The sequence below is a fragment of the Lepidochelys olivacea genome (assembly GCF_965140295.1).
Source record: "Lepidochelys olivacea isolate rLepOli2 genome assembly, chromosome: 26".
In the NCBI taxonomy this organism is placed as follows: Eukaryota; Metazoa; Chordata; order Testudines; family Cheloniidae; genus Lepidochelys; species Lepidochelys olivacea.
The window spans coordinates 2,034,640-2,104,799 of NC_140436.1; the positions used below are offsets into that span (position 1 = coordinate 2,034,640).

Genomic DNA, 70,160 nt, shown 5'->3' on the forward strand with positions numbered 1-70,160 from the left:
CAGGGCTACGGAGCAGCTCATGCCATGTATGACAGTCTCTGGGTCCTAGCTGGCCAATCATGGGGGAGAAAAACAACCCTGCTTGGGGCGAACTGCAGTGTCTAAGTCGTGGTGACCATGTCTAACTATCACTGCACTGTTTGGTCCCTCCCTGGGAGACGGCCGCTCTCACGGTGTGCTGGACACCTGCATTTGGGTGGCGCCAGGCTATCAGTACTCATAGTTCAGCAGGGTCTCCAAGCACTGGCCTGCTGGCGGCCTTTGCTTTGGGACTAGGTCCAGCTAACTATGCTCAGCCGTCGCTCTGGAGAGAGAACGTCTGGTTGGCTGCAGAGAGTTAACGTAGCCAAGGGAGGATATGTCTGTTCTCTTAATCAGCTTTGCCTCTTGTAACGCTGCCCACATGACAGATGCATGAGAAGGGTTTGGCCTTGGCCCCCCGCAGGCCTGGGTAAGTGATGTCTTTTCTTATCTCTCTGCTGACTAACCAGCATCCTTCAGCGGGAGTATTTAAGGCTGCGAGTGAGGAGAGCTGCAGCAGAGAAGCGCTAGTCCAGCAGAGGCAGCCCTGGAGACACTGACGCTGGAAGCCTGAGCTGCAACCAGAAAAGAAAAATGCTGCCAGCAACTTTCAAACTGTGTGCCGGGATCTCCTATAGGCATCTGCGCAACATGACCGGTGAGGGGGGTGTGCAGCTGTCACTGGGGCAGCAGCTGCCTTAGGAGCTGGGCTGGGGGCGGCTGGCTTGAAGGCCCCATTGCTGTGGATTCAAAGTGCCTCATTTCTTGCTCCTTAGTAGTGATGTTTATTTCTATTACGGTTACTCTGTCTGCGACACCTGATTGCCCCAAGCACTGGGCAGCAAGAGGCACCCCTGCTCTGTGCCCTGCTCACCACCCAGGAAGCCAGCAGGGATCACTGGGGGAATTCTCTGCTGTGTGTTACGCAGCTCAGACCCTCAGCTGGTGTAAATTGTCGTAGTTCCCTTGGAGTTAAAGGTCTGTCCCATGTCCCCAGTGGTTCCAGCTGGCCTTAAAATCTATTCACCTCTCCCATTTTTGCTGCCAGGAGACTCTTTCCAGCTCAACGGGGGAAGGGTATGCCTGTTTCTGAATGCAGAACAGTCCTCTGTTTCCATGGAGGCTGTTATTTATAGTGCCATAAATGTACCTATGTATAGATAAAACATTCTCCCTGCCTTGAAGAGCTCACATGGAAAGGACTTAAGATTATCCACTCCAATGCTAACCATTGGCTCTCTTTTCCAAACTGCTGGAGAGAGAGAGAAAAACTTCCAACAGACTCTTCTTGGCTTCTGGATGTCTCGGTTTCTGCTGGACCTAGGGATCAGTTTGAGGTCTAGATTACACATTTCTTTGGCAAAAGTCATTCTGCAGGCTTGGCGGTGCACACACTGCTCTCCAATCCCAGCATGCTGTATAGGCAGAGTTTCTAAAACAGCTTCTAGTCTCAGTGTAAAGTGAATTTTCCGCTATGGTGAACTGCTGGATTCTAGAGCGCCCCCCCCCCCAAGGATGTGATTAGTCCCCCTTCCCCATGTTTTGCACATCCTAGGCTCCACATATGGTCCCCAACTACAATTGTGACTCTGTTGGGAAAGGGCCTACATTGATTTTCTTTTAAAAGACCACCACGCTTGCAGAAATCCAAAGCAAACCAAATGTAGCTGCTGTATACACATGCTGCTGCTTCAACTGGGTGTGGATGATGATAAACCCTCTTTCTGTAGATGTACTGACCCAGCCGGTGATGATGGAAAGTAAATAAAACTAAAAGAAGGATCAGCATGGGCCTGATGGGAGGAAATTGGCCAGGAACAGCTTTATCTTCAGGCAGGGTCACAAACAGTGAAGCATGAAAAGTAAACTGTGAAGTTCGTAGCTCTTTTCACTTCTATCTTACCCTCTCATTTCAAGGCTTGAGGAGGCAGGCTGCTGTGGCCATCAGCCAGGAACTGAATAAACTCGCCTTTGCTGGCCCTGGTCCCAGTAAATGGATCAACCAAGTTCGCAGGAGGAGCTCCTTACTTAGTAAGTACCATAGTCTTACCATAGTCAAATGTACAGTGACAAGCAAAGGGGGTGATCCAAGCCTGATAGACTTGCACCTGGCTCCAGTGGGAGCAGGATTGAGGCCCAAGTCCTTTAAGAGGCTGCAGCTGTGGTATAGACTCAGACCTGCTGATGCATATAGAAATGCACAGCCTATGCTGCAAAATCTAAATACAGAAAGATAGCAGGAAACTAGCATCACTCCTAAGCCCCCCAGCACCGGTGCTGAACTGGAAAGGTTACTTAGTTCAGCTAAGTATTCGGTCCTGTGTACTGCAGTGGTGATTTGGTGAGAGGACAGAGCTGCAACCAGCACTGTATAAATGCCCAAGTAAAACCCTCTACTCCAACCCCTTTCAGGCTCCAGGTTGGAGGAGAAGCCGTTCAGTGAAGTGGAGATGTCCTACATTAAACAGGGAGAGGAAGCCCTTCAGAAATCGCTCAGCATCCTCGGGGAACAGGATGGCTGGAAAACTGAGACCATAGCGGTACAATTTCTGACTTGTGGTGATTTCTGACTTGTCCTTTTTCAACTGCACCTACTGGGAATACTAACTCTTTGGGGCTTTGACTTCCTGTAGGGGAATGGGGACAAAGTGCTGAGCAAGATGCTCCCAGACGTTGGGAAGGTATTTCGGCTAGAGGTGGTTGTGGACCAGCCCTTGAACTCTGTGTATGATGAGTTGGTGGAAAGAATGGAGCAGATGGGAGACTGGAATCCAAGCATCAAGGAAATCAAGGTGAGAGACTCAACTGCATGCGTTCTCCGAAGAGGGAGGAATGCTTGCTTTGGCCCCCATGCAGCCAAGGACTTAAGCACATGCTTTGCTGAAGAGGGGCCTTTATGATTAAGCAGTAAAATAAAGGGGTTTTCTACTATATATTTTAAAGAGAGAAACCTCTAATGTGCCCAAAGGGGTAAATACAGCTGGCCCGAAGGGTGTTCCAGCCTTTGAATGCCAGCTCCAAGCTTAAGCCGTTATCTTGGCTCCGCTGTGCAGCTGATAGGCAATAGCCACAAGGTGTCAGCAAAGGGGAGAAGTCCAGTTCTTTATCTCAGCAACATGTTTCCAGGTGGAGGTTATGGAATCTTATTGCAAGGGGGTGGGTGTCCTTTATCTACTGAAGTGGTAACAGTGGTGGCCTGCTGCCTGACTGACTGCCACATCTCACACAGCACAGCTTGCTCCTAGAGCGCTGAATACCGAAATCCATTTCCCCCCTCAGTGTTGCAGGACTGCAGAGCCAATGAGGTAGACCTAGCAGGCTGTGGTTGGGGGAGGGGGGAGGCACAGAACTTTATTAAATGCATTGCACGATTCCTAGTACAGGGAGCCCGAGAGAGAAGTGTGGCACAGACACACACCACGACCCACGGGCTATTGAATGTGTAAACAGCCCCGTTACGCTGGCTCTGCCTAACGTTGTGTAACTGTCACCCTCCAGATTCTCCAGAAGATTGGGAAAGATACCGTGATAACCCATGAGACTGCTGCGGCCACGCCTGGCAATGTGGTGGGACCACGGGACTTCGTCAGCGTGCGGTGTTCTAGAAGACGTGGCTCAACGTGTGTCCTGGCAGGGATGGCCACAAACTATGGAGCGATGCCAGAACAGAAGGGATTTATAAGGTAGGGAAGCCTCCAGCTGTTGTCTTGCTTTACAAACCTGGAGCCAAAGCTACAGTAGTTGGACAGCCAGGAAAGGGCACATCTGCACAGCGTGGGGGAGGCGCCATTCCCAGCTCGGGTGCACATAGCAGTGTGGCTGCAGCTGCCCGAGTACGGTGCCGGGGGGTGGCTAACCCAAGAGGCCATGGCCTGGTTGCTGTTTGGAAGTAACAGCTTGAGCAGAGCTAGCCCATGGACATCTGCCAGTCTGGGAGCTGCTGATGTACCAAAGTCCTGCTACCAGCCTGGGGTGGGAGGAGGGCTGTAAAAGAGGCGAGTATGTTAGTTTGGAGTCCTGCCTATTTTATACATTTCAAGTTTGCTTGAGCTGTTATCTTGTCCCATTAGCAAGTCCCTGCTATCACTGGGGCCTCAGGCAGTGGTCAAACCTCATGTTCTCCCCAAGGACTGAAATCCTGTAGTCTGTAGCATGCCGTTTCCCCAGTCCTCCCTTAACTGGCTCTTGGCATTCACCAAACAACCAGGACTAAAGGGCTAGACGCTGGCAATCTCTCCTGTGGCTACTAGGCCACACTGCTTTTCCCATTCTCTGGTTTATCCCACTTAGGCCAGCTAACCCGGGTTCTACTGTACAGGTATCTAGGTGATGCTCTAGCCTGCCCTCCTATGTACCTCAACCCACCTCCTGGGGCCTCCTGGCCTTACGTGCCACGAAACAGGAGGCTCTTCACAGCCAGAAGAGACTATTAAATCATCTAGTCTGACCTCCTGCATAGTACACGCTATTAAATTTCACCTGATGTCCCTTTACTAAGCTCAAAGCCCCTACAGCATTTCACTCTTCAGTGGCAGAGAACTGATCTGATATCTCATCCCCATTACCAACAAAGATTCAAATGTGTAAAATAGGCAGGACTCTAAGGTCCCCCAGCCCCTGCCCCTTTTTGACTGGTACTGTCTCTCTCTCCTCTAGTAAATGCACCCTTCTTTCTCAACACTCATTCTAGGCTGTAGGCAACTTTTAAATTTAACTCCAGGAAGGAGCATGGGGGTAGCAGCCAGGCTTGGCACAAGTACTCATTACACACCTCCATTAAGCAGATATAGTCTTCAAAGTTCTTTATTTAACCTGAATTTTAAAAAAAATTGGCAGTCAAGGGCTAGAGAGACTTAAATCAGCAGAAAGACTCGTGGCCAAGTCCTGCTACCTGGACTTGTGCCATGGGAAATTTCTGGCTGCTGGGAGCATGCTGAAGCATCTTCTAGGGCTCTGTAGCAAACTCCAGCCTGAGAGGTGAGGTATTGCCACCCTCCTGCCTTTAAAACTGACTCTAGAGAAGACACACACATTTGGATGGTAAATCATTTGTCCCTAGTTTCCTAATGCAATGTTTTCCTGCCCTTCTCCAGAGCTGAGAACGGTCCCACCTGTATGGTTCTCCATCCACTGCCTGAAAATCCTTCACAGACCAAGTTAACCTGGCTACTCAGCATTGACCTAAAGGTAAGTGCTCATACGGAACCTCATTCAAACAGTATAAATGAGTCCTCTCAAGGGGGTGGTTGTCTAAGGTCAGGAAATTAGGAGCAGCTGCTTAACTTCTTGAAATGAAATTCTCCTGATTGAAGTCATTCCCTGTGTGGGTCAGGTGAAAACTATTTCATAGTTCCAGCTCTTTCCAACCAGAAAAGTGGTTCATGTTTCATCCCAATCCACTTGTCAATCTCATTGCAACTTAAGATGCAAGGTTGGCTCCCTCCAACCCCCTACTCCTTAGGCTCAGTAAATACCTCTGCTTTAACACATGCCTGCTCTCTTCTTTTTCAGGGCTGGCTGCCTAAGACGATAATCAACCAAGTCCTTTCCCAGACCCAGGTGGACTTTGCCAACCACCTGCGCAAGCGCTTGGCTACTCCAACTGCTGTCAGCTGCTGAACCCTCAAGAACTATTAACCTTCAGCAACAGCCAGAAGCCTACCTGATGCTTAGATTTCGCCTCAGAGGTGATTATCCTGTGTAGTGTTACCTGAGACATGCTTTGGGGCTTTTCTGGGGTAAATGAATGGGTTCAGGTTTCTAATGCTGCATTGAGTTTGCTGGGCTCCCTTCTTAGCTGAACATATCAGACTTGGTGGTGTAGGCAGCCACTTCAAAATCCCCCAGAAGGTGTGTTTGACTGAAAAGGCTACTGCTCCGTGCTCTGCAACAGCTTGTGATAGTTTCACAGCGAAACTACTTCTGATCAAACAGGGGCTGGATGTCGAGAGCTCCAGGTTAACCCTTGCTGTACAGGAACACACTTTTTAGCTTTAAGATCAGAAGTGAGTTATAGGGTTAATACATAACTCAAGGCATCTTGCAATATCCAAAAAATCAATCCCTGTGCAGATCCTATTATTGAATTGTTAGTGCAAAGGGAGATTTGCCAATTTATACCAAGCTAGCTTTGTTTAATTTAAATGTGCCTATGTAAGTTACTTTGCTGCTCTTTTCTGTCAGCGAACTCTAAGCAGCCCTGGTCTGTTGGGTACAAATTTAGCATGTACTTACACAGCCCCCTCTGAAAGTGGGCAGGAATAACTTGTCTTAGTTTTGAATAGGCTGGATAGTGTCTGATTTGATTTCTCATAAGACATTTTATACAGTTAACATCGTAGGACAGTGCATCTTTGTAAGCTTACACTTTTACCTAAGAACCCAATACACCAGCATTCATTTTGCACTCAGTGGAATTCAGCTGTAGGAAGTTAATTTATAAAGCCAGTTTGCAGGTATTTATTTTTCATGCATAATGGACTATTTAATATTTATTCTCAGTGACCATGGAGCTCTAAGCAAGTTTATTTTAGGGGTGGGGGTTCCTTATCCAGTAGGGAAATCTTAAGCAATGCTTGACTTCCCTAGAACCAACCAGTTCCTGTACCCTGCTGAGATAAGACTGTTGCTATGCAGAACTCTGCAAATATTTCAGTGTAATTCTGTAGTAGCCTAATGTACTGACTCAGTTTAAATAATCCACTTTGATGTAAGATGTATAGATACTTTTAAAATATATAGCTGAAAAAGATTAAAATTCTTGCCTGGCTCTCTTTATCCAGACCACAGAGTGCAAATGTAACAACTTCATACAAAGCCTTACTCTCCATTATTAGTAGTGTTAGCTGTGAGTGGGAAAAAGAGACTTGTCTTATATGTGCTGCTAGGCACCAAGACAAACCACTGTGATTAGAGACACACTCCTCCAGGACAAGGTAGTGTTTTACAGGCACTGGATAACTAACTTATCTAAATATGCTTGAAAGCCTGGGCCCTGGAATTTCATCTTAACTTAGCTTGCTCTCTCTCTCTACCCACAACAAAATAAACCTTTAGATGGTTTGTTAGTGCCATAAGGCCTGAAAAGTAGCTTACAGCTGCTGTTGGTCTCTGCAAGTCAAACCTTAACTTACATCAGGTAAGCACAGTTCTAGTGAATAGCCCCTGCAGTATACATTTAAACTCAGCTGCCCAGTTCTTAGGACTAAGTGAAAGTGCACTCTGACTCACTCCTATACAGGATAAGGCTGGTGCACTGTTTCCTACAATGCCTGGAGAAAGGGGGGTCAAGCTAAGAGCACATCACACATGCTACTCTGGCTAAGGAGGTTTGTTAAGTCTTTAGCCATAAAACAGACAAAAGATGTAACAAGCTTGGGGAAAGTTTATTTTAAACTGGTTGCCAGTTAATATAAAAATCACAATCTCTCCCCCATAACTTTAGTTTTGGTACAACAAGATCCCTTTGTATGGAAGCTGTTTACAGTTTTAAAAATCCTTAACACAGTTTAGTATAAGCATCTGTGTTGAAGGTATTTGGCTACAACTGCTCAATTGAAATGTATGATGAAGCAGGGCTGTATGGCTATTGCCCACTCCTGGTGCAGTGACTAATCTGGATATTAAATGCAGTTGTGATACAATCAAATACTCACTCCAGTAACTTGTTAAAAATACAGTTAGCTGAAAACTCCAGAAGACACCACTGAGTAGCACAATACATGTAACATGGCAGAGGTTGGGTTTTCAAAATATAGCGTACACCTACCACCACCAATAACCCAAGCCCTCTATAAATACCTGCCAGTTAGGTAGCAGCTGAGCCTGGTTCATCCTTTACAAAGTAGTGATGTTGCAATTCTCTAGAAATAAACCATGTCTGTCCAGTGTTTAAGAAATCTGTATATACAGCATCTCCTCTAGGGCTCCCACGGTGGGCTTCGTCTTCCATCAACTTCGGTCTCCACATGATACAGGACATCTGCCAACGTGTGCTCTACAACAGCACCCCAGCCCATGTCACTTAGCTGTCAGGAAGGGGAAGAGAAGAGATTACAGCAGCCCTGCTTTAATTACTTGGGGTGCAGGGCACAGCTTAGCACTGTGCTGTTTTCTATCACTTCTCTGATGGGAAATGGGTTAACTTCAGTATAAAGACTCCTTACTTCTGTCACACAACTCTTTGTGTATATAGCAATGGGCATAACTGCCTTCAAGGAACATTTTCTGCTAAATATACCCTATGGAAAAGGCAATAATCCTTAAACTACCAGTGTCTTACACTAAGCAATGAAATCCACATCCAGGGCTTTCACCCACTCTAATCTAGCTCATCCATCTATTTTAATACCTGTTAAGAGTTCTTTAGACCAATTCCTTAAGATTTATTGGAAAAAGCACTTAAATCCCCCACCACACAATAAGGTTGGCAAGCGTACGCTCTTTTCAAAGTAGAGAGCTGGTGGACAAAGGAAAGTTCAAGGAATACCTGATGCAATACCTTCCATTTGTGACCGGGGTCATACTTTCACCGATGGAACACTGGAGTTGACATGCTCTCTGAAGCATCGCCTTAGAGGCAAAATGCCGCTTTCTACCTTCCCCAATATTTTTAGATGCAACCTTAACATTTGAAGACATTGGTCTGATCCAGTCTGGCAATTCCTAGGGTAGTTTAGTCTAGATGCTTCAATATAAGGGACTGGAGGCAGATGTGGGATAATGTGACCATGTTTTTTGAAAGATATACTCTAGTTCAAAAAGGAAGTAATTCATGTTAACCAAGTAAATGTCCAATCCCTCTTTGGATTTTTCTAACTTGCTCTCAATAGAGTCAGAAGTAGGAGTCTGCAATACAGGGTAATGGGAAAAATTTTAGATTTTTTCCCCCTAATTTTTACTTCCAGTAAATATTTGAGGTGAAGAGTGCCTTGTTTTAGGAACTGCACTTCGAGCACATAGTCTAAGGTTGCACATGTAAACTACAGGGAAATAATTAGCAGGATCCATCAAGTACCTCAAACTAACATGGTGCTTTTGGACTTTTAAAACCCAGTGTATATTTCCCCTCAACAAAATGTTGCTCAAATACACACCTTGGTAATGTAGCTGTCCTAATGAAGTTAGCAGAAAGTTACTATTAATGCCTCCTTGCCACCCTCCAAAAGAGAGCCAGGTGACAACTGAGTGGTCCACTCATAATCTTAAGCTCTCGTGCTGACAGAATGGAGGTACAAAAGTTGAATTTAAACTCTATACCATGTTAACAGCACAAGAAAAAGAAGATGTAGTTATGAATTAGTACTTACGGGACGGTAAGTGATATCTCTTGGAGGGTATTTGAAGTACGGTCCAAAGTTTACTGAAACCTGTGACAGGGAGATAGATCTATTTAGCATCAGATGGATGTGCACAACAGGAAGCAAAGTAATACTAAAAAACAGAAAGAAAAGGAGGACTTGTGGCACCTTAGAGACTAACCAATTTATTTGAGCATGAGCTTTCGTGAGCTACAGCTCACTTCATCGGATGCTCATGAAAGCTTATGCTCAAATAAATTGGTCTCTAAGGTGCCACAAGTACTCCTTTTCTTTTTGCGAATACAGACTAACACAGCTGTTACTCTGAAACTAAAAAACAGATAGCAAGGGAAATTGCTCACTCAGCATTTAACAGGCTGGGTGGTTTTAGGTGACATGGAAAGCTAGGATCTCACTCACCACAGGTAAATGCTTTGCTTCAGCTTTATGGAGATTAGTGATGTAACAGAACTAAAGTTAAGAGCAGCTTCAAGTGGAGTCTCTTTATACATCTACTTGCAGCCCACAGTAGGCAGATGAGCTACTGCAAGAGTGCTCTGAAAACACTAGGCCCACATCACTGGAATAATCTTAGTTCTGTTTGACTCCTCCCCGAATGCACGTTCAGATGGTACACTGGTATAGGTGGGGACCCTTTTTGTTGTGTTTGCACATTGCCTAGTTCAATGCGGTTCTGCTCCATGACTGGACTTCCTACACACTACTGCAACACAAATAATTCACTTTCTGCCCCCCGAGCACCACAACCTGTACCTACCGTGCAGCCCTTATACAAAGAAATGGCCGGGAAATAAACACCTTCAAAAATCTCTTTAAAGGCAACTCCTTGGCTGACACCATTTTTATAGAAGATTATCTGCAAAACGGAAACAGTAACGGAATCAAGAGGTGTTCATGCTTTACTGACTAGCCCTACATTATTTGTAGCCGCCCTCCCCCAATTTGTTGTCTTATGCATTTAGGCTTTATGCTCTGTTAGCAACTCTCTCTTTGCTTCATTTTGCAAGATGCTTTGTCCATTTGTGACTGAAAAATAAGTTAGTCTAAAGTCTTGCATTCCACAAAACATAACTAGCTGCAGTGTTATTACAGGTCAAAGAAGGTGTAACCCAAGCTGCATTGCTTGCTTATTCAAGTCTATTGCTTGCTTATTCAAGTCTATGTAAGCCTAACAGAGACCATCCAACTTGACATCTTTGTAAAACTGTGTGATAAGATTCAAATAAATGAACACCAAGAATCTTAAGTGAAAATCTGCCAAGGACTGTACAGTGAACCTGTTCAAGAGATTGGTGGTGCTCTATGGATTTCTAAAGTGTCTGGGCTCAAGTTTCCACCCCACTCCAGACATCCAACTTACTTGGCTTCCAGGAGTTTGCTTTAGGCTTTTCTCTGCTTTATCCACAAAGTCCTTCTCTTCAAAATACAAGTAACTTTTGAACTTGATCAAAGCCTAAAAAAGGTAAGCAACAGATCCAGGTCTGCAAGACATTCACACCATTACTTTTAGTAATATTCTAATTAATGGTAGACAGATGCGATAGGACTGGTTAGTACACAAGCCCCTGGCAACTGGAGACCCAGATATAACAAACGTCAGGTCACCAATGACAAATGAGGCTCCATTAAGTATGGAATAAGAATTCTGAACTAGTCCCGTTGGCAGCATTTCTGTAGATTGGCACATTCATGGAACCAAGACATTGATGTGCCTTACTGAATAACTGGGAGGTAGTCAAGCTCATCTGACCCTCGCTTGTAGCATCTGGAATTGAGGTAAGGACTGTTGTAAGGCATTTGGGGCTTTTAAAACTAGTCTTCCAGACCTTCACACCATGCTACTTCCTTAGTCAGTGGTAAGAGTTAACACATCATTATTTGCCTCCCATTCAGTTAGAGGGATGCTGGTTCATCATAGAACCTGGGCAACTGCAAGACTGAGGTTTGGACAAGCCCATTTTCCACTGTGGGTTACTGCATATTCAAGTGTCGGGCCCCGTTTAGCATAGCCAAGGTCTGGTATAGTTAAACAAATTGAGACCAGCTAGGCACAGCCTAGAGGAATCCAGCTTACCTTATCTTTATAGGTATCAGGCAGTGACTTTGCAGTCTCTGTGTCTTCAGGAAGACTGATATAAAAACCCAGTACATCTCCTTGCCCATAGCCAGCTGAATAGTGTTTGCCTATGGACTGATGAAACTTTGTTCCCTTCTTGCTGCGCCAGGAGTAACTGAACTTGTCATAGCCTAGGGGAGCCTGAAGGTTCCCTGTAGAAAACCAGAGGTCAGCCCTGGAAGCACCAGACCCTTTTCTTCAGGACCTTGCATGAAAGTAACTGTTTCTACAAGCAGCTCGGGTTACCAGGCACTAACATCTAATCGTACGAGACATTTTTTCCATCCAGGCTACATATTTCTATGGGTTTCAGTGCAAAGTTTTCCACTTAATACTGAAAATATTTACTTCATAAATATTCACGACACACCTGCTGTTGGCTCTTAAAACTATGGCACGGACTGTTGAACTGGGCTAGGAGGAGTTAATAAACCCTAAATGATTAGCAAGGCCCAGCAAGCAACAGTGAAGCCAAGAATCTGCAGGACTAATCTGTACTCAAGCAGAAAACTAGGTGCTCGGGCACTATGACTCACTACACAATATTGCAAAGGGTTTGCACCAGTCCTGCTCCAATCACATTCTCAGAAAAATACACTTAAGGGTTCTAGCACTTCCGTAACCAATCAACATCGACTTCCCCTCTCGTTAGTACTTGGGCTTATTGTTCAGGGGTCTGAGCTACTCAAAATGCAGGAAATGAAAACAGAAGCAGGAAGCTTTGCTTTGTTAAGGGGTCTTCAGCAATTACTTTACCTAGTGGCTGCGACCAGCCAAGTCTGGCAGCTGTGTCTGGAGGCATCTCATCCACAGATATCTCAAAGTACCAGTCTCCCTTCCGCACCCCATGCGAGGCTCGTACCATAGAGTATCCTTTCTCTCCAATAACGGTCAGTCTGTCATCAGAGATCTTTAGCTGAGGTGCTACAGTAGTTAGAAAGACAGATGCGATTTGTGATTAACAAGCGGGTGAGCAAACCGATCAAAGATTGCGAAGCTCAGTTTAACATCCATGTCTGTTTCCCAGCACAATTATGTCTTGAAGCTTTAGTAACCAAGACAGTGAGGTTACAGAGAAGATCCCTCATGTGGGGAGCTGGCTATCCAGCTTACCTCGGTCATGCAATGCTAGGAGGACTCGTTCATATAGGCATGCTCTGTAGAGATCTCCAGGAATAGGTTTTCCTGCCCAGCAGTCTAGCTCCAGTTTCTCTGGATCAGGCGCATGGGGGTCAGGCTCAGCCAGAATGTAACGATATCCATCTTTATTAAAGGGGTGCTCCAGAGGGTAACCGTGAGGTGGCAGGCGCTGAGCAGAAAACAAGGGGTCACTGGAAGAAGCACAAGGAAAAATATTAGCATTGACTTCAGCATAATTGGCAGGAACCACACACCCACACGAACAACATTCTAACAATTTCTTAAGCAAAGCCACCCTTCAAATACTTTCCCCTTCACTGCCTTTTACAGACATGCAGATGACTACACCTTCCCACTGGTGATGATCTTAAGTGGTGCTCAAAGTGACAGTTTCTAAACCAGGTGGGCATATATTCACATACAGGAAGTTTATATTATATGATGGTCTATATCTTAGCGTGAGGACAGATTATATCAAAATGTTAGTTTGAATGGTGGGAGATTAAAGTTTATAACAAGGTTGCACCATCTTAATTTCCAAATAGCACGTGCAGAACTGCGTCAAAGATGGGAGGCACTTATTCTGTCATTAAGACAGACCATCCTCACAACCCTGGCCGATACAAGAGTGTTCCCTATATTTTCCTGTACTTTGTCCGCCTGCCACTGTTAAGTTATTTCACTTAGCCTGTGTCTTTCTATTTACCTTCTGGTTTTCTTGGCTGTTCCTGTGGTCCCTCCATCTTGCTGTTTGCGTTTTGCTCCTCTTCCTTTCCCACTACCTCCTGCTGGAATGCCCCCTTTGGAGAGAAATTACCACAAATCCACATCAGCTAGTGCTTTATATGCAATGGTTGGTTATAGAAGGAATCTATGAGTGCAGAAACTCCATGTGTGTCACTATCAAATGGCTTCATTAAACAAAAAACATTCAACTTCTATATAGAAGTTTGACATTGACACCATTCAGAGAAAACTAATCTAGCAAAAGAAAATTTATCTTCAGTCTCTAATCAGTTTTAAGAGAAACGTGTGGATAATAAAGTCAGTTTATCAAAACGCATTTAACAAGAGGAAACTCAACAATTTTATTACGTGAATTACAAATCTTTACTTGCCCATAGTTTTCTTTTCAAATGGTATCATTTGTATATTTAGTTTGAGAACAAATGTTGACACACTTTCATGGAAGTTCCAAACACACAAGGACAACGGATTTAATTTGTTTTTGCAGAAGTAACCGCGCTCCCAAAGTTGACTTTTTTCCCATTTTAAGCAGACTGTCAGTTGTCTCAATGATTTACAATATGCCTGCAATACACTTTGACACACAATATCTGCTTCAGCAGTAAGCACTTAACGTTAAGTTCAATATAGAAAATGAAATACACCAAAATGGGGAAAAAAAAAAAGCAATAAAAGGTGTTTCTCTGCAGTGTTTCCAAAATTGTTATTGTTTGCAATGTAAATATTAAGAGCAAGGCATTTCATGTTAATATTAATGTCTTCAACACTAGTTTCATCAAACTGCAGGGTAAGACAAAACATTGAACATCTAACACCAGAATTATGCCAAATAGTGTCTAACTCCTTTAATGTATTTGCTAAACCAAATTACTTTGAACCTGTATTGAATATATTTATTATTTAAGTGATAAAATAAATCACATCCTCGGAGGAAAAATATAGCTTACTTACATTACTGACCTAAAAATGAAAGAATACACAATTTTGCTCTACTGCAGTGAAACACGTTTAACAACTGCGTAGTGTACTGTAAGAAGTAGCAAGCTTTTAAATTATCAGCATACCTGTTGCAGTGTAAGGGATTGAGATCTTTGAGGGGATATCATATTCTGCACAAACATGAACTGATCTAAACTGCACTTGTCCGTAGCTATACTGCAGATTACTAACGCCTTCGTTTGTCATAGTAGGTTTATAAATCGCAAAACTAAAGCTACCCTAGCATGTCTGAATTTTACCTGACCAATAGCACAGTGTAAATTTTGTGCTTGTGTTTAATACACCAATTCTTCAGAAGCCAGTTCTTACATTCTGAACTTGAGTTTGGTATCAAATCAAAATTGAATCCTACACAAGAGAACAAATTAAAGTGAAAGACACTTTATATCAGTCATGTGAGGCAGAATATGACAATTTAAAAGCTTCTAACTGCTAAACATTAAAAACTGGAATTACAGTTTCATATTAAATATTACTGCAATCATTTTTAGGACACGCTTTAGATTTTTACTTCACTTTAGCTTCTAAGACAATTGAGCAAAAAGCTTTTCCAAACCACAACAATACTTAAGTTTTAGAAGCTGAAAGGTAAATATTCACCTCCCAAAGAGGCTCCACCTGTAGGGACAGAAGTGGCACCATGTATTTCTCAAATTTTAATAACTAAAGTAAAACATCACCAGTGCATGAAATGGAGACAATATACACTTTAGAGATCTGCAGTGATGGACAGGTGCACAATTTCTTTTTTTTTGGTTTAAAAAGAGAACCACCTCAGGCTGGGCACTAGATAACGCACGTAGGGTTACTGAGAAAGGGTTTAACACCGTGCACAACCAGCAGGTTTTTGGTGGCTAGTTTATATTAGGCAACAGTAAAAAGTCTGCCTCACACACAAACGCTATGTCTACACTTTGAGCTACGGGAGTGACTCCCAACTTGCACAGAAGTTCTCAGGCTAGCTGGAGGAGAGCTAGCGTGGGTATAAATAGTTGTGTAGCCGTGGCAACAAGGGATGCAGCAGTGGAAATACAGACCCACCTGAGCCATGCTGCCACAGCACGAGTACATGTTGGCAAGCAGGCGATCACTCCTCTAGCTCTTAGTATGGACAGAGCCGAAGAGATTACTCCATCGGCGTGGTCATTCCACTAAGAGAGAGAACACTAAGCTGCAAGTGATCGTTACTTGGAAATGTATAATGGAATAAAGCTTCCCAAGTGCTCCTGAAATCTCAGAATGAGGAAAATGGGAAGTTTGTGGGATAATGTTCTGCCACAATTAAACATCAACATTTTGGGGTTGGACAGGGAAAGAGGAAGGCACTTTGTTTTCAGTGATGATATCAGGTTTTAAAACAGCTATCTTACAAGCACGTGTACTACTATGGTATGACCAGCTGTCTAAAAGTGTGATCATCTTACGCATCTGTGATCGGGTAAAGACTAATTGATATCACGACAGAAAAACAAGACAGATTTAAGTTGGCTCAATAAATCCTGGAAATAGCAGTTACAAGACTATTTACATACAGGCCAGTCGGTGTTTAATATTTATTAAGCTGTAAACGTTAAAGTTAATATAATCAAGGGTGTGTTCAGCTGTAGGACTTTAAGAAATGTGAAATATTCCCAAATATTCAGCACATTTTCTTTTAGTAAAATTAAAAAACTTGCCATTTAAGCTTCCACTAGCAGATACAGCATTGCTCTGCTTCTGGTTATCGTACGCTGGACCAATATTAGCAAGGTCCTGAAAAAGAAAAACTCAGTTTAACAATATTACAGATTTATGGGCAGGTTGGTACTTACCACTCATTCTGAGAGCATGTGTCTGGTTCAAATTCTGAGCAAGAAGCTTTTGCTCTTCAGGATTTCCGAGAACTGAAGTGCTACTGAAACTTTAGCAGCATGGCATAAAACAAGTTCAGAGCAGAAGTCTTGCATCTTATACCTTGGGATGATTATGTTTTTTCTAATTTTATAAAAAGGACCCAAACTACACAGCCACAGCCCCCTGTGGGTCAAGCTCTTGCCATTTTTATTTGTGCTAAGAAACTGTCACATAGCATCAGGAAGTTACCAGTCTCTGGGATTGTGTACCATATATTTCATATAAACAGCTAGGCATAAGTTAGTAGAGATTTTAAGCCTTCCTATATTCTAGACACATGCTGGCTGAGGGACAAGCTTTTTAAAAACAGAGGCAAGATTCCTGCCTGCATTTTGAGTGAATCACAACAAAAAGAATGAGGAAAACAACAGGATAGTCTCCATTGCCAAAGGCAGGAGATTACATCATAACGTTACCAGAACAGCATGAAGAAAGGGTATTTTTGATGCCATCAGAGAGTTCAACAAGGGCCATAAAAACAGAGATACCTTTTAAAAGCCCTTGCACACACTAGAAAATAAAGCATTAGCACCCAACAATAGTAGACTATCACGCATCCCTTCCAGAATTATTGCCAAATCATGTAATTGAGGCTGGCCAGGCAGCTAGTGGGTGGAACTCCCAACATTCCCATATTCTTTCCACTTGAATGTTCCTCCAGCAGAGTTGGAACAGCAGCACAGCACAACTGCACAGAATGTGCTAAAGAGGACAAACAATTGGAATTTGTATCAGAAAAGTTAACTAGGTCCCTGGGATTAAATTCCTGGTGGGACTCCAGTTTCTTATTGTGAATACATTGTCAAACAGCAGGCAACATGTATACATTCCAAACGTGTGTACTTAAATGTGCCTTTTTACATTTATAAACACCTTTATGTACCACAATCTTTGGCAATGCAATACAAAGTCCTAATGCTCAAATGCTCTTAATATTAGTTACACGAGAACCATGGTGCAGAAAGGAGAACTTTCTCCCTGCCTCAATCACGTACCTGATCTAGTAGCCCAAACTTTGGATAATCGTCCTCTGGATCTTTACTACCTGGGTCTGGATGCTCTTTCACCAAGAACACATCCCTTTCTTTACACTGAAATATGGGAGTTAAAAACACCTTCAGAAGACCAAGTCATGCCCAAGAATAACTGTGTAAAATTTACAGTAGATACACACCACAAAGTAAGAAGTCACAGGGACAGTATTAATGTCTGGACTATTTGTCTTGTTCAATTCTAATTATTATTAAATAATACTATCAGAAAGCAGCTCAATCATTAACAAAGATCCTCTGCAAATTTAAACTTTTAGTTACTTACCATTGTTTTTACAATGTTATTTGGCCAAGTCATTTTTCCAGGTCTCTGTCTCGTTGTCATACACTCCCAGTACTTGTCAATAAATGGTATAATATCCTATTTAAAAAAAAAAAGGTAATAAAATGAGGCCTTAAAACAGTTATATGATAAGAGTTAAAATTACTTTATTAAGCCAACCTATCTTTCAACGCCAGATCATACACATTATAACTGACCTATCAGAGCTGGTCAAACTGACAGCTCATACTGTCAATTTTTGTCTGAACTTGTGGATCTAGGCAATTCCCTTTTTATCAAGTCATAACTCACGTTCAGGTGTAACTGTCTAATTATATCTGTACCTTGTCTTTTGAGAACATAGTTTTTGGGTGCTCATCTTGTGTCCTTGACTGCCACGTCAAGTTGGCCAGAGCACTAAGGCACATTTCCTTCAGATCTTAAAAACAAAACAAAAATATACCAGAACCACAGTTACATTCTTGATGAAGGTCAAGTATATTTATATATAACCATAAGGTTGGTAAATACTAAGAACACAGCAGATCTAATCTTAGATGAACTTCCATTAGTTGGCCTCACATCTACAATATCCTGAGTTTTGGAAATGTGGGTGCTAGAGCGAGTTATGTGCTCATAAACAAAAGGAACCTGGGCTGAAGGCAAGAATTCTACCAGCCTAAGAAATTCATTTGCACAATGGCATCCTCCAGGTCTAGAGAAGTCAGCTCTCCAGCACATTGTATTGCAATCAGCACCGCAAATCCTCACCAGACCCACAGACAGACTTTAATCAGCTACAGGACAAAGGTCATGCAGGACCATTCCATCCCCAACAAAGATTCAAAGAGGGGAAGAAAATCAAGCTTTTACAGTAAGTGTTTGTTTTTACTTACTTGCTTGTTTTCTTAGAAAGTATGTGTTCCCACTGTGATGGCAGACATTGCAATGGAAACTGTAGTTGGTCATGAAAGGCAGACATGATCTGTGAAACAGCAAAATCATTTGACACTATCCACAGCTTTTCCATTACATCAGAAAAAGAAAATGATTACTCTCTTTCTGCATTAAAAAAGTCACCCACGCACATTCACAGATGTTTTCATCAGATTTGGTAACTCAGTGTCAGCAACAATGAAAACTATTAAATTCTGGAAAACGTGAATGTGGACTAAATGTCATTTTTCTGTTTTAAGAAGCAGTCCTGAAATTCGGCCACCAAGGTAAGCTGAAAGCAACTCAGGGGCCTTTAACAATGAACCATGGATTAGTCAAGGTACGTCTATAGCTATAGCAAACTTCCCCATAAAACACGAACCAAGCCCATTTTAAAACTAATTTTTATTTAACACACATTAAAGTTACCTTTAAAAAGAAGATTCCTTAGACACCTCAAATATCAAATTGAATTTACTTTCCATTTACAGTGTCTCTATCTTTTTGCTCTTCAGTCAGCAAATATAAACTAGCCGACTCTCTCCTCCCTCCCCTGACCCCTTTTTTAAGTCAGTTTCACATCTCTCATGCAGTAGCTCAAGGCTGCAAATACTTCAAGAGAATGTCTAAATGCAAACAAAGACTTTTCATAGAACTGTAAGAAAAAGATAAATAATTTGTGTTATGTAAAACTGTTGTTTATTATTGTTTACATAGCTCTCAGTGTGCTAGACTGTACACAAACAAAATAGGAAGACAAGGTCTTTTCCCCAGGGAATTTACATTCTAAATATTTCCATTTTTGTTTAAACAAAAACAAAACAAAACTTAGATTTAGCACTTCGTCTACCCGGCAGCATCTTTTCAAAATGTATTGATTTGACTGAGTTTAGGATCTGAATCTTTTAATAAAGAAAATTCTTCACTCCATCACCTTTGCGATGTAACAAAAATGTTCAGAATCTCATGTAATGCCGTACAGTAGAACCCCAGAATTATGAACACCTCGAGAACAGTGATTGTTCATAAATCTGAAATGTTCACAACTCTCAACAAAACATGAAGCTTGTTCTTTCAGAAGTTTACAATTGAACATTGACTTCATACAACTTTGAAACTTTCCTGCAAAAGAAAAATGCTGCTTTTAACCATCTTGAATTTAAAAGTACAGAAACAGTTTCCTTACCTTGTCAAGTCTTTTTTTTTTTTTTTTTTAAACTTTCCCTTTTTTAGTAGTTTATGTTTAACACAGTATTATACAGTATTTGCTTTTTTTCTTTCTGGTCTCTGTAGCCAGATTGTGTACGTCTGGTTCCAAATGAGGCGTGTGGTTGACTGGTCAGTGTGTAACTCTGATGTTCATAACTCTGAGGTTCTACTGTATGTGTTATTTTCCTTAGCTCTGCTTCACTGAGCTTTTTAACTTTTTGGAGTCTGTGAGTGCATATGGTTGTTACGTTTGCCTTAACTGGGAATTTCCTTGATTTTTAGTGATTGCACTGATACAAAAATTAGTCCTGAACAACCCTAGCTCTAAGTTAACTGTGCTTTTTGGAGGCCTCCCTCAGCTGGAATCAGAAGCATTTCACAAGTAAGTATACCATTCCTGGGTTGGAGTTTGTTCTTAAAAAACAAACCGCTATTTTACAGAGAAGTTCAATAGAATTTAGAGTAAATTCTGGAAGATACAAAAATACCATGGTGCTGGGGGGGGGCCAGAGAAGAACAGCTTATAGGCAGAGTACTAAACAGAGTTATTACATACGTAGTATCAATGCCAAAGGTGTCCGCTGTGAACCACTTTGTACAAATCCCGCACTGCAGCTCTATCTCTCCAAGCTGTCGCCCATTCTCTTCATCCACTGAACCCGGCTGAGTGTCCAAGACTTCAGAACTGTCCCCAGCACCTTCCTGCAATCATAACAGCGTTAACAGGTCTGGACTTGATTAAACAGAGCGCCAAGAACAATCCCATGTCAATCAAGTCACGTTTCGTCCATTACAGTCCCCTGTAGAGATTGCTAAAGTTTAAAGGATCAAAAGATTCCTCCTTATTTCTTCAAAAGGCCAATAGTTGAGGTACAACTCTGCTGTGAATGGGTCTGAACTATTGAATGGCATCAGACAACAGAGACAACCACACAAGCTTCTCCATGGAAACAGGTGACAATTTTAGCTGCTGAATCAAGGATTGGCTTTTGCATAGGTGAGCAATATAGCATGGTAAGTTAAGGGAGGGGAGATTTAGAGGTGAATAAAAGCCAAAATGAGAAAATCTCTCTCACTGGACTCAAGGAGTACATGTTTAATTTTTCATATACAGCAATGGCTGCTAAAATGTAACTTTTTGAAATTTCAGTCTGAATTTCTTCACATTGTTCACAGTTCCAGCATTTTCATTCTATCACTAGTCTGAATGCAGCTGTCCCTGAGCCAATATGTAACTTTAGTCTTTCAAGACCTCTGACATTTCATACTTTGCCAGGCCACTGAGAGCTAACTAGTAACATTTTACTGGTGCCTCAGGGAAAATATTTTCTATTTTAAATTATATTTCCCCTTCTCTTGTGCTAATCATCAGCGAATAAAGGCCCATTATACTAGTAAAGACAAAAAAAGTTTTCTTCAAGCATCTTTATGACAGTTTCCTCCCAAAGCAATAGGTGAATCAGGCCAGGTGTACTAAGCTTTTTTTGTTGTTATTAAGTATCAAAAGAACATTTAAAAAAAACAAGTTTTAGGTTTGACCACCAGAGAAAATACATTGGGCAGGATTCTCTGCCACCAGACACTTTGTGTATCTATTTACATCTGGGCAGAGGCTGTAAGATGCTACCAAATAAGAATGCACCACACACACAGGAAATTTATGCCTGCAAACGATTGCAGGCATTTTTTATATTTTTTTGCACTGGCTCAGTCAACACTGGACTCTACAGATAGGGCCCTACCAAATTCACAGCCATGACAAACACATCACGGACTGTGAAATCTGATCTTTTGTGTGCTTTTACCCTATACTATACTATACAGATTTGCTGAGGAAGATCTGCGTTTCTCAAATTGGGGTCCTGACCCAAAAGGTAGTTGCAGGACGGTCGCAGGGTTATTTTTTTTGGGGGGTGGGGAAAAGAGTTGCAGTATTGCCACCCTTACTTCTGCGCTGCCTTCAGAGCAGGGTGTCCAGACAGCGGCGGCTGTTAGCCGGGCACCCAGCTCTGAAGGCAGCACCCTGCCAGCAGCAGCGCAGAAGGAAGGGTGGCAGTCCCGCAACCCGCTCGTACAATAACCTTGTGACACCTCCCTCCCTGAACTCCTTTTTGGATCAGGACCCCTACAATTACAACACCATGAAAATTTCAGATTTAAATAGCTGAAATAATGAAATGTATTATTCTTAAAATTCTATGACCGTGAAATTGACCATAATGAACTGTGAATTTGGTAGGGGCCCTATCTATAGGCAAGGCACAGGCACCTACTAAGTTCTCTATTCTTATTCTGAGCAACCACACAGAAAAATACATACAGATTTCCTTTGGTAGGCCAGGTCTTACACCAGTTGTATAACTTTACTCCCGCTTGGCATAGGTGTTAATGACTCCACAACCTGCCAGGCCTATGTCCAGCCCACGGAAATATTTTGTACTTTACATACAATTGATTCAGTTCATTTGTGGGGCAACCCCACTGCGGTTAATGAAAACACCTCAGGGATAAGTCTAATGTAGCGCATCGGCGTCAGCGCATAGGTGACCCATCTGCATGGTCTGACAGGTTACACACACAGGCTTTCGGGCACAGAGGCAGGGCAGCTGGAAGGCAGTAGTGAGCCGGATCCAGACTGCAGGGCACACACACGAGCAACGTGCCACGGGCACCACACTGCTACACCTGCTTTGTAACGTGCCAGTGTCTAAAGGCCCCATCAGGGATCAGACTGTCCTCATGCCAGCTGTTGCACAAACAGAGGAAAGAATGGCCCCTGCCCCAAAGGGATTCCCCCAACCCGCTGGGGACCTGGTGCTGGCACCCCACGGCGCTGCCCTCCCAGGCCCCGCAGAGACCCAGGTCAGCAGCACTCACGTACTAGGGGATCCTTCCCATTAGAGGACTCGGTCTCCAGGCCGGCGGTGACATCGACCAGGGTGGTGTCCCCCCTGCACCGGCAGGAGAGAGAGGGTGAGAAGCCCCAGGGGTAACCGTGGAGTGGGGGCCCTCCCCCCCGGGGTAACCGAGGGGCCCCCGCTCCGGGGGGTGCAGCGCCCCGCCCCCTCCCCCCCGGGGTAACCGAGGGGCCCCTGCTCCGGGGGGGTGCAGCGCCCCGCCCCCGCCCCCTCCCCCTCTCCCGGGGTAACCGAGGGGCCCCCGCTCCGGGGGGTGCAGCGCCCCGCCCCCGCCCCCTCCCCCTCTCCCGGGGTAACCGAGGGGCCCCCGCTCCGGGGGGTGCAGCGCCCCGCCCCCGGGGTAACCGAGGGGCCCCCGCTCCGGGGGGTGCAGCGCCCCGCCCCCGGGGTAACCGAGGGGCCCCCGCTCCGGGGGGTGCAGCGCCCCGCCCCCGGGGTAACCGAGGGGCCCCCGCTCCGGGGGGTGCAGCGCCCCGCCCCCTCCCCCGGGGTAACCGAGGGGCCCCCGCTCCGGGGGGTGCAGCGCCCCGCCCCCGCCCCCTCCCCCTCTCCCGGGGTAACCGAGGGGCCCCCGCTCCGGGGGGTGCAGCGCCCCGCCCCCTCCCCCGGGGTAACCGAGAGGCCCCCGCTCCGGCCTCACCCGGTCTCGGAGTCCCCGGCGCCCTGCTCGGGGGGTCCCGGTGGGTCCCCGGCCGGGGCCGCGGCCGCCTCCGCCGCCTCCCCCTCCTCCGGCGCCGCCGCGGTCGCTCCCGCCGCCGCCATCTTCCTCCCGCGCAGTCGCGCCAAACTCACACCTGGGCTCTCGCGAGATTTCCCTCCCCGTCCCGAAAGGGGCGATGGCAGCGCAGCGTCCCACCATGGAGGGGCAGTGACGTCAGCGGGCCTTACCGTGACCTCACTTTGCCACACCATGACATCACCCCACCGCGGCACAGTGACATCACCGTGATGTGCTGTGCCGTGACCTCACTCCACTGCGGTGCAGTGACATCACCAGGCCATGCAGTGACATCACCTTGCCACACCATGACGTCACCCACTGCAGCACAGTGACATCACTGTGCTGTGCCGTGCTGCGTGCCCCCCCACCGCCGTGCAGTGACTCCCCCGCCTGCGTCGGAGTATCATGGCCCATGATGCTGAAGTCATACTGCTAGGCTGTGACTTCAGCAGGCTCCCAGGAATCTAGGAAAGGCAGGAATCTATCTACCGCTGAAGATAAGCCGTTCTGCCAAAAGGCCAGCTGCTGACCTGAGATTGCTGCAACTCATTGGTTTGTCTCCATTAAAATGCATCAGTATCACTATTACTTTGTCCTGCCTTAGTTTACTTCCCCTCCACCCGCCCCAGTTGCGCCTTTCCTCAAAATAAAGCTTTTAAACTCTGAAGAAGGGAGATGTCTGTCTATCCAGACCTACCACAATGGGGCTTTGATCCTCCATTGGAGGCCTATATCGGGGTTCTCTTTCCGAGCTCCCACAACATGCTATAAAACTCCATGGTCCAGCTGTGCCACAACTGGTTTTCTGCATATAAAAGCCAGGGCTGGTGTTAGGGGTTAGCAAATAGGGCAATTGCCCAGAGACCCACACCACAGGGGACCCTGCAAAACTAACTTGTTCAGGCTTCGGCTTCAGCCCCAGGGGATGGGGCTGAAGCTCGGGGCCGAAGCTCAGGGCCCTGAACCCCATGTGGTGGGGCTTCAGCTTTCTGCCCTGGACCTCAACAGGTCTAATGCTAGCCCTGGTTGGCAGCCCCCGTGAAACCTGCTTGTCGCCCTCCCAGGGGGCCCCCAGACTCCTGGTTGACAACCACTAGCTTATAGGAACTACTTCAATACAGGTAAGGTTTATCTCAGATCATAATCTAATAGAGGGAAGTGGTTCACTAGCCAGTCTCTTGCAGCATAATTACTACTTCTATTGTTTCAGAGTAACAGCCGTGTTAGTCTGTATTCGCAAAAAGAAAAGGAGTACTTGTGGCACCTTAGAGACTAACCAATTTATTTGAGCATGAGCTTTCGTGAGCTACAGCTCACTTCATCGGATGCATACCGTGGAAACTGCAGCAGACCTTATATATACACACAGAGAATATGAAACAATACCTCCTCCCACCCCACTGTCCTGCTGGTAATAGCTTAGAGTACCAGCAGGACAGTGGGGTGGGAGGAGGTATTGTTTCATATTCTCTGTGTATATATAAGGTCTGCTGCAGTTTCCACGGTATGCATAAGCTATTACCAGCAGGACAGTGGGGTGGGAGGAGGTATTGTTTCATATTCTCTGTGTATATATAAAGGTCTGCTGCAGTTTCCACGGTATGCATCCGATGAAGTGAGCTGTAGCTCACGAAAGCTCATGCTCAAATAAATTGGTTAGTCTCTAAGGTGCCACAAGTACTCCTTTTCTTTTTACTTCTATTGTGACTTTCATCTTCAAAGCACTGCACAAACATTACCTGCTTCAAACATCACAGACAATGGGGCTCTCATTGAAGTCAATGTCAATAGTCCCATTAACTTGAGAGGGACAAAGGCCTTGCCCATCCCAGCATCCGTGTGAAATACTATCCCTATCTTACAGGGGGAGAAACGGAGGAATAGAGAGGCAAAGTGACTTGCCTAGGGTCACATAATGATTCACTGACAGATCCAAGAGAAGAACTCTGCTGTTCTTGGCTCCTGGTCCTGTGCCCAGATCCCCAGCCTTCACAGCCTGTCAGGAATCGCCAAAAGGAATACGAATCTTTTCTCAAAAGTTTGCAATATTTTCCACCAGAGAAGGAAAAGCCCTGTGATTGAATGAGCCTGAGACATCAAAGGAGAATTCCCATCTGTTCAGCGAGGCCCTCTGAAGTGCTATGTGACTGGTTTAAAACATGGAACATCAAAGGATGAAATAACAGCATCAACCTTGCCATTAGCTGTACATCCACCTTTGTACCAACTGAGCAAGAGTTGGACAAATGCCTTCCCCAACTCAGTATGCACAGACCCTGTCCTACACCAGTGCCTTCTAATGACCCATCTCTATGCCCAGGTACACTGCCTAGTGATCCTGGCGAGGTGTGTGGCCAAGTAGTGATTCATTAATATTCTATCCTATTCATGTCCTTACGCTGCACCCATCACCATGATCTCTTCAGAACTGGTCTTATTTGGACATTTAAAACCTCCAGATGTCATGCTGAGCTAACTGACTATGCAACCTTGCCTTCCTGTTTCTGTCAGCCTGGTCTATGCCATGTTGTCCTGTTGCCTCTTGTCCCTTTTCCGGTTGTAAAGTACTTGGGGCCTGGACTGTCCTTTTCTTTTATGTTTGGATTTTCCTCAGTACAATGACACCCCCTACCACCCCACCCCAGTCATGATGGGGGCCTTGGAGTGCTACAAATGTCCAATTTACTAAAGATGAATGCCCAATTTACCAAAGAAAACAAGGTCTCCTTGGTATTAGGACCCATCTGCTCCCCTCTATTATATAGCGGTTTGGGGCTCAGACAGACAAAAAGCAGGAAGAAATAGGCCTGTACAGAAGCAAATGCTGTCTTATCATCCCATATGCTTTTGTTATTTAGAGTCTCAGATCAGCTCTTCTATTACTTTGCTTGGTCTCTTTCTCAATTTTACAGTATCACTTATCACCTTGGTATCTGAACACTGATAGCGAAGATAAGATTGTCACATATAGTAACTGACAAATAGGAATGGCACAATCTGGATAAAGGTTGAGGCAAATATGCTCATTTATTAAAAGAGGAGGAAAGGATCATCTAGAGGGATCTTACCCAAATTTAGGGAAAGATTTTTAAAAATGCGTTACTCCAGTTAGACTCCTAAATCCAGACTTAGGTACCAAACTCAATTAGTGGGAGTTGACCTGTATAATCAGGTTATTTCTGTGGGTGCCTAGATATGGACTCAGGAGCTTTACTTTGAGCACCCGTTATTGCAAATCTTAGCCTCCTTCTCTAACTACTCTAAGGTGCCACAAGTACTCCTTTTCTTTTTGCAAATACAAACTAACACGGCTGCTACTCTGAAACCTATCATTGTCCAGTGACACCTACATATTTCAATGATGAGAGCTGTAAGAAGCCATAAAATGAGGGCAGAGTTGTGGAGAGCAGTCCCTGCTGGGATGCTGGTGTACCCTTCCCTCTGAAGGGTAGAGTGGATGTCTCTTTCAATGGAGTGCACTAGTTCCAGTACTAAATGCTGGGCTCAGTAGGAATCACTGGGTGAAATACTATGGCTGGGGTTATGTTGGTGGCCTAGATGATTGTGAATTTGGGAAGTCACTGCAGTCTACGTAAATAGTAACTAATGACAGAAGGCAAAGCAAAGGCCCACCTTGGCCAGGGAGGAAATAAAAGGGATTGTAACAATGCCCTGGAGCTGCCTTCTTGCCCTGGAGTTCTCATCCAGGGGAGCTGCTGTCCAGCCTGTTGGTGCTGAAAGTCTCTCCCTTAATTTACCACTAATGGCATCCTTCCATCTCTCTCGCCCCCAGACACTGACCAACCCCATCCTCCTCCTGCCCTTCCTTCCTCAGGCCCCTGTCCAGCTTCCTGATCTTCTCTCAGCCCCCTACCCCCTTCCCATCCATCTCCTGCATCACCACACTGCGTGCTCACTGCTAGTCCAGTCGTCTCCCTCGGTCGCTCAGGGCCTATCAACACTGCACCTGGGGAGACCTCCAGGCCTAGGTCAGTGGTAGCAGAGCTTGTGTAGATGTTATGGCTCGGGCTGGAGTGGTGACTCTCAAGCCTGGGGAGGGGACATCCCACATTGCCAAGCGCTGAGCCCGACAGCAGAGGTGTGGAACTCAGACAGGGAAATCCTTCTGCCTTACCTGCAGGGAATCAATTCTGGCCCATAAGAGGCTGGGAAGTTGAAGTTGTGGGTTTCAGATGTGGCAATCTTGTGGGCTTGAGTCTCTCCAAGTCCTTCTGGCTCGAGCACTGCAGGAGTATACACAATTCTTCTCACCCACACCTCTGCTCACACCAGAAACTCTCCATCTGGGTGGGTTATTCCATTATTGTCCAAAATGGGGTTTCTTGCACCTTCCTTTGAAGTACTTGGTACCGGTGGCTGTTGGAGACAAGATGTGAGACTGAAAGGACCATTCCTATGATCCCCTCTCCGACTGAGTTCTATGCATGCACTGAGAATCGAGGTACGTTGCCTGCATCAGAGTGTAGCATTTTGCCCCAGTTGAGTTTAATGAGTCTGTTTCCCTCAGAGCGAAAGCAGACTTTCAAGATCAGTCTGTTTGAAGTCAAAATTCTCTTGGCTTTAAATGCCTTTAAAAGCCATCAATATTTTGAACACTTCAGAAGGAAGAAACAACAATGTTTTTTTCATTTTCCTAAGTGGCTGTGGGACCATTACTGGACTCTTTGATCCTGAGCTAGAGACAGAGCAGATCCTTGACGTTCTGAGCATGTGCAGAGTTGAGTGGGGAGGGGGAGAATGTGCATTTGGTACTCTGCTATGCTTCCATCTCCATCCAGAGCCATTTCAATCTGTGCTGGATCAGATACCAATCAAAATCATGTGTCAAGAAATCCGTTGCATTTTCATCCTAAAATGGCAATATGGATCATCTGTTTGAAGTAACTGATTTCTAACAAACTCCTGCTAGCAAGACGAACAGGAGCGTTTAAAAGGTATCAGTCTCCCCCTTTACTGTATCTTACAGCTCCCTATACTCTCCTGTTTGTTGCTTTTCCTGCTACAACCCTACCCTTTTGCCCCTTTGCTGGGTAAGTTACAACAGTTTACCCTCAAATTAAATTCATATTCACACCAACTTACTCATGTGCAACTTACAGTACATCTAAATGCAGTGCTATGAGCCATATACCATCATTAACATAGATCAAACTTCTTCTATTTTAATACTAACTTCTAGTTTAAACAACTACTATTTTAATAGGCAGCAGTTTTAAAACAAACAAAAGGAAGTATTTATTCACACAATGCAGTTAGTCAGTTAGTGGGACTCCTTGCCAGAGGAGGTTGTGAAGGCCAAGACTATAACAGGGTCCAAAAAAGAACTAGATAAGTTCATGGAGGACAGGTCCACCAATGGCTATTAGCCAGGGTGGGCAGGGATGGAGTCCCTAGCCTCTGTTTGCCAGAAGCTGGGAAGGAGCAACAGAGGATGGATCACTTGATGGTTACCTGATCTGTTCATTCCCTCTGGGGCACCTGGCATTGGCCACTGTCAGACGACAGGATACTGGGCTGGATGGACCTTTGGTCTGGCCCAGTGTGGCCATTCTTATGTTCTTCTGAGCTTTATACATAGATGAATATATTTTAAGCCTGCATCAGAAAAGGCCATCGAATTTCAGTGATTCCAGTATCAAGCCCATAACTTGTAGTTGAACTACAGCATATATTTGAAAGACATCCAGTCTTGACTTAGAGACTTTTATGTGATAAAGAATCCAACCATTCCAGTAACGGTCTCGCCAATGCTGGATACAAAGCGAATACTCCTTCCCTACTCCTATCTGATATTCCCCAGCTTATGTTGCATTAGCACTGTTAGCAACAGCATGACGCTGGGAGATCACGTCCTGTGACCCCCCAAATCCTTTTCAAAGTCACTGCTTTCCAGGGTACTTCCCCACCCCATCCTTTAATTGAGACCTACATTCTTGGTTCCTCGATGTAGGGCTTTGCATTTGCCTGTATTAAAACACCTGCTGTTCACGTGAGCCCAGCGTACCAAGCAATCCAAGCCGGTCTGTATAGCTGACCTATCCTCATCATTAGTTGCCACTCTACCAATTCGTGTGTCATCTGAAAACTTTACCAGCAATGATTTTATATTTCCTTCCAGATCATAGATAAAGATATTGAATAGCATTGCACCAAGAACAGATCCCTGTGGGGTTGTACTGCAAACCCCTCCTTTGGAGGAGGATTCCTCACTTACAATTGCCTTGTAAAAAATCGACCAGTTCGCTGGATTTTAATCTACGTAATATGAGCTATACTGATTTTATATAGTGCTCTTACTGGGCAGGTCTAAATCAAATGCTTTATTCAAGTTTTTCCATGTCAACACAATGACCTTTATCAATTAAACTTGTAATCTCATAAAAATGATATTGAGTTTAGCTGACCAGACAGCTGTGCTGATTGGCATTAATTATGCTACCACCTTTTAATTCTTTACTGACTGAGTCCTGTATCAGCCTTTCCATGATTTTTCCCCAAGATCAATGTCAAGTTAACTAAGCTATAGTTACCTGGTTCCTCTCGGTAGGCCAGAATAACTGTGGTGAGAATATGGACAGTGTGTTTCACAAGATGGGGGAAATATAGCCCCACTTCATTCCAGATATTGCATGCTGGGGAAAAGTTAATAGCAGTGGAGAGCGCTGGAATCTTGTATGTTAACTGCGTGCTGGGGAGAAATGGAAAATAGACCAAAAAGACAGTAAGGAAAAAAGAAAAGGAGGACTTGTGGCACCTTAGAGACTAACCAATTTATTTGAGCATGAGCTTTCGTGAGCTACAGCTCACTTCATCGGTTGCATCCAACGAAGTGAGATGTAGCTCAGGAAAGCTTATGCTCAAGTAAATTGGTTAGTTTCTAAGGTGCCACAAGTCCTCCTTTTCTTTTAGCGAATACAGACTAACACAGCTGCTACTCTGAAACTAGTAAGGAAAAGAGAAGATTTACTTCTCTGGCCGCTGGGTGGCAGTAGGAACCCACGTCAGAGACCAGCTCATGGGGACTTGCCTGGAAAGAGAAAGATGAATGCTAGAAAGCAATGTAGTACAATACGTTCCCAGAGACAACATTCCTGTATTTGCATTAGGGAAAAATGAATCCATGAATAACAACTACTCTGCTTGAGTAAAGGGAAACATGCAAACAATACTGCCACAAAATGTCCAAGCTTAAAATGTCTGTAGCAGACAGACATCTTTTTATGGCTCCTTAGTGTCAGTGGACCCCAGAAATACTTTACTTTTGCAATTTTAGACCCAAAGTAACATTTTCAAAAGCATGTAAAGTGACTTAGGAGCCTAACCCCCATTGAATTTAAAGTAAGCTCCTAAGGCCCAGAGCCACAAGGGTATTTAGGCTCCTAACTCCTATTGATTTTCATTGGGGCGTAAGTGCCCATGTCACTTTTGAAAATAGGACTTAAGTGCTTTTGAAAATGTTCAGACCTGGCTGAATTTGAGGCTACTCCTTGAACAGCCTTGAAACCCGCAAAGTTGTACCTGCTTTCGTCAGAGCTAGATGTTTGGGTATATGCACGCAGGGATAAGCAAGAGGGATAGAACTTTTTTTTTAAAAAAGTTTGTTTCAATAGAGCTACTGATCTGTGTTAGACAAGTTCTACCATTTCTTTCAAACTTTATGCCTGGCTGATCTTACAGTTGGTTGGACAGCTGTGCGCTGCATAAAACAAACTAAAAGCAAAACATAACAAGTGACAGAACTTGCTTTCCAGGCACTCACTGATTTCCAGCACTTTCTCAGAGCCGAGGTTTTCCAGCCTATTCTGCATTATCTGATCATCAAGATAGCAGCTTCCCTTTTAATTATTACTAATTCTTCTCTACAACACCTAAGGCACATTAAAAAAAAATGGATTTACTTCTATTCCATTCGAGTCAGTTTAACTATCGCCATTCCTGCCTCAAACATACATTCTTTCCTGTATGCAGACACAGTGTCTGGCCCAAAGAGCGTACACATCCAATGAAGTGAGCTGTAGCTCACGAAAGCTTAACCAGTTTATTTGAGTATAGTCTCTAAGGTGCCAAAAGTCCTCCTTTTCTTTTTGCGGATACAGACTAACATGGCTGCTACTCTGAAAGTGATTCCAACATCTTCCTCTGTGAGAAACCCCAGAGGGCAGCCCAGGGAAATTGCGCTCTCATAAAGGGATAGGTTTCCTCTCCCCTTCTATTCAATGAGTGCAGTGTGTGAAGACACCGGAGAGATGGTGAAACAGCCTGGACTGCACGTATACACTAAAAAGGAGGTGTCATCATCAAAGCTGAAGGAGACTGTAGCATCCAAAATGTGTGGCTGACAGACCTGGGTGCCAGCAAGCCAGCTGCTGCAAAAGCAAAAGGAGGTTGCCATGGTAGTGGCAGCAAAAGGAAGTACTGGGAACGTTTGCCGGCCTTTCAGCAAGGTGGACTCCAGTTGGATCCGTCACAGCTCGTGGGCACAAGGACCTTTCCCCATCTGTGGCTGGCCAAGAGATGGTGGCCTCACAGTGGACATCCATGCCTTTGCCATGCAATGCAATGAAGCAATCTGCCTTCTGACCGAGCCATAAAGTTTGGTCCCTTTTGGCCTTACCGGACCATATCGTCTGGCCGCCTGTGTACCACAGGCCACTAAGCCCCACCCAGCCACAGCACACCAAGCACAACCACCTGAATTAGACCAAAATATTACAGCCCTCAGGAGACTAAACTGTTGTAAGCCACAGGCAGAGAGTAGGAGGGACTGGGGTGATGCCTACAATGGCAGGGAATCGGTTAAATTAGATATACCCAGATGATCTAAGCAGGCAGGTCACTATGGTCTTATTGCACCCGTGTTCAGGTCTTGGTACTGGCTTCCTGTTCATTTGTGGGTGCCATGAAGCTGTTGGTGACAATCTGCACTAAGCTGTCTGGGACCCAGTAACCCACAGATGCCTCTCACTTTATATCCCATTCCAACAGGTAAGGTCAGCTGGGAGGCTCTTGGTCCCAGTACCTGAACTCTCCAGGGCCACTGGCAGGGAGGTCTCATTAGGAGACCCTCTGCCTTTGTAACCCACTCTCCTTGGTGGTCCACTGAAGCTGCATTCAGAGCTTAGCATAATGGATGAAGTTGACCTCTGGTGTAACTCCATGGGAGTAAAGGGGATTGTGCCAGGGATGAATCTGGCCCGTTGTTTGGGTTAGCCTCCAATGAGCTTCTAGCCATCTTGCCTTACCTTGCAATCCAATGGGTGGGGCATCATTGCCTCTTGTAGCGGCAACTGCGACTCCTCCGCTGCCCGTGGCAGACACAAGGTCAGATGCAGGTTCCAGACACGTGGCGTCACATTGCCAAGGCCCGAGGAACTATGAAAGGAAACAAACCCGAGTAGATTGTGGATCAATGCTGGAACGTCCCTTCAAATCAAGAAGATGAAAGGATTTGCTTTGAAGTTGATTGGACCTTCAAGTGAAATCCGAAGCATCAGAACAAGGATGGATTCTTTCATGTATTGGCAGGGCTGCTGGCTGGGAGAACAGAGAGTGCTCAGAGGTGTTCTCCACGGCACCAGAGAGGCTGGTGCCCTTCTTCCTAGAGTCCCAGCTTCCTCCCCTCTGTCGGGAGGCGTTAGAGTTTGGTGGCTGGTCTTGCTGCTGCAGATCTCATTATGGTAGCTGGCTGGAGAGTCCTTGAGGGTTATTAAATGAGGAGAAGGAGGCCAGGACATTGGTCTGTTTCTTCGGGGAGAGGCGGGTTTCCAAGGGCAAAGATTTGGTTAGAGCAGTGGCAGACGTTGGTTTCGGGGGCAAGCTTGGTGGTGACCCAGGACATACGCTTCTTCTCCTATTAAGGATGGGTGGTCTCCAGTTATGTATGTTCGGTGTGACCCGCCTCACCGAGTAGTGCATTTATCCTCACCACACCTCTGTCAGGAAGGAAGTGGTCTTGTCCCCATCGTATGGATAGAGCTGGGGCAAGACAGACTCAGTGACTTCCCAAGGTCACACAGGGAGTCTGTGGTGGAGCAGGAATCGAAACTTTCCCTCATGGCCCCTCCAGCTGGAGAGCTGCAAGGCAAAGAACATGCCTCACCTACAGCAGCGGCTTGTGTCAATGTACAACTGGATTAAGCAAACAAATGTTTTTATTCCATAGATTATTATCCAGTTTATTCCCATCACAGATGGGGGAAAAAATGACACAAGACCAGATCCTGCACTCAAATTTCCTCCATAAGTTTCCACACAGGAAACCACTGGGTCCTTAAATGGGTACAGGATCGCTGGCTTATGGGCCCAAAATCCTTCAGGGAGTGGCAAATCCACAAGAGATCTCTGTACGCCAGAGCTTACCTTTGGAACTCCATGTTAGCTGAAAGATCCATTGAATCACATGGAGCCAGACAGTTCCCTACAGACCTTACACATCTATTATTCCATCAAGGTTGGGGACTAAATTACACTCATTATTGTCCTCTAATATACCTGCTTCAGATGGCACGTATAATAAATAAAAATTGCGCAGTAGATAGACAGGATATAAAGATGTAGGAGCCTGATTTAGTTTTGGATATAAGGCAGTAAACTAGAACTTGGGAGATCGCTGTTCAATTCCTGACTTTTCCCAGAAACACCTGGTATGTCCTGACTCTCCCCAGGCCAAGTTCTGATCCCCCTTCTCATGCAGAGTAGCATCTTACCCGAAAATAACCCTATTGTTAGGAGGAGAATAGTCTATCTGACTGAAAATGCTGGGGGTGGAATTTAGGGAGCCAGAATATAATTATCCTAATTGGAATTTGGCCAGGACTCGATCAGCGCCCTTACTCTTTATGAAAGATGCCATAAAAATGAAAGTTTTCAGAGTAACAGCCGTGTTAGTCTGTATTCGCAAAAAGAAAAGGAGTACTTGTGGCACCTTAGAGACTAACCAATTTATTAGAGCATAAGCTTTCGTGAGCTACAGCTCACTTCATGCATGCATCCGATGAAGTGAGCTGTAGCTCACGAAAGCTCATGCTCAAATAAATTGGTTAGTCTCTAAGGTGCCACAAGTACTCCTTTTCTTTTTTCATAAAAATGAAGTGGCCACATCGGATGCCTCCTGCGACAGGAGCACTCCCAGCGGCACAGCACTCTCCCAGCACCGCGATGGGTACCAGGGAAATGCTCGGCAATGTGACAATGCTGCTGTAAAGAGCGTTACCCAGGAGGACTCTGCTGATTTATAAAATGGTACGGCACAACGTAAACCAGACTGAACACACGACCAACCTTTGATCTCAGGGCATCTTACTGATGTGAGTTTCTCTGATCGGTTGAAGAAGAGATGAAATTCTGCTTTGAAATGGGATGTTTTCAAAAAAAGCATTTTGCTTCCTGTTATTGGTTAGTAAAATTCAGTTATTATCTAACTTCACTCCAGAATGGGCATACAGAGAGAATTTGATTTTCTAATGGGACTTGCAGTAAAAAGGAGCTGGTAGGTTCTTTACAAAACTAAAGAAACAAGCAAAAACAGGGAGTGAAATTCCATAGTCTTCTCTCTCCTCTTTGAAAAAAGAAAAGGAGTACTTGTGGCACCTTAGAGACTAACAAATTTATTTGAGCATTGAGACTAACATGGCTGCTACTCTGAAATCTCTCCTCTTTGTTCTTCTGGTACTGCAGTCTCAGTGCTTTCCTGATCATACAAAGATTGAGCTTAATATTGTCTCTCATGACACTTCACTTCCAATTTGCTGCTGTTAAAATCAGCCAGCCTGTTTCCATGCTCCGAATAACTCGATTTTGCACTTATTGCACTGCAAAGTGTCCCAGATAAAACAATTCACCCTTCACCTCCACAGCCCCCTTTTCACAAGTGTCACAGGGCAATCACCCAGACTGAAATCATGAGCATCTAACAACCAGAGACATTGCCACCCAAATCCAGATTCCCCCACTCTGGGCAAAGTGTAAAAGCAGAAGCCACCAGCAAATACACCAGGATGAAGGGGAATTTCAGGATCTGACCATTCTCAGGCCCTTGGGAAATGATCACTCAGGCCACATTCCAGTTTGGGCCAATGCATAATGGAGAAGAGTTTTGAGAGGTAATTAATCACCTGCTCTGTGTGTCTTCCCATCACTTCCTCATTAGAGGGAGGGGTTGCATAAGAATAGGGACCATGTGGAGACTGTAGAAGGTTTGACAGCTCTGGACTCAGGATGGAGGGAGTGTTGACATCAAAGGATTGCAGGCTAGAGCCTGCTCAGGGAGCCTCAGGTATATAGTGTCAATAGGCAGCAGTGAAGAGGAAAGACTCAGAGAGCCAGACAGCTCCGGGTGTTGAAAGGAGCCAGAGGGAAGCGTAAGAAGCTTAGTTTGGAGAGAAGCAGCAGCAGCAGCTATGCCACCCAGGAACACGTGCGGCTTGGAGCTGGTGTGTTGGGCTCTCATCCTCATGCAGCTGGGCATGTCAGAGTCGACCGGTCTCTCACAGCAGAAGGATGAGCAGCAGTTACATACAGCAGGATCTAGCCCAGGGCTAAAGAGTTTGTCTACAGTCCGTGGCTTCCGGCACCCACACCCTGCTCTCCGGTACCCCTTGTACATGATGCAGCTGTATAGATCCCTCGTCATTGGGAATCACCTGGGACAGCCCACCATGGAGGCATCAGCACTGCAGGAATCTGACTCAGTCTTAAGCCTTGTAGCTAGAAGTAGGTGATGTTCATTTATTCTTTTTCTTTCTTTCTTCCTTCCTTCCCTGTATTTCTAGCTTGCCCTAGGACCTGGCTCAGCAGCAGCAATGCTGTGATGGGGGTTGAGCCCTCAGGTTTGTCAGGACCTCATTGACTGATTGCTGCTTATCAGACTCTCCCCTGTTGGGCCTTGGCTATTCCAGTGCTTCTCTTGCCATTGCTTTTGTGGATTGGGACCCCAGACGTCTGTGAAGAAGGGACCCCATGGGGACCCAATCCACATCTGTACTGTTTTGACATCTGGCAGGAACAAGCTTGGGCAATAGCCAGTTGCTGTTTTGTTAACGGGTGGCATGTGGGGAGAGAAATGTGGAGGGGGGAAGTGGGGGCGGGGATGTCTTGCTCTGAAGGGGTCAGCCTGAGCCTGGATCCTGAACTCTGCAGTGGGAGGACGCTTGCCCTAGCTTCCCCTGCCAGTGGTTGAAAAAAGCTAAGGTGTTACCCTTGGGATCCAAGCTTTGGCTGGCAGGTTATTTGGAAAGGCAAATCTTTGTACAGAGGAGTAGGTCCCTTCCTCAGCCTGCCACAGGCCAGCATGGGATCAGGGAGATTGGCTAGTGCCCTTAAACACGCCGGTGTCCTGTCTCAGGCTGTAGAATCTGGGTGCTATTGCAGTATTTAGGGGCACAGTGCAGCGATTTTAATGAACTGCTTGTTGGATGCAAAGGAGAACATGGATACAGCAAGGAGAACAGCCCCTTGGGACGGCGAAGGGAGCAGACTGTCTAATTCACCAGGCAGTTTTCAAAGCCTTAGGGCATTGCATTTCTAACTCCATTCATGGGAGTCCTCGGCCTGCCGACTGCAGCAGTGGCCTCCGATTCTGAAAAACGACTGTATAATGGCAAGCAAACATTAAAATAGCTGCAGAAGCAAGCACGGCCAGATACAGGAAAGTTTGAAATAACCAACCGCCTAGCAAAGTCCCTAGAAGGAAGGAAACAGACACCCTGGTAAATCTTATTCTAGTGCTTTGGAATAAGGGTGGGGCTTCTTCCCATCAGCATAATTCCTGTTTTCTCCACTCTAAGTCGCAGGACTTTATTTAATTAATGCTGTAAATAACTGACAACAGGGAGCATTTTCAAAAGCACCTACCCTAAGTCACTTGGGAAAAATTTGCCAATTTTACCCAACAGCATGAACAGCATTAATGAACAATTCTATCAGGAGGCAGTGTGGGTTAGGAGCTAGACCCCTGGGTAAGGACTCAGCTCTGCCACTGCTGCTGAGTGACCTTGGGCAAGTCACTTTACCACTCTGTGCCTCGGTTTCCCCATCCCCTTTGCAAAGGGCTTTGAGAGCAACTGATGAAAAGCACTAGGTGAGAAGTAGGTATTTATGCAGGACTCTGATCCTATGGGAATGGATGGGATATCAAAGCCTAGTCTGGCTGACTGGTGGATGCCATGGTGCTTTACATGTTCAAACAACCCAACAAAAGGAAACTACTTCGGCTGGGATTTTCAAAGGCGTCTAAGTGAATTAGAAGCCACAATCCCATTGAATTTTAATGAGATTTTGATCACGCATTCCCTTAGAGGTTCCTTGAACCCCCCCAGCCCTCATTAACGGCAGGACTGTGTTAATCAGTGCTTGGTAAGACTGGGGCATGGTCAGGGCAAGCTGGCTGCAGCTCAGTCCGGGTAAGGTGGAAGAGATACTGGGAGAAGCAGCTGGTGGATATGGGGAGTCGCCGCAGTTTGACCTCCTGTAGAGCAGAGGGCATAGGATTAGATCTGCCCCTCTTGTTGGGGGTGTGACCACCATTTAGTACTAGACTGCAGTACTGGGGTGCATTAAAGACTCAGCTGCTCCGGCGGGGCTGGTGTTGGTGGGGGAAAGCAGGGTGAAGTTTGAGGTTCACTCCTGCCATACTTCCTGGCTCTGGGGAAGCTGCTGCATCACTACATAGCTCATTCGGCCCACGGAGGGATGGCTTTGTGCCTTTAGAGAACAGGACACCTAAATACATACTATAGAAAAGGCCTGGCCAGGGCCACCAAGGCCCAGTGAGGCCAGGACAGGGTGGTACTGCAGTGCCCCAGGGCCAGCACTGGGAGGCAGAATACTTGGGGGGAGGCAGATGTTCCAGGAGCCCCAGGGGGGTGCAGATGCTGTGGGTCTATTCCTACCTCCCCTGGTGAGGGGCAACATGCTCTCCTGCGTGAAGGCCGAGCAAGGCGGCTGATGCCCCGGGGCGAAGGATGGAGCTGGGGCCGGGTGTAGGGAGCAGTGCACAGAGCGGCAGTTCTCCCTGGCCCTTATGGGACCCATGTAAAGAAGGTAGAGAAGGCGCCTTGCCCCCTTGGCCCCTACCTGCTGTGCCACCCTAGGCAGAACCCAGCGAATTAAACCAATAAACAAGATACGACTCCCCATGTGGGGAGTAGGGGGGTAATCTGGGTCCAGGCCGGGGGAGATCCCTTGGAACGGGGCAGAGCACCCCACACCCAGGGGAAAGGGACCATTGTGAAAGCGAGAGGACTGCTCCCCCAGGCCTGGCCCATTGCCCTGCTCCACCATGCACCAACCAGCAGGCCTGGCCTTCATGGTCATGGGGGGGTGAGGGTGTTAGCAGGCACACAGCAGCTGCACCCCCAGAAGCTCCAAGAGGCATTGTGCCACCCCCCCAGTGCTCTCCTGGGGGCATTGCAGCTCTGCCCACCCCTCACTGCGGTACCAGTGCCCCGTGGGCAACCCCTGGATTCTTTACAGTCCCCAGAAGGGGCTGTGGGGTGAATGCTTTGTGCTGGACAGGTCCCTCATCTCTGGCACTGTGTTGGTCTCTCGCAGGTTCTCTCCAGGCTGGGGATCACTGGACTCTCTCTTTCGACCTGACCTCCATCTCCAGCAGCCATGAGGTGAGGCTAGCCGAACTGCGGGTCCGCCTGCCGTCCTTCCCCCAGGCCCACAACGTGACGGTGGACATCTACCACAGCCACGAGCACAAGCGCCAGGGCAACCAGACCTGCGTGGACAGGCTCTTCCTGGGCACCTTCACCAGCAGTCCTGCGGTCAGCCACTCCTCCTGGAGAGTGTTCAACGTCACCAGCTTGCTCCAGGCCTGGCTCCACCAAGGGGTGGCCTCCAGCAACGGGAAGCATGCAGATGCTCAGGGCTCCCAGGGGCAGGAGCGGATTGGGTCAGACAGCAATGTCACTGACTTGACAGGTGTGCAGAATTCCAGTGGCTCCAGCCAGGCGGAGCCAGCCGTGTCCCATGGTGCGACGGACAAGGTCCTGCTGGTCGTCTTCTCCAAAGATAAACCTTCAGCAGAGCCCTCCTGGACATCCACCCTCATCAGAACTGTGGAGACCTCCAAGCATGTCATGATTGACAACGCCTCTAAAGAGCTGGGAAACCGCCGGCACCGCCGGAACAAGCAGGAGAAGCAAAGGATTAAAATGGCCGACCTCTCCACCCCGGGCCTGGGGGAGGAAGGCAGGTCTCTGTGCAAGAGGGTGGATATGATCGTGAACTTTGAGCAGACTGGCTGGGGAAGCTGGATTGTCTACCCCAAGAAGTACAACGCCTATCGGTGTGCGGGAGAGTGCCCAGCGCCCGTGGATGAGACCTTCAAACCAACTAACCATGCATATATCCAGGTAAGTGAGGCCTCTTCCTCTCTGCTAGAGCAGAGGTTCCCTAAACTGCCCCCCAGCACTATGGGATGAGTGGTCCCCTGGCTCTGTGCAGGGTGTGGTCTGCTGAGCATGGAGATTATAGTGAAACACAAAGAATAGTGGGCAGTTTCCCAAGTTTCATCTCATGTAAAATGCTAAGCCAACTACAGCATCCTAGAACCAGAGATATTCGAAACGGGAAGGACCCATTAAGTCTACAGTCCATGTCCCCTTTCCCATCCTAAAGCCATTGCAGGATTGGCCACTGTGCTTTTTAGTGTATAGTCTAGTCTAGTTTTAAAATGTCTCAGAGTACAGGGCTTCTGCCACCCAAACACACGGGGGTGAATTAAGACTGGGGTGGCGGGGAGGTTCTCAAGCAGCCGCTATCCGCTAGCTGAAACGTCACCCTGAAAGCAGCTCCTCCATGCCACAGGAATCTCAGTCAGGCCCTGCAGCCAGCTGGAGCCAGTGGGGTTCTGTGCAAGGGTTGGCTCCTTTACCTGCAGCAGGTCCTATCCTGGGAACATTATTACATCCAGGCTATATAAGGGGAACCTATACTGCTGTTGAGTGGGTACTGTGCTCTAGGAGCAACCTCACCGATTTCAGCAGGGCTACTCACAGAGCAAGGACTACTTGGGGGCAAGGGGCAGCTCTTGTTCTGTTTGTACAGTGCCTTGCACAATGGGGTCCTGGGTCATGGCTGGGGCTAGTGTGTGCTACCAGGATACAGATAACAACAGCACTTTTTGTGGGAGCAAGATCTGGCCCAAATCCTGGCTGGTGATTTTCCAAAGGGACTAGTGATTTTGGGTGCACAGCTGGAGCGGACTTGCCAGGGCCAGGTTCCCAGAGGGTGGGTGCTCAGCACTTTCTAAGAATCAGGCCTCTGTAAGGCGTCTCAAGTGGGGCACCCACAGTCACTAGACTTGTTGGCCAACCTTGCCCACAGGCTGCATTGGTACAAGCCAGATGACTAACGCCTTCCCCTTTCCCAACAGAGTTTGCTTAAGCTGTACCAGCCCAACCGGGTCCCCTGTCCAGCCTGTGCTCCGGTCAAGATGAGCCCCCTCTCCATGCTGTACTATGAGAAAGGGGAAGTCGTCCTCCGCCACCATGAAGACATGATCATTGAGGAATGTGGCTGCAACTAAAGCAAGCTGTTCTCCTCTGGGTGACAGAGATCCTGCGGCTCAGTGATGAGCACAGGCAGGCTACCAACATGAGACTCGAGGCTCGTCCTGCCCTGGGGGTGGCAGGGAATAAGCCCTGTGCAGCCAGGAACCAATCCACAAGGATCTGAAGTCTAAGTGCTTATAAAGACAAAGGCTCAGGTCATCACCCACCCACAGATTAATGCATGACAGGGATCAAGCTGCCCTGGTGGAGCTGTCCTCTTGGGATTCCGACCTGGCCTCTCCAGGCAGCCCTCACTAGAGAAGGCTGGGAAGAAGACTGAGGAGGATAAAGGCAGGGCTGTGGGAAATGCACAACACCCCCCTTGACATTAGACCCCACCCCCGATGGGAGAATCTGGGAAGGCAAGCTCTGCAAGGGGAATTTCATGGCTGTTGCCTTCCCCCAGCAACCCCTGCTGCAGCTTTGCCTGAACTGGGCCAATGCTGGCCAGCAAAAGGTACTCACTCAGGTGTAAATAGCTCTTCATAATGTTCTGTGAATGTTGTAAATAGATAGATCTATATTTCGTGCATATAGGCCAAGAGATTTTTATCGCTACCCCCCAAAAACAGTTTTCCAGCAAAATAAATAAATAAATAAATAAAAAATGGAGCGTGCTAGTTACTTTCCTTTCTGTGGGCTTCCCCTTATCTACATGCGGTGTTATTCGTCTAAACCAAACCAATAGGCATTAACTGCTCTGCCGTTGTCCTCTGGGGCTGTGCAGGCACGGTTTCCTTTCGGAGTCTGTATTTCTAGACACTGCACTGGGAAAATGTTCTCGTCTGCAGGATATTTGATGTGAAGCATCTCTTGCAAAAAGGTTAGGAGCCAAATTCTGCTCCCAGCCGAGGCACCCAGGAGGCAGAGAGCAGCATTTGACCTTGGAATGGACAGAGCCATTGAGAATGCAACTAGCTTGGTCTCCTTTGTTATTGTTCACTATTGTTAAACATGGCAAATGCTATTTGTTTTTCTTCCACGTGTGATAAATGTTCTGGCCTGTTACAGTCTGGCTGAGAGGAGAGGCACAGGTGTTTGCTTTGAAAATCTCAACCATTAGTGTGATTAAATATTAAGACAGTCTCGGGAATTTAGATATTTTCTATTACAATGAACACATGGCATTCTTTTTAGGATTAGTATTACACTGGGTAACTGGGTACACAGATTGGAACCCCATCGTGCGAGGTGCTGTACATACACAGACAGTCCCTGCCCTGAAGAGTTTACAGTCTAAACAGACAAGAGTGGCAGAAAGGAACTATTGTTATCCTCATTGAACAGATGGGAAACTGAGGCACAGAGCAATTCACTGGCTTGTCCAAGGTCACATGGGGATTCTGTAACAGTCTCGGGATTTAAACCCAGGCCTCCTTAGCCCTAGCCAACAGCTTAAGCACAAGACTATCCTTCCTCTCAAACCCTGCAGGGCTCACTCGTAACCAGAAACAACAAGACGGTTGCTACTGGCAAGCAAACTTGTGAGTATCATGGAGGTGCAGAGGTCTGGACTGAAATGTACCAGACTCCTCTGGACTGAAAATCTCAGCTCAGCTCATGCTTCTAGCTTCTTCAGTACCCCTTTACCTCTAAAATCTAACTCACAGTGTTAAAGCCATGATAACTACACTATGATTAAATAACTAGATCCACAATACAAGGTCTTTTCTTGTATTATTGACCAATAAACAGACAGACATATTTAAATAAAATGGTGCCTGGCATATTCCAGAATCATGCTTTGTTTTCACCGTTGCAATTACTTCTTTGGCTTTAATCTCCATGGGACCCCCACCCCACCCCACATACTTCCTTTGTGCATTGAGGCCCCCTGGGGAGGGAGCTACTGTGGCAGAGGGAATCCCTTACAGCTCAGCAACACCGAGCACAGGGCCCCGATCCTGTCCCTGGTGGCGAGGGAGCAAACACTGGCTGCTGCAAAGACACTGAGCATTCCTTAGCAGCAGTGGGGGGCCCTCAGCACCATGCAGGATCAAACATGGCAGACATGCCAAACCCATGGAAAAAAACCAAACAGACAGAAATTGAGCTAATTTTTGGTTTAATTGGCTTGTGAGTTGCTTGTTGGCTAGTTTTTGGCTTGTAGCAAGCAGGGGCAAGCGGGGGGAGAGAGTCCGGGATGCACAGCAGGCCCACCATAGTCCCAGACTGCATGCCAGGGGGATCTAGTCACATAGAGTGCTGGGGTTTTTAGGGATTGGCTTGTTTTGAAATAGGATTAGCTTGTTTTTTGTCTTATTGTGAAAGTCGGGGTGCTTATTTACCCTGTGAAAGTTGGCAATTGTGCAAGCCACAAAGTGCCAGGGGCTGACTCCCCACAGCAGAATATGAGGAGATCTCATTTCCCCCAAGTGGGATCCTGGGGAGGGTGGATTGTCTCTTGTGTGGCAGGGCTGAGCGCTCACCACAGAGGCAGGTTGGCTCTGCAAGCCACTCATGCTCTCAAACATGCCCAAACTAATGAACTCCAAAGCTAAGCAGCGAGTGCAGCCAGGTATTGTCCACACAGAGACAGCTCCTCTGAAATCCTGCCTTGGGAACAGGCAAACCAGGGTTCCACCCACCCTGCTAGCTCCCCAGCTGCTGGCCGTCGGGCCACTGGCAGCCACTGGGAACTAGAACAGTCCCCAGACTGCTCTAACTTATGACAGGGAACCAGCTTAGCCCAGGGAAAGAAAAGGATCAAGGAAGGCAAGCCAGCTGAGGGTAGGGCCACTGTGTCCAGGCTGAGATCATTCGATCCATCAGCAGCCTGCAATACCATAGAGCTGGGCAAAATTTTTCCATCAACACACTTTTTTTTGGAACAGAAAACAGCTTTTGCAACAAAATGGAAATTTTTGTAGAAAAAATGATTTTGGTTGCCATGTCAGCGGGAAAAACCAAACCAAAACAACCCACAGGACCCAAAATTTCCGTTGTCAAATACTCCAGAAAAAGAGTTTCCATTTTTCAAAGACAATTTTTGACATAAAGAAAAATGTTTTGTTTTCATCATACAATTTCCATGGGAAAAATATCAACTTCCCAACAAGCTCCCAAAAGCCCTGCTGAGGGGTGCGATTGGTTTGCTTGAGACTCCAGAGGGAGTGAATGGTGGTGATGGTGGGGGGTTTTCACTGGCTTCCTTCCTACTTCTCAAGTCCCAGAAGATAGTGAGGTGGCATTTGGGCCCCTTTGATTAAACAAATAATGTGGGCATGTGTGTGCATTTGAGCAGGACACTGATACAGGAGGCATGATGTAGTTAAGTGGGTTTTGTGAAAGACAACCAAGCTGCCCAATGAATGGGAACATGCACACAGTGGTATGAGAATGAGTCCAGAGAACGTTCACTGGCCGATTCATAGATTGTCTTTCATTGGAGGACAAAGCTTGTGAAACACCTTCATCCTGGGAAGGGAAGGGAAGGGAAGGGAAGGGATGGAAAGAGCTAAATGGATTTTTTCTCTCTCTTTCTTTTCTCCCGCATCTTAAAAACAAGGAAGAGATTCCCCCCAGTTACACATTTTAGCCATGTCCTTTGCTCTCACATCTGGGACCTTTTGGTTTATGAGGAGGTGGATGTTTGTGAAACAAGAGAAAGCCCCAGCCCACCCCACTCCCCAGGAGGGCTGGAGCTGCAGCCAGACTCTCAGCTATGGCACCACTACTTCACTACACAACCCGGACACATCCCTCCCTGAGCAGGTCCATCCTGTGCACCGACTGAGGCTGGGGACCAAGGGAAAGCATAGCATGCAATGATGTAATTAAAGACTGTATCATCATGCATAATACAAGGGGCTGAACTGCATGTTGCAGGTCCTCAGGCGAGTCACTGCCTTGCACCGAGCCTGCCTTTCTCTCGGGGTAAGGTATGGAGAATGATACCTTCTGTGAGTTGTTTGCTAGAGAAGGGCACAGCATTCTGATTGCAGAGAGTGAAAGGGAGAGGTTTCTGTCTCCCTGCACAGCCCGGTCCTGACCTGAGTCTGGAGGTGGGGGTGGGTCTTTACTTTCTTTGCCTAATGATTTTTCTTTCCTCAGACATCTGTTGGTGGCAGCCAGCTTTACAGCACAGCATTCCTCAAGCCCATCTATCCCTTGCCAATAAGTCTCCAGCAGCCCCCTGCCCCTGTGACATTGCTCCAGAGCCAGGGACTCCCCCCATTTTAAGGATCAGGGAAGTAAGAGATAACAGAAGCCACATCACGACCAGGAGACGGTCATGTTTCCAACAGGATCAGCCAGCGCACACTTGCGAAGCCTGACTGCATTTCCTAGCAGGACAGGTCCCCAGGGCAAGGCAAGGCAAGGCATTCCCCACTTGCTAGTGCCTTGTCCAGTCTAGCTGAAAGTATCCGGAGCAACGGGGCCTTCCCCACAGCCTAACCTGGCTCATCCCCAGCAATCCCTGCTGTCCAGCCCTGTTTCTCCTTGCTCAGGGTGTCCTGTCTGTTACTAAATGGCTGTCTGACTCTGGGGAAGTTTCCTACCCATGGGACTTGTGCATCCCTCACCATCTGTACAGGACCCACGGACCCCTCTACCACACCCCGAGAGACTGGCCTGGTCTGGCCTGGCCCAGCCCTGTCATGCATTCCCTCCGAGAGCTAGACACCCTCTCTGGGGGTGCAAATCATGCCACCCACATCGGAATGGTGATGAGCCCATACGGGTTCCTGTCCCCTTGCTGCTTGTCATGCTCAGAGCACCCCTGTCCCCCACACCGCAGAGCCAGTGCTCATGGTGCCCCCAAAGAGCAAGCCCAAAGGATTCTGGGATGGCTCCCAGAAGAGGCTGAGCATGGCTCGTGTTGGGACAGAGGTCAAGAAGCCCTTCCTGAGTCCCCTCCCTGCTGCAGAGCCCCAACAGCAGGAGGATTCCACATCCCCCCAGCTGCCAGCATGGGCTTTGGCCTGATTAACTCCAATCCACATCCAAGCCCAGGGATAAACAAAGCGCGTCTGGTTCTCACAGCAGAGGCCCTCCTCCCGGCATTGATCACCAGCGCTGCTTACATATTCAGCTGGTATGTCCTGCTGAGACCCGCCAGTAATTAACAAGCCACTTGAGGGTCATTTGCAGGAGCCATTAAACTGCTCCAAAAAGGGGAAAAGCCTTGCACTGTGCTAATGCCAAGCATGAGTCAGACGCCCCCAAAATTATAAGGCTGGTTTAAAAAACAAACCAGGAACCTGGCGGCTCTTTTTGCCTTCTCGGTGTTGAGTCTTTATGGGTTGCATTTCCAAGGTTTTGAGTGGGTACTTCGAAAGCTAAGACTCTCCTACAACTCCGGGAGCCAGGGCTTTAAGAAGAACATCAAACACCAGGAGACTCAGGATAAAAATCTCATTGATCTTGCTATGCATGGTGCCTACTTAAGGGCATAGAGCTCTGGGGCTTGCACTATGAATGGGGACCTAATCTTTGTTAGCAAAAAGCTTTGCAGCCCCTGTGAGCATCAGCCCTTCTGACAGCCCAATATACATTTGCTGTGTTAAGGAGAAGGCTTTTGTTGGGAAGAACAGCAGTGCAGTGAGACCAGGCACGCTCTGGCCTCTAGACCCTAAGTGCTCAGGCAGTTTCCACGGGCAGTGCCAGTTACTGTGTTCCCTGCCTTTCATGCAGTAGCCACCTCTCTGTGTTCTGAGGTCAGTGCCACTTGTGAAGGGAAAGTCCTGCCTCTGGGTGCCTGCCCAGGGCTCTCGCTGAAGTCAATGCAAAGCGCAGGCCCATCACCCATAAGAGGCAGGGCAGGCAAGTGGGTAGGGCCCTGGGCTAGAAGCCAGGAGGCTTGTGTTCTGTTCCTTGTTCTGCCAGGGACCTGCTGTGTAACCTTGGGCAAGTCACTTCCCTGCTCTGTGCCTCAGGTTCCCCTCCTTCCTGTCTTCTCTATTTATTAGGCTCAAATAAATTGGTTAGTCTCTAAGGTGCCACAAGTCCTCCTGTTCTTTTTGCTGATACAAACCAACACGGCTGTCACTCTGAAATCTGTTTAGACAGTAAGTTCATCAGAGCAGGGATTGTTTCTCATGCTGTGTACGTACTGCACCTGGCACCATGGCACCTCGGCACCTCATGGTGCTACTGTAAGTATCTGAGGGTAGAACTGGGGCCTGAAACGAATAAATCAATCAACCAAAATGTGCTGAACTTGGGGGGAGGGGGAACGACTCCTTTAGGGTCTCTTCACCAGCCCAGTGAAATCTGCCTTGAGCGCCCATCCAGGGATCCGCAGAATGGCCAGTGGGTCTTCAACTGAAAGAGGAACAAACCTGTGCTGGAAACCACTTGGCTGCTTTTGACTGGGGTTAGAACAGGGGGATGGTGCATAGCACAGCTTCCACGGTGTTGGATTCCTGAGGAGGAGAGCGCCCCTGCTTGGCTCTATCCCCCACTGGCTGTGGGTGCAGCTCCGAGTCAGGCTGAAGTTGAAGTTTGAGCCAAGCTGCAGTATTCTCAGCCTCAGCTCCTAGCCTGCAGTTCTCCATCCTGACCATAACGCAAGCTCTGCAGAGGCTCAGGCTGCTGACCTGGGGCGTGCACCGTTTGTCCTCATGAAAGATTCTGCTCTAAGTCACACAGTCCGAGGGACACACAGCTTTACACCTAAGCCAGGTCTGGCGTACAGTTCTAATTTCCCTCCGGGACATGGCATGTGTGTCTGTGTAGACTCCTCATCAACGTGCTGGGTGAAATCCTGGCCCTACTGAAGTCAGTGGGGGGTTTGCCATTGACTGAGCATGCAGACACTGCAGCATAGCGTCTAACTCACTGACAAGGTGATTGGGGTGAAGGCCTTTTAGGAGTGGGGTGAGCATCCTGCCATTTGGAGCAGTTTGGTCCCTTCTGCAGGCAGGGAATTTGCCCTTCAGAAACATCTTTACAAGTTGGCCTGGGCAGGGATGAATTATTGGTCTCCAGGGAGAAAGGAATCATCCCAACCTTCCCCCAGCTGGGTGGCAGGTTAGAACAGGAGACTCCAGCACCAAAGCAAGGGGACTTGGAAGAGCAAATCCCACATAATCAACAGAGATGCAGTTCTTGCATCATAGAATCATAGAATATCAGGGTTGGAAGGGACCTTAGGAGGTCATCTAGTCTAACCCCCTGCTCAAAAGCAGGACCAATCCCCAATTAAAACATCCCAGCCAGGGCTTTGTCAAGCCTGACCTTAAAAACTTCTAAGGAAGGAGATTCCAACCTCCAACCTGGCTGGAATCAGGAAGCAAATCTCATGGGAAAACATATCCTCATTGTATTTGCAAAGTAGAGACGTAGCCAGTGCTTTGGTTGCTAGTCAAGTTGATAAATTGGAGACAGTTCAGAGAAGAGCCATGAAGATGTTTAAAGGACAAAAAAACCTGCCTTATAGTGATAGACTCAAGGAGCTCAATCGATTTAGCTTACCAAAGAGAAGGTTCGGGGTGACTTGATCACAGCCTGAGAGTAGCTACCTGGGGAGCAAACATTCGATAATGGACTGACTCTTCCATGTGGCAGACAAAGATAGAACAATGGCTGGAAGTTGAAGCTAGACAAATTCAGGCTGGACACAAGGTGCCCATTTTTAACAGGGAGTGTAATTAAGCAGCGGAACAATTTACCAAGGGAGGTGATGGATTCTCCATCACTGGCAATTGTTAAATCAAGACTGGATTCTTTTAAGCTATGCGCTACTGGACCAGGAATTATTACAGGGGAGCCCTAGGGCCGGTGTCATGCAGGAGGTCAGACTAGATCATCACAGTGGTCCCTGCCATCCTGGGAATCTATAAACACCGAACCTTAGAATCGTTTTAGCTTCCTCTCTCAGTGCACGAGGCCAGATTCCTGAGAGACTGTCTGAGTCATTGCTCCAGTCTGCTGTACTTGACCTGACAGCAGTGTAAATTTGCAGACAGCATTAGCCTGATTATTCTGCAGTTCAGGGCCTGCAAGGGTCTCTGTCAGCAATGGAAACCTGTGGGACTTCCCACCTGCCTGTTTGCTTAACAATATCCACCCTCAGGAAGGCCAAGCCCGAGTTCTAGGAGGGGAAGATAAGGGGAGTTTGCTCTGGATCCATATGAAAAGGAGCGAGTGGGAGTAAACAGTCTGAAGGGCTGTTTATGGGGAAATTGCTTATCAGAGGCACAGGAGTAATGCTAAAGCAAACTGTTGATTACGGCCCTGCCTGGGCAGCACCTGGGCCAGAGGGGAGCACTGGTTCCACCTCCCCTCCCTGATCCTTTCACTCACTGGCTCAGCTGGAGACGGCCCCTTTGAACAGTGTGGATAAGGCACTGGCTCAGAGGAAGGATGGCCCAATGGCCAGGGCACTGACTAGCTGGGACTCAGGTCAGTTCCCTGCTCTACCACAGACTGCAGAGGGGACCGGAGGAAGTCACTTGGGCTTTACAAAGTGTTACCCCAAGTGAGTAGGGAGCCTAAGTCCCATTTAGACTCTAGACACGAATGGAAATTAGGCGCCTAAATACCTGTTCAGGGTCTGCACCCAAGTCACTAAATGGGCCATCTTGATTATCACTAGAAAAGCTTTTTTTCTCCTGCTGATAATAGCTCATCTTAATTAGCCTCTTACTCCACCTTTTCATATTCTCTGTATGTATATTTATATCTTCTTACTATATGTTCCATTTGATGCAGCCGATGAAGTGGGCTGTAGCCCACGAAAGCTTATGCTCAAATAAACGTGTTAGTCTCTAAGGTGCCACAAGTCCTCCTGTTCTTTGTATGAGCCGCAGTCTCAGTGGAAGTCCTTGGAACGTAGGCGACTCTGTGCCTAAGTTAGCTTTAGAAATGGGACTTGGTCTCCTTACTCATCTAGTAGCTTCTGACATTTTTATCCTCCATTCCCCATCTGTGAAATGGGGCTAGCAGCCCTGCCCTCCCCCACAGGGGTTGTGAGGAGAGAGACATTAAGGGACAGCATCTGAGCATCTCACAAATACCTAAGATAGTGAGATAAAGTAAAATCCTCCCTGAACCTTCATGCCAAATTCAGGCTATGTCTACACTTACATCGCTCCCAGGGCACAGCTGCACTTCTGTAGCACTTCAGCACAGACCCTCACCACAGCGAGAGGAGGGGTTGTCCTGTCATAACAGGGAATCCGCCTCCCCAAGAAGTGGTCGCTAGGTCGACGCAGGAATTCTTCCATCGACCTAGCGCTGCCTGCACTGGGGGTCAGGTCAGCTGACGATGTCTCACAGGGGTGTGGATTTTTCACACCCAGGAGGGAGACAGCTATGCCAGTGTAAGTTTCCAGTGTAGACCAGCCCTCAGGCTGACCCTGAAGTTAAGTGGAGATTTTCATACTCCAGGAAAGGTTAACTCATCCACCCAGCACTGTCACTCAGTGGTTTGAAGAAATCCATACCCCTGAGCAGCATAGTTAGACCGACCTACCCCCCAGTGTAGACAGCGCTAGGTTGAGGGACGAATTCTTCCATTGACCTAGCTACTGCAGCTCTGGGAGGTGGACAAATACAGCAGCAGGAGAACCCTCCCAGCGGTGTCCTGGGCGTCTACACTGAAGTGCTACCACGGCACAACTGCAGCCATGCTGCTGGAGCAGTTTACGTGTAGACGGTGACAAAGCCTTCGTAGCCTGCGTCTCTCACCCCTTTACTGCTCAGTTTTATCCCCCGATGGAAAATCCCCATAGAACTGAACAGCAACAGTGTTAGAGGTTTGAGCAACTACCCTGAAGAATTGAACAGAGGATTCAGCCGCAATGGATTGGATGCAAAACCGAACAGAAGGAACTGAAGAGAGAGGGAAATCCGGTCAGTCTTGAAAGAGTCCCCTCCCTGTTCAGTTCCACAGGGTTTTGCCATAAGGTCCTGCAGTCTCTGCACTTCCCAGCACTGAAAGCACTAGTGCCAGAAATAAAATACAATGCATAAAAATTATTAACAGGGCTCGATCCTTTAAATGGATCAGGGTGGAGGGATGTATGCGGGGGGTACGGGACCCGCTAGAACCTGTGCAGAAAGACCACTACTGATTGAAGGAGACTTGGCCGAGGTGTAAGTGTCTCCCTACGGAAGTTGGGTTGCAGGCTCGGGGGGATAGTATACGAGACGGCACATTCTGCTCTGTTTCACAGGGGGCGGGAGAAGGAACAGTTAGTTCAGTGGAGTCTCATACTGGTGTAATGGAGAGCAAGTCTGGCCTTGTGCCATGGGCCTCCTGCCTCCTCAGTTCCTGGGGTGCTCCACTCCACAGACAGCCTTCCCCTATTATGGTTATTATTTGTATTGCAGCAGCCCCTAGGGACACCAGTGAGGGAGCAGGGCCACACTGTGCTAGGTTCTGTACAAACACAAGCAGATGAGACCATCGCACCCTGAAGGGGTAGATGAGGGCAGGGTGTGGGGGGTTGTTTCTGATGGGGTTCCACTGATCCCTGACTTCCTAAGGGCCCCAAGTCCCCTGTGCTGAAGGATTCTTCTAGCTCAGACAGTTCCTGTGTTGCATATAATGAGAACAAAACCTGAATCCTTGAGGGGCCAGGCAGCTCGGAGATGGCCATGGAGAGTGATCCTTAGTGCTGATTGTGGTGATGCAGATGCCTGTGTGGTAGGAAATAGACCCAGGCCCTTAGAAAGCCCACAAGCGGTAATGACAGGCAGTCACTGGTTTGCAACCCAACCAGCAACCAGAGAATAAAGGCTCTCACTCACGATCACACACCTGCATGTAACACCAACCTCTCTTTCTTGTCTGGTTTCAGAGTAACAGCCGTGTTAGTCTGTATTCGCAAAAAGAAAAGGAGTACTTGTGGCACCTTAGAGACTAACCAATTTATTTGAGCATGAGCTTGTCTGGTTTTCAAGGCACTGGGTTAACTAAAGGCACAATTTTAAACCCATTTAGTTAAACCACAGCTGCAAACCCGTGTGGAGAGTCTGATTTTGGTTTAAATCAGGCTTATTTCAGGTTAGCGTCAGTCAGTCAGGTTGAAGCTGAACCAGATTAAGCCACGATTACCTAGAAATAAAAGTGCCCACACAGGGGTCTGCGGCGGGTTGGTGGGCATGCAAAACCCAAGAGGCAGGCTCTGCTGGCCATGTTTATCACCGCCTTGTGCTGAGCAATGGGAAGTGAATTGGGAGGAGGTTTGCCCTGTGCTTGACATGTCACCCCAGCACAAATGCAGCAGCTAGACTTCCAAAGCTGCAGAGTGCATTTAGCAGCTAGTGACAGATTTGCACCGATCATTTTCAGACAGCTTTGCATTCCAATGCCTGCAGGGTGGTTACTCTCACTGGGATTAAAGGTGTGCTAAGGAGAAGGCTACTAACCACGTGAGGAAGAAGCAATCAGCTGCTGTCACATGCATTCCTACCTGTTAACCCCCCAGGAGAAGAGCTAATGTCTGGAAAGTTTGGAGACACACAGGTGCCTTTTCTGCAGTGTACTTCCCCCACAATCCACAGCTTAGCAGCACCGTTTCTGGTCCCCAGGAGCTGGTACACACAGCCCTCTTTGTCCCACTGGGGAATGCACCTCTTGGGGAGGGACCCCTCTCAGTGAGTCTGAGCCTATCCAGAGGAAAGCAGTTAGATTTGCTGTGTAAACTCTAGGTTTGCTTGCTTTGGGACAGAGCTGAGCTGGGTCTCCCTTGAACACAGGAGAGTTAGTTTTATCTGTACCAGTTAGGAAACCTATATGCATTGTCAAGCCATTGTGTATTTCCACCCGACTAAATCAGGACAATAGGAAAACACATTGTGTCATGCTGTTGTTTAAAGGAGTCTCCATTTCCTCCTTAGCGAGGTTTCAGTCATTTACTGTTTGGCCCTGCATTAGCAGTCTGAGCAAAGAGATCAAGGGTTATCTTCCCAGCCCCAGAAATGGCCCCTGCAGGCTCTCGGCTGTTAGGAAGTTTGTTCCACTGTGGCCTGTGCTTTATCAAGCAATAGGTTTCAATTTTTTCACCAAACAAAAAATAAAAACTGCAGCACCCACCCAGCACTCCTGAGCCATGCTACAAAACAAACTAGCCAATGAAACACCTTTCAATAATAAAGCAACATACGCAGCCCAGCACTCACATGCCATCCTGTAACAACAAACCAGCAGGCAAAGCCCAGCACTGAGGAGCAAATCAGTGTATGCAGCCCAGTTCAAAAGAGTGACCCTACAACAACAAACCAACACACACAGCCCAGCGTTTATGAGGGGTTCCGTAACAAGAAGTCAGTGGGTGCTCACATTATAAAACTGTTTGTCCAAGGAATCAATGCACACATGCAACAAACACAATCTGGGTAAGGAAAGGGGTTTGATTTCCAAGCTTAGAAAGGAGTGAGCCGGAAGACAGTCAGCAAGGAATAATAGGGATTTTTAAACCATGCCAAATACCTGGGGACTGGGCTTCCACATAAAGATGCAGCAAAGTGACAAGAGACAGGAAATCTAATGCAAATACTGACACCTAGACCATTATGTTAAAAAATCCCAGCTGTGCCATTTCAACCCAATCAACAATTCCATTAATCACCTGCCATTAAACATGTGGCAGGTCTGTGGGTACTAATGATAGGGGCAACACTTGCATTAGGCTGGCAGCTAAGCCTGTATTTTAGCACATGGTTTACAGACAAGTAATGAACCCCAGAAAACACAGAGATCTGTATTGGAAGGACTTAGCTGCTCTTTGCACATCTTATGCAAAAAGAGGGGAAAATTAAGGTTCCTCAGGGCTCGGGGATGCAGTGTTACCTAGTAGTTAGAACAAAGGAGTGGGAGGCAAACTCCCACTCTTATACCTTGCCCTGGGAAGAAGGGCTACAGAGTGGTCAGAGCAGAGGGCTGTAAGGCAGCACCACTCTCCAGAGCTCTTCCAGACTTTTAGAATCTCCCTGTGTAATCTTTGGGGGGCAAGATCTGGGCCAATATTGCTCCATCTGTAAATTTCAGAGTAGCAGCCGTGTTAGTCTGTATCCGCAAAAAGAACAGGAGGACTTGTGGCACCTTAGAGACTAACCAATTTATTTGAGCATAAGCTTTCGTGAGCGACAACTCACTTCATTGGAGGCAACTGAGACTCCTACTGCTTACAAACTCAGAGGACTGGTGTAAGGATTAATGAATGCAAAGGAGAATCGTTGTCAGGGGACCAGCCAGGTGAATACACAACAAATCAACATGCATTTTTAAAATAGCATGTAGTTCCAATAAACTATTCATGAATATACAGTAGGACTCCTATTTTATGAACTAATTGGGGGGGTTAATAAAACTGAACATCGCAAAACTCCATCATTCAGTGATAGGGTACATAATAATGGCGACAGATGTCTACAGTACAGTGTGCCGGATTTTTCTTGATTTGAGAGAAGCTGCGTCTCTTCTTTGGTTCAGCTTTATAACTGGATGGGAGATAATAATAAACATCAAATAGCTTATTTAAAAGATATCGTGGAATCTACCAAAAAATTATTCAGTGATTTATTTGATCAATTGTAGTTTTCTGTACATGCTTTGGATATGACCAAGCTCTTTACAGCTTGCAAAACACAATTTCTAAGCAATTTAGGATAAGGAAAATATATAGGTAATCAAATCTCAGGCCTCAGGGCTGATCGCTCCAGGAGTCAGGAAGGAATTCTGCCTTCCACTAGAGCATTTCATACTTGACTAGGTGCTTCACGGTGATACTTTGCCTTTCTTTGAACCATCAAGTATGAATCACCTGTGGAGGCTACACTGGCTTTGATGAGGCAAGGGCCAAGGCCCAGATCCACAAAGGTATTTAGGCTCCTAACTTTCATTTGTTTATTTCAGTGGAAGTTAGGAGCCTAAATACCTTTGTGGCTCTGGGGCCAACTGTCTGATTCATAGATTATAAATCCTGGAAGGACCACTGTGATCATCTACTATGATCTCCTGTATAACAGGCCATAATACTTCCTTCGTTTGATATGTGAGCTCTTATGACCAAGATTTTTAAAAGTGAACAGTGATTTTGGGTGCCCAACATGAGAACCTTAAAAAGTTTGGATCGCAGGGGAGCTCAGCACTTTCTAAAATGTAGGGCCTGTTAAGATGTCTCAAATTAGACACCCAAAGTCACTGGGCACTTTTGAAAATCTTTGACCTATACTCATAAATGACATATCTGCCTATGCGTAATTGCAGAAAGGATTAACGATATTTGGAAGTATTTGCTTTATGTTCAATGTGGCTATTGTAGATGATGTGGGAAACAGAATCAGTGAAAGTTAGTTTACCGTGATTACTTCTAGCAAGAGGCAGTGCTCATCTGAAAAGTCCAACTGGGAGCACATAAAGATTTTAATGGGAATAAATGTCCAGCCACTTTTGCACCAAAACAAACACCTACAGTATCAAACATCCCTTCCTAGCTGAGCTTTGTTAAAGAATCCCATGGGCTGAGAAACTCTCACAAAAAATGAGACCATCTTTCCAGAGACAAATCAGCTGGACATGCCTTTTTATTTTTGAGGCAGCTTATTGCAGGCTGTCCTATAAACTGTGCAACATTTCCTGTAGCAGATCTATTGTCACCCCTTGGAAAGGGGAAGGAACATCACGTATGACTCCTGTAACCAGTATTCCTACAACAGAGCTGCTTTTGATAGTTCAGGTTAGATACACTTAGGTTGCATTAAATCCTTAATCACTGTGCTCCTTATTGTAACCTGATGCTGGATAAACATCACAGCATGCTCTCTAATAGAGAAAAATCTGCTTAGAATGGGCTTATCCTGCAGTCTATGCAAAACCCTGAAGTGTCAAACATGTAACAGTTGTTTTGTAAATGGCTCACCTTGTCATTTGTCTGCCAGTGTCCCTCAGCTGGTTTGAAAAAACCCTGTTTTTAAAATGCGACCTGAGCATCCTGGTGTATGGAAACTCATGTTATCCAGTTCTCCGCAGAGCCAAACTTGACTGGCCGCTCAAGATAATGAGTGCACAGCCTGGGCTTGTCTACACACAGAAGTTATATTGCTTTAACTATACCAGTATAGGTAAAACAGTACAGCATCCCCTTGTATAGACGCAGTTTTAGACCAGTATAGTTTTGGGAAAGTGAAAATGCTGTAATGCTCTAAGACACCTTTGTACTGAGAGAACTGTCCCCCTCCGGGTTGTACCAGTGTAACTATTTCAATTTAAAAACAAATAAACCAACCCCCCCCCACCCCCTCACAAAATAGTTACATTGGTTGAGAAATTGCACGGAGCAGGCCTGAAAGACACTGTTTATGGGTGTTTATTTAGAGCAAATAGTCAATGTCATGTGCTAATCCCTCTAGTTTCTCTCTACAACATCCGTAATTTGGATAGGATAGTTGAAATGTTAAGTTCTGCTCTGGTGGTTCTGATATTTGTGCTGGTATCTTTAACGCCCAGTCTGGATACTGCTCCAGAAAAGCCATCTCAGCACAGACACAAAGCACCTAAGCTGTTACTCCCAGTTCTCTGCTGGTTAGATCAGTGACCGGAAGATTGGATTCCTTTTGGAAAACATGAATACGATCAACTCTTGTGCATAGCTACCAGCCCTTTAATGAAAGAAAGAAAACTCAGCCAAGTGAGGTGCATATGGATTTACCAATTAACAAAGAGAGGCAGTAAGTTCCAGTAGTAACTTGCTCTATTGTACACATTCTGCTAATGGTAGGAAAAGTTCCCTGGATACAGATCACATTAAAACCCTACACAAGTGCTCAGCACTAGTGTCAAGATAGGGATGGAATGACAACTGAATACGAAAGCTCATGCTCAAATAAATTGGTTAGTCTCTAAGGTGCCACAAGTACTCCTTTTCTTTTTGCCAATACAGACTAACATGGCTGTTACTCTGAAAACTGAATACCTGTTCCTGTCAGATTGCAAGTGTTTCATTTCAAACTTTATCTTCAATGCAGTTTGATCGGTGTCATTTCTTTTGTCTTTGTTTCCTTTGTAATTCTCAGAGTAATAGAGTAATTTAATGACAGGTTTCAGAGTAGTTTAATGTGATGTGTCCTTTGTAATTCATTAGCAGACTTTTCAACAGTAAAAAGCAGATGAAGACACATGATCTGCCTTCTCCCCCAGATAGTCTTGTGGAAAGCCCAACTTCCAATCCACATCCCAATGCTTTACACTGTGTTCACTCCCGCCCTCGAGCACCCAGTCAGACAAAACCAGCAGCCCATTGTGCCTTCAACAGCATTGAAAACTAAACATTAGGTCAAAGCTGGTATTTATTGTCAAGCTATAAATAATCCCTGCCCAATAAAAGCAGAGAATTATAAAGGAAACTCAGAATTTAAAGACAGTATCTAGCTAGCAAGACACTAGAGTGCTTTCTGCAACCTGCTACCATGCATTGCTCTGATCCAGTTGTCCTGACTCCAGCAAAATTATTGATTTCAATTAGCTTTGTCAGTACAGAAATGCTGGATTGGGCCTGGTGCCCTGTACCAAAGTGATCTGGTGAAAGACAAGCTCTAAGCAAGAATTTTAATATGTCAGAAAGAAGAGACACTCGAGAGAGAACTAGGATAAGCAGTCATCATTTATATGATGAAAGGGTTTAGTGATTTGGTTGAAGAGGGATTGCAGGGAGTCCCTAATCAATACACTTGAACTGGAGGCTCAGACTTACCTACCTCAAAGATGATGCTAGGTAGAATGGGGGACAGGCGTTGGGGTCCTTTCTACTGCGGGTAGGAGACTTGCTACAGACTCCACTCTAGGAGCAGAGGAGCTGCTGAATTGCTCCTCTTAAGCAGACATAGCTGCAGGTGTCTCCTTTTAAGACTAGATGGGCTAGAGAGAGCTTCCACCTGTGGGCTTGCTGAGGCTCACCCTGCTACAGAAGGAAGCTATTAAATCCTCTTTTGAGAAAGGAGGGGAGGTGATTATATGCAAGAGGGGTGTTTTGGGGTGCTTGTGAAAGGATGAACCACCAGAGAAGATGGCTACAGAGCCTCTAATGACACAGGGCTTGAGAACTCATTCTGGAAGCATGCTGGGAAGACGTTTCAATCTCTTGCAAGTGACCAGACATTGGGGTGTTGTGGATTTCTAGTAGTCCTTGGAAGCATTAAAGGTGACCTCAGTCTTAAAAGGCTATCTGGCCTTTGGGGCATTCTAGATGTTTTGTAATGGGGATTATTAGTGTGTGCTATTTGCAAGACTAGGCCTGGCAGGTCTAGGTCCTTCCCCAAAACCTAAATGCCTGCTCCTCCCCCGCCCTGCCAATTAACAGGGAGGAACCATTAAGCCCAGGGCACAATGGCATCCATGGGACAAGGAAGGAGAAAACAGGAATAGGAGTGAGGTCACAGGTTAAAAATGAGGGCTCTAGAGGAGGACACTGTGCAGAGAACCCTCAGGAAGGCCTACCGCACCTCAGAGGTGTCTAAGAAGTCAATGGACACTGGCCGGAGACATGACTGGACAAGGGACTGGAAATAATCCCCAAGTTGCAGAGCCCCCACCCCTCCTGGAGTGATTGATAGCGGTCCTGGCCTGTGCCAGGAGGAGGCTGACAAGGTTGTCCTGTAAGTGTGGGGTCCTGGATAGGGTGTCCATAAATCAGCAGGTGTGGGGAAAAGTGCAGCCAGAACCTCAGGAAGAGGTTTGGGAGGAGCTGGCAGAGGGGCTGCAACCTGATGTGCTACATGAATGTATGCCAGGGTCTCCCTCTCACTGCAGAAGGGACAAGTGTCAGGGAATTTGTGAACCATGCCACATACACACCTGTGCTCATGGTTCCACGGAGGAGCCACCAAGATCCGTGGTGGGCCCAGAGTATACTCTGGCCCACTGGAGTTCCTCACCCTCCCCATGCACCAACAGGTCCTGCCACCCTGTGTGGGGCATAAGGGCAAGGAAAGGGATGCTGGATGTCTTTCAGTTGGCTGAGGTGGCGTGGGGGTAGAGGCCCAATGACACATTGTGGAAGGGGAGGGGTGGGAGCACCCACCCACAGGACTAGCTCAAGGAAAGTAAGAGAAGCAGGAGACCAGGCTGCCCTCACCTCCCGAAGCACACGACAAGGGACACACAGGGTAGGCAGCCCCATTCACTGGTCAAGTGCTGCAGGATCCCCTCTGGGGCCACCAGAATCAGAGACCACCTGGACTACAATCAGCCAGATCCATCCTCTGGCACACCAAGGGGGAACTCCATCACCTACACTCTAAGGTACTTCAGTGGGTGCTGCCCAGTGTCTCTTTTTGGAGCACTTAGGCCCAGGCCCTTGTATGAAAGACTTTGGCCTCAATCCAGTTTGTGGGATTGCCCTAGTATATCTTTCCAGCTCAGTAATAGGCAGCAGTTTGCTTGCTATACTCAGCAAAGACCAAATACCCACAGTACGGCATTAACAGCCAAACCTGGAGACCCCAAATGATTTTATTTCTCCCCTGATATTACATTTCGGTCACCTTTACAGTACTGATATACACCAATTAACAAAGGCATAGAAACATGAAATAAAAAATCATAGAGAGCTTTCTTCCTCTCACTGTTGTCCATCGCCAGCAGGAGCCATACTCATGGATTTATACCCATATGAATCAGCTGATACTTTCAGTCCTCACGTAATAGGATGTGTTCTGCTCTCAGTCAAAGGGAATGGACTGCCCTTTGCAGAAAAGAGCAAGTCACTCAGAAAAGCCTGGCTATTCTAAAAGCCTAGCTGGTGGGAGCCCTCACACTGAGGTCCCATTCTTCACCAGACAAACACTCTCAGGGCACATACTTTAGATGTCCATGTCAAATTGAGCTTCCTCGCCTGTTGAAAAGAAACGACAAAAATGCAGGTGAGTACTTGATGAAGTCCTATGTTAAATATCAAACACTACACGGATGTGATACTCAGAGATCAGCAGCCTCACAAGAGCACAGAAGTTTGGATGTGGCAGTGAAGATTGGGGAAACTCTCAGCCTGCTGGGTACAGGGATTGAGTCTTGCTGGAGAACTGTTGTGAGAGATGGAGGCTTGCTCTGTCTTAGGGGGAAAACCATTCCTCTTAGGTGGTCTGATGTTCTGCTCTTCTTCTACACAAAGAACATCTACTCTGCCAGCGCAGAGCACACAGAGCCTCAGAAACATGATGCATCTGAGCAAATCTGAGAGGAGAATTCCGCTCTTCATTTGGAGCCCTTCTCAAAAAAAAAATCCACAACAGAAGTATTTTCTACCTTTTCCCTATGACACATTTGACCATGAATGTGGGTTTCTGTTCGCAACAAGAGGCAAATATAATTTTTAGTCAGCACAGCGTGATGCAATTACTGTTGCATGTATGATTGCTATTGATAGGATGCCAGCATAAGCAAGGATGCTACTACTCCACTGCCCTATAAAAGATATCACCGGGGGGGCGCTTTTCTTGACCTGCTGCTCACAAACCGGGTAGAATTAGTGGGGGAAACAAAAGTGGATGGGAATCTGGGAGGCAGTGACCATGAGGTGGTTGAGTTCAGGATCCTGACGCAGGGAAGAAAGGTAAGCAGCAGGATACGGACCCTGGACTTCAGGAAAGCAGACTTCGACTCCCTCAGGGAACGGATGGCCAGGATCCCCTGGGGGACTAACTTGAAGGGGAAAGGAGTCCAGGAGAGCTGGCTGTATTTCAAGGAATCCCTGTTGAGGTTACAGGGACAAACCATCCCGATGAGTCGAAAGAATAGTAAATATGGCAGGCGACCAGCTTGGCTTAATGGTGAAATCCTAGCGGATCTTAAACATAAAAAAGCAGCTTACAAGAAGTGGAAGGTTGGACATATGACCAGGCAAGAGTATAAAAATATTGCTCGGGCATGTAGGAATGAAATCAGGAGGGCCAAATCGCACCTGGAGCTGCAGCTAGCGAGAGATGTCAAGAGTAACAAGAAGGGTTTTTTCAGGTATGTTGGCAACAAGAAGAAAGCCAAGGAAAGTGTGGGCCCCTTACTGAATGAGGGAGGCAACCTAGTGACAGAGGATGTGGAAAAAGCTAATGTACTCAATACTTTTTTTGCCTCTGTTTTCACTAACAAGGTCAGCTCCCAGACTGCTGCGCTGGGCATCACAAAATGGGGAAGAGATGGCCAGCCCTCTGTGGAGATAGAGGTGGTTAGGGACTATTTAGAAAAGCTGGACGTGCACAAGTCCATGGGGCCGGACGAGTTGCATCCGAGAGTGCTGAAGGAATTGGCGGCTGTGATTGCAGAGCCATTGGCCATTATCTTTGAAAACTCGTGGCGAACCGGGGAAGTCCCGGATGACTGGAAAAAGGCTAATGTAGTGCCAATCTTTAAAAAAGGGAAGAAGGAGGATCCTGGGAACTACAGGCCAGTCAGCCTCACCTCAGTCCCTGGAAAAATCATGGAGCAGGTCCTCAAAGAATCAATCCTGAAGCACTTGCATGAGAGGAAAGTGATCAGGAACAGCCAGCATGGATTCACCAAGGGAAGGTCATGCCTGACTAATCTAATCACCTTTTATGATGAGATTACTGGTTCTGTGGATGAAGGGAAAGCAGTGGATGTATTGTTTCTTGACTTTAGCAAAGCTTTTGACACGGTCTCCCACAGTATTCTTGTCAGCAAGTTAAGGAAGTATGGGCTGGATGAATGCACTATAAGGTGGGTAGAAAGCTGGCTAGATTGTCGGGCTCAACGGGTAGTGATCAATGGCTCCATGTCTAGTTGGCAGCCGGTATCAAGTGGAGTGCCCCAAGGGTCGGTCCTGGGGCCGGTTTTGTTCAATATCTTCATAAATGATCTGGAGGATGGTGTGGATTGCACTCTCAGCAAATTTGCGGATGATACTAAACTGGGAGGAGTGGTAGATACGTTGGAGGGTAGGGATAGGATACAGAAGGACCTAGACAAATTGGAGGATTGGGCCAAAAGAAATCTGATGAGGTTCAATAAGGATAAGTGCAGGGTCCTGCACTTAGGATGGAAGAATCCAATGCACCGCTACAGACTAGGGACCGAATGGCTCGGCAGCAGTTCTGCGGAAAAGGACCTAGGGGTGACAGTGGACGAGAAGCTGGATATGAGTCAGCAGTGTGCCCTTGTTGCCAAGAAGGCCAGCGGCATTTTGGGATGTATAAGTAGGGGCATAGCGAGCAGATCGAGGGACGTGATCGTTCCCCTCTATTCGACATTGGTGAGGCCTCATCTGGAGTACTGTGTCCAGTTTTGGGCCCCACACTACAAGAAGAATGTGGATAAATTGGAGAGAGTCCAGCGAAGGGCAACAGAAATGATTGGGGTCTAGAACACATGACTTATGAGGAGAGGCTGAGGGAGCTGGGATTGTTTAGCCTGCAGAAGAGAAGAATGAGGGGGGATTTGATAGCTGCTTTCAACTACCTGAAAGGGGGTTCCAAAGAGGATGGCTCTAGACTGTTCTCAATGGTAGCAGATGACAGAACGAGGAGTAATGGTCTCAAGTTGCAGTGGGGGAGGTTTAGATTGGATATTAGGAAAAACTTTTTCACTAAGAGGGTGGTGAAACACTGGAATGCGTTACCTAGGGAGGTGGTAGAATCTCCTTCCTTAGAGGTTTTTAAGGTCAGGCTTGACAAAGCCCTGGCTGGGATGATTTAACTGGGAATTGGTCCTGCTTCGAGCAGGGGGTTGGACTAGATGACCTTCAGGGGTCCCTTCCAACCCTGATATTCTATGATTCTACCTCACCCACCCTGTCTCTAACATCCTGGGACCGACACGGCTACAACACTGCAAACGACATAGATGGTCAGCTCTGCTACGCTCCTTATTGCCAGTGATGCAGAAGAAACTTTTCAGAAGAGGAACAAATCTTACTTTGACTTGTAGGCTGATCAGTTTTGATATTTGAAGCCAGGGGAGTGAGACAGTGACCAAAAGTTACCAGCCAAATCTTGCTCAGTAGTTGATGTGAGCTAAGCTAGGAAACTCAACCTTCTTAGTTTTCAGTGGACACATGCCCACATCACAACACTGACAGTGCAATTTACAGTAATTGGTCCTTGAGACTAGACATATCTGCAGAGAGATCAAGAACTGTATGGGCCACAAACTCAATTCCCATTTCATCCCCATACCTTTCTGGTGTAGGGAAGAAGCACATTAGCAAAGGACGTAACAAGCAAAGCTGGGCTGCACCTGTTCTACAGATAGAGAATTCAGTCTCCTGGGCTGTTAATCCAGCAGTACGTTTCACTGCTGCTAAATTAATATGAATGAGACAGAGGGAGAGAAAGAAGGAACCACGCGTGATAGATGTTAATGCATTACTGGAAGGTGCTCATACTACAGTGATGCGGTCGGTATAAGAACAATGTCAGACCCAGAGATATCTTGATTTAGCCTGTATCCACAATCCACACACAAGCCTCAATTCCTCCCGAGCTGTTATAACAATACTCTGGCTCCAGTCCGGGTGTGCTGTTGTGTATTTTCCAAGGAGAAAAGGTGCAACTTGCAAGTTATTTTCAGGCTTTGCCAGGGGGTGCCCACTCACCTACGCCCACCTTCTCCTCGTAATTGTGGACATGGTTGTTTTCAATCTTCAACTCCTCCACATTTGGACTGGTAACACCTGGAATGTCTGGAAGGTCACAAGGTGAGGCTTTGGCAACTGGGGAATTGCGGCATTCCATCAAAAACTTCCGGTCATAAATAATTCTTGTACCTACAGGGGAAAAAATGTGAAATACTGTCAGCTTTTAGCATATCTCAAAGTGCTTTACAAGGAAAGCAAGTATCATTAGCCCTAACTTACATAAAACTGAGCCACAGAGAGGCCAGTAGCAGAGCTGGGAACAGAATGCAGGACCCGGTCCAGTGCTCAATGCACTAGGACACACTGCCTCCCAGTGAACACCTAGTTACAAAGTCTACATGAAAAGAATATTTACGCTCCTGCAAAACCAGGAAAAAATCAGTCAAATTAAGATTTAAACTGCTTCTGTTAGTCTCATCCCATCTCCCTTCTGGCTGAGGTACATAAATTTCACATGCTTTTCTGAGACTACCTACAATTCTGAAAGCCCACATGTTTAAGCAGATAGATCAGGAAATTTGTAGTGGAAATTGCCTCTCTTTGTTAAGTCAGATGTTTAATATTATTGGAGAAGAGTTTTCTGCATGGCGGTATTGCCTTTGTGCGGTCTGGGCTGGCTGTCCAGCTCAGAAAACTTTGTTTACATTTGTCAGGATTACAGAACTAAAACCAAGACATCACTCCCATTTTATTTGCTGTTTATTTTAGTGGTGAATGGGACCCCACCCTATTGTTGCTGGTTTGTTAGAGCAGAATAAAATTACATCTTTATTAGTGGGCAGAAAGCAACCCTTGAGGTGACGGCAGAGTTCAGACCAAGAGACCCTGCAAGGATTTAGAAGGAACATTGTGTAGGCTGAGCCGCCCATTCCCCTACCAAGGCATCTGATGTTGGAAAAATATCAAACCAGAGTAAAAACATCCATAATACAGAAATAATTCAAAACAGCATTCCGAGGCGAGGGCTGCAACCTCTCATTTCAGGATTGGACATTTAATATGTTACCCCCATCCAACCAAATAGGACAAAGGAATCCCTTCCCTCCCTCCAGCCCCCCATGATCTCAGCTGGTGGTATGCATGTGGACAAGAAGAAATCAGAGATAACGTCTCTCCTGGAATGCTAGGCACACTCCTATATTCCATTTCATGGCTGTAAAGTCATGTAACTAGATATTAAATTTCGAGGAAATTATGCTAATGATTTTCCAAGACATTGGAACCTTTTCAAAATTGAAGATAATTGTGACTAGTTTCTACAGATCAAGGAGGTAGAATTATACCAGCAATGTCGCCAGTTCAGATCTATGCTCCAGTACAAGTGCAATTAATCAGGATTCGGGTAAAGAAACAACCCTAGCCTGCAGTTATAGACTTTGGTAGCTGGAAGACTTACAAAATAAGGACGGGTTCCTAGAACTGCAGTTAGTATACTAGGTACTAGGAGTACATTTCATAACAGGCTGAAGAACTGCAATTCCTGGTTCACATTCATTCACGCAGAGTCACATGCCTTGAGCTATTACTTATGGAACTAAATACCCTGTATACCCTGCTTTGATTTGTTACAACAGTTGTCAACACAAGGGGATGGTAGGGCCCCTTCCATCAGAGAAGCACGCAAATCTGTTAACAAAAAAATCTCAGTTTCAATTCACGCTATTATAAGAACCATTTGGTGAAATGACCTGCATCAGCTTCTGCAAAGCAAGCTTTACTCCCTGTCCCACGACAGCTGATTCATGGGTTTGCCCCTCATTTCCAATAGAGCCCCAGATATGCACAGGGGGTTCTGAATAGCAGGAAGAAAAGGAGTACTTGTGGCACCTTAGAGATTAACAAATTTATCTGAGCATAAGCTTTCGTGAGCTACAGCTCACTTCATCGGATGCATTCCTAACAACAAAGAAAGCTCCTTGAAACCCTAGCAAACTTAGACTAGTGCACTACAGACTCCTAATTAAGAGAGGTTTTTTCCAGAATTTGACATCCTGACCTACCAGTTTCCTTCTTAAGGACAATGATATACCTCTTGGAAGTGATGCACAAGTTACTAAATCCTAGAAAGTGCTCACGTTTCTGGCTCAGCAGTTATTGTCTTCAAAAGTTTAATGGCTCTAACCTGTTAACTGTATGGTCCCTGGGCCAAACCTCACATTCCTTGTGTGCCCCAGGCTCCCACTGACTCTCGGGGGAAGTGTAGGGTGACAAGGAATGCAGGCTCAGGCCCTGACAGTGACAACCTGCTGCAGTTCCCCAGCTGCTGAACTCATTAAAAAGCCATGCGTGATTTCAGCTTCTGCCTTTGGTTCATTTTAGGGGTCATTCAGCATTCTCACAGCATGGCCAAGCATACTTTATTCTCTCAGCTGCCTTCTGGTCAAGATGGACAAGGTAACCAGCCTCCCCCCAGCCACAAAAACTGTATGGTGTGGTGTGGGTATACTGAGCTGAAAGCATACACAGCACAGAGAAGCCTTCCCAACCCAGAGCACGACACACTCCCCATAAAAAACTGTAGAAACATTCTTCTCACTGGCAAATCCCTCTGCCAGCGATCAGAGTGCTACACTCAAAATCACCCACTCTCCACTGCTCATTTCAACCCATGGACAAGAACATTCTACATGATGTGTGTTTACATCAAGGAACTGAGTGCCTGAAGCAGAGCTGGCCACAGCTCCCAAGCAATTAGCTGATGTGGAATTTACTGAGAGAAGGACAATATCCATGTGCCCTGGCAAGGATCCAGGACAAGCCCTTAGTGGAATATTAAAGAGAACAGGTTTCAGAGTAACAGCCGTGTTAGTCTGTATTCGCAAAAAGAAAAGGAGTACTTGTGGCACCTTAGAGACTAACCAATTTATTTGAGCATAAGCTTGGCACCTTAGAGACTAACCAATTTATTTGAGCATAAGCTTTCGTGAGCTACAGCTCACTTCATCGGATGTATCCGATGAAGTGAGCTGTAGCTCACGAAAGCTTATGCTCAAATAAATTGGTTAGTCTCTAAGGTGCCACAAGTACTCCTTTTCTTTTTAAAGAGAACAGTCTCCGTAGGTTTAAAGGTTATGACTGTTTCTTCCCCACAACCCTCCCACTCTCACTTCTTGGTGCTGAGGTCTGATTTAATTGTATTTATTTTTTTGTTCCCGACTGCTGCAAATGAAAACCACTTTTCACCTCCTGTGCTGCCACAGGGTAGTGGGTCCTTTCCCCTGTTCTCTGATCCCGTTCTGATGGGGCTCTTGGAGCACAGAAGGATCAGGTAACAATTCCGAGATGGCGTATCTGAATCCTTAGCTCATTTTGGTGGCACCAAGGCTAAGCTTGGACCCACAGTAAACCACAATTCAAAGGTTTTAAATCTACTTCAGCAGCTGAATTTTACAGACCCAGGAATTACTCCGGCCCAATGTGAACATCTCTGCCCACATGTTCCTGCGAATGGAGAATCCTGGCTTTCCAGAGGGCCCAAAGAAGTGCCCAGATGTTCTCCCAGGGGGAACATTTCCATTCACTAAAGTACATTCTGGGGACTCACTAACTCCTTTGGATGACTGGAGGGTGTTTTCCTGATGCCACTGAAAACAGCAAGTTAGATAAAGGGAACTCCACTTCCAACAGTGTACATGAGGGACGCCGGCAGTACATCTCAGGGTTACAGCTCTCCCAGGGTCACCTCAGGACACGTTAGTCAAGGAAAAGCTCATCTTTGTTAGACTCTATGCAGTGGAGACATCCTAAAGCCAGAGCTAGGGGTCAAGAAGTAAAGGAGAGCTAACTCGCACACGTCCAATGACTCAAAAAGCAAATTATTTCCCTTTCTTTCTGCAGAATGGAGTTTAGCCTATTGCCACAGAGCCTGCAAAAGTTGGTAGCTGTGAAGCGTTTCCTAATCAGTGGCCTTAAATAAATTATTCAAAAACTAAAAGCCCACTCATTCTGTAATAATATTGACATGAGACTAAAGTGACTATTTCAGGAACACAAAATAGTCAAGCTCTCCTGTGGTTTTCTCTGAGAAATCATATTCCAGTATCATCCCATAATGACATAACATGACTCCCTGGGGTTCATATCTGGATTTTTCCAATTCATTCATTTTCACCCAAGGTAAAGGAAGAAAACACGTACTGAGTTTGCTTGGAACATATCAGAAACAGGGAGATCATAAACAGTCAAACCAATTTTAAATCTCAGGGTAATAATCTCCAAAAGCCACAGAGAACGTATTTGCCCTTCCAAACTTCCTCAGAACCAACTACGGGTCTGTCTGTCTCTCCTACAAGGGCTATAGCACAGCAGCAGAGCTGCAGCTATGTTGCTGCAAGGCAGACACTTACTAAAGAGACAGAAGGGGTTTTTCTGTCCCTGTCGTAAATCCACCCTCTCAAAAGGGGTAGCTAGGTTGATGGAAGAATTCTTCCTCCAACCTAGCAGTGTCTACACCAGTGCTTAGGTTGGCTTAACTATGTCCCTCAGTCTGAGGGCTTGTCTACACTATCCGCCGGATTGGTGGGCAGCGATTGATCCAGCAGCGGTCAATTTATCGTGGTCTAGTATAGACGCGATAAATTGACCACTGAGCACTCTTCCGTCGACTCTGATACTCCACCAGAAAGAGGAGTGCAAGTGGAGTCGATGGGAGAGCATTAGCTGTCGACTTAGCATGGTAAGTAGATCTAAGTACGTCGACTTCAGCTATGCAATTTACGTAGCTGAAGTTGCGTATCTTAGATCGACCCCGTGCGGTAGTGTAGACAAGCCATCAGTGACACTGCTAGATCAACCTAAGTTTTAGGTGTAGACCAGGCCTCTAAGACCAACAGAACCAAACTGTGATAATTTGCATCAACGGCCAGGACGGTTACTGGGGATTTCTGATTTTGGCACTAAATCCTGTTTGCCTCAATGGAACTACTTGGGAGATTAAAGTGGAGAACATTTGGCTCTGTAAAATTAGTCATGGGTGTTCCATGGCTAATTAAATTTGCTCCTTTATTCTGAATAGTGCAACTTGATGGATTGTTTACAATACTTTACAGTACACCTGTAAAGGGATGATGACATTTTGTTAAAGCTTTTTAATTAAACCTTCCAAAGGAACAAGTATTTATGTAAACCAGGACTGCACTTGAGAACTGTCTCTGCTACTGAACAGTCCAATGGTCTTTTCATAATAACTACTGGGTTTATGGATCAGCACGAGGATGATCAGGGAGACTATACTATATTAAGAAATATTAGTAATTTCTTAATTCAAGCGGGTCTACAGATCAGTACATTTAAAGTGAGGTTTAAAGGAATTTTATTTTAGACTATTGATAGTAGTTTTGGAAAGAGAGATGAAAACTCCACTGTTAATAATTACAGGGGAGCAGGCATGAGAACATAAAAATATGGTAACTACCCAGCAGCAATAAAATGCAAGTTAACAGATAACAAGCAGAACCAAACTGCATTACTACATGGAGCTTTTTAACTCACCCTATACTTTTCAATCCATAAACAGGCATGCATTAAAATATTAATTCTCTGGATTACCCAGATCACTGAGAAATTAAATAGAATTCTTGAAAATAAAGGCTACTACTAGTGACTAGATATTCTGAAAAATTTCCCCATCCCTTTTTGCTATTTTTTAATCATCTGTCCTGTTCTATACTGATTATCTTTCAGCCTTCTGAGTATTTAACTTCTTCTTCTAGCCAAAACAGGGTTTTCATTTAAGAATGCGTTCAGGTTTTTTTGCCTTTACGACACTCTTCCCGTCGCAACTCTCCTCTACCCGTGGCCCCACTCCTGGAAGAGGCACCTAAGGCCCTGCTGACTGTGCTCCCCGAGAGCAACACGGGTGCCTCGCCCAAAAGACGCCGAGACCTTCGGTTTCTGTGTCCAGACTCTCTTAGACCAGCCCAACTGCTGCTGCGGCTGTTTGTTTTTTTAAAGAGACGCCGACTGAAGCGACAGGCTTCTGTCTGAATTTTGTTTTTTTTAAGCCCACTACCCTAACCGGCTCCTCCCCAGGTCGCTAGCGCGTAAGATTAAGTAAAAAAAAATCCCCCCCCCCCGCCGCCGTCGCCGCCCTTCACTTGTGTTGTGCATTTGGCAGCCCGGCTCGATCCCGAGCGGGCGGCCCCCGGCCCCGGCCCCGGCCCCGCTCCCCGCCCGGCCCCGGCCCCGGCCCCGCTCACCGCCCGGCGTGGTCCCGAACACCGTGCCCCCCGGCGTGGTGCTGTAGTCGCCGGGCGGCAGCGCGGCCCCGCCGGGCAGGCTGAGGCGCTTGGCGGGGATGGCCCGGCTCGCCGTCTGGCCCCGGCGGCAGCTCCCGGACATGGCGACTGGCGCTGCCCGCGCGCCCGCCGGCCCCCCGACCCGGAACCAGCCGGCGGGACACGCCCCTTCCGCCCCCCCCCGCGCGGCCCCGGGGGGGGGACAGCAGCGGCGGCGGCGGCGGCAGGGCGTAGGCGTGGCCGACCGCTGACCCCGCCCCCTGCCCCGCCCCTCCCCATCCGCTCCCCGCCCCTCCCCTCCCCATACCCCGACCCCTCCCACTGCCCCAGCCCCTCCCCATCCCACTGCCCCCCCGCCCCTCCCCATACCTCGACCCCTCCACTGCCCCAGCCCCTCCCCATCCCACTGCCCCCTCCCTTCCCACAGCCCAACCCCTCCCACTGCCCCCCAGCCCCTCCCCATCCCACTG

At 46.6% G+C, this 70,160-nt stretch overlaps 4 protein-coding genes across 5 annotated transcripts; 2 read left to right on the forward strand and 2 right to left on the reverse strand.

The window, feature by feature from the left end:
• The first annotated feature begins 510 nt into the window (after positions 1-510).
• STAR (steroidogenic acute regulatory protein) lies at positions 511-6,781 on the forward strand. The gene is made up of 7 exons (XM_084615142.1): positions 511-679; positions 1,939-2,052; positions 2,434-2,561; positions 2,655-2,813; positions 3,520-3,704; positions 5,115-5,208; positions 5,533-6,781. Exons 1-7 carry the CDS (start codon positions 616-618, stop codon positions 5,638-5,640), a joined length of 852 nt encoding a protein of 283 aa, XP_084471268.1. The 5' UTR covers positions 511-615; the 3' UTR covers positions 5,641-6,781.
• A 606-nt stretch (positions 6,782-7,387) lies between these two features.
• On the reverse strand, positions 7,388-23,896 carry ASH2L (ASH2 like, histone lysine methyltransferase complex subunit). 2 transcript variants are annotated; one of them, XM_084615140.1, is made up of 17 exons: positions 23,254-23,896; positions 22,577-22,646; positions 20,252-20,397; positions 18,447-18,535; positions 17,895-17,989; positions 17,554-17,649; positions 17,232-17,327; positions 16,020-16,095; positions 14,944-14,961; positions 13,304-13,397; positions 12,571-12,788; positions 12,214-12,381; positions 11,416-11,609; positions 10,702-10,794; positions 10,099-10,197; positions 9,330-9,389; positions 7,388-8,048 (listed from the first exon to the last, which is right to left on the reverse strand). In XM_084615140.1, the coding sequence occupies exons 1-17, from the start codon at positions 23,523-23,525 to the stop codon at positions 7,941-7,943; spliced, it is 1,992 nt and encodes a 663-aa protein (XP_084471266.1). In that variant the 5' UTR covers positions 23,526-23,896; the 3' UTR covers positions 7,388-7,940. The 2 variants fall into 2 exon arrangements, with proteins under 2 accessions (XP_084471266.1, XP_084471267.1); XM_084615141.1 differs by lacking the exon at positions 14,944-14,961 and having other exon boundaries at positions 23,254-23,892.
• An 11,857-nt stretch (positions 23,897-35,753) lies between these two features.
• On the forward strand, positions 35,754-40,891 carry NODAL (nodal growth differentiation factor; the record flags this gene model as incomplete). The annotated part of the gene is made up of 3 exons (XM_084614977.1): positions 35,754-36,066; positions 38,905-39,716; positions 40,739-40,891. The coding sequence occupies 3 exons, from the start codon at positions 35,754-35,756 to the stop codon at positions 40,889-40,891; spliced, it is 1,278 nt and encodes a 425-aa protein (XP_084471103.1).
• An 18,410-nt stretch (positions 40,892-59,301) lies between these two features.
• On the reverse strand, positions 59,302-69,841 carry EIF4EBP1 (eukaryotic translation initiation factor 4E binding protein 1). The gene is made up of 3 exons (XM_084615292.1): positions 69,652-69,841; positions 63,413-63,583; positions 59,302-59,701 (listed from the first exon to the last, which is right to left on the reverse strand). Exons 1-3 carry the CDS (start codon positions 69,791-69,793, stop codon positions 59,670-59,672), a joined length of 345 nt encoding a protein of 114 aa, XP_084471418.1. The 5' UTR covers positions 69,794-69,841; the 3' UTR covers positions 59,302-59,669.
• Between the last annotated feature and the right edge of the window lie 319 nt (positions 69,842-70,160).

What these genes read in the sequence shown, in the direction of transcription:
- STAR (XM_084615142.1), top strand. Translation starts at nt 616, where the DNA reads ATGCTGCCAGCAACTTTCAAACTGTGTGCCGGGATCTCCTATAGGCAT. An exon ending in GCATCTGCGCAACATGACCG is followed by an intron (nt 680 to 1,938) that starts GTGAGGGGGGTG and finishes TCTCATTTCAAG; the next exon opens with GCTTGAGGAGGCAGGCTGCT. An exon ending in GAACAGAAGGGATTTATAAG is followed by an intron (nt 3,705 to 5,114) that starts GTAGGGAAGCCT and finishes GCCCTTCTCCAG; the next exon opens with AGCTGAGAACGGTCCCACCT.
- ASH2L (XM_084615140.1), bottom strand. Translation starts at nt 23,525, where the DNA reads ATGGTGTGGCAAAGTGAGGTCACGGTAAGGCCCGCTGACGTCACTGCC. An exon ending in GCCGGGGACTCCGAGACCGG is followed by an intron (nt 22,647 to 23,253) that starts GTGAGGCCGGAG and finishes CTGCCGGTGCAG; the next exon opens with GGGGGACACCACCCTGGTCG. An exon ending in AGCAAACTCCTGGAAGCCAA is followed by an intron (nt 10,198 to 10,701) that starts GTAAGTTGGATG and finishes TCCGTTTTGCAG; the next exon opens with ATAATCTTCTATAAAAATGG.
- EIF4EBP1 (XM_084615292.1), bottom strand. Translation starts at nt 69,793, where the DNA reads ATGTCCGGGAGCTGCCGCCGGGGCCAGACGGCGAGCCGGGCCATCCCC. An exon ending in GTTCGGGACCACGCCGGGCG is followed by an intron (nt 63,584 to 69,651) that starts GTGAGCGGGGCC and finishes TTTCCCCTGTAG; the next exon opens with GTACAAGAATTATTTATGAC. An exon ending in CGAGGAGAAGGTGGGCGTAG is followed by an intron (nt 59,702 to 63,412) that starts GTGAGTGGGCAC and finishes TCTTTTCAACAG; the next exon opens with GCGAGGAAGCTCAATTTGAC.